Source organism: Amblyomma mixtum, unplaced genomic scaffold (assembly GCF_055824585.1).
Source record: "Amblyomma mixtum isolate Tamu unplaced genomic scaffold, ASM5582458v1 scaffold_12, whole genome shotgun sequence".
In the NCBI taxonomy this organism is placed as follows: Eukaryota; Metazoa; Arthropoda; class Arachnida; order Ixodida; family Ixodidae; genus Amblyomma; species Amblyomma mixtum.
Window position 1 is genome coordinate 8,304,833 of NW_028317651.1, and position 71,676 is coordinate 8,376,508.

Here is a 71,676-nt window from a genome sequence, read left to right on the forward strand (position 1 = left end):
GATCGTATAGTGATGCTCCAAGTAAGTGGGACTGAGCTTAGTTAATTGCTTAATTACCCAATTAGCCTAATTAGCTTTACTAGTCAGGCCATATAAATAAATAAAACCGATTAAGAAATTGGTCGAGCTCAGGAATCGAACCCCGGTCTTCGGCGTGAGAGACGAGCATGCTATCCACTCCGCCATGCCAGCTTTTTTTTTTTGTCTTTATTGCCTGTTTTGACATCCGCCATGCCAGCTCGATGGTTTGGAATGAACAAAGGCGCGTCTAGTGAATACGGTGTCCTCACTCACTCTCATCCTCCTCCATTCCCTTCCGGCGAGGTTTAGGTGTACACCGACAAATGAGAGACAGATACATTTCTTTTCCTCAAAAACCAATTTACCGACGAGCGAGGCGTAGAACCGAATGGGCGATGGCGTTCTATGGACTCCTTGGCAGCGTTGCAAGACGCTGTCGCGTTCCACTCTTAGGGGCGAAGCTTAACATCTTAACCACACATCAGTGACCACACTTTAGGTCAAAATGTGCCCCCCTGAATTTTGTGACACAGTTACTGCGTGATTTCCTTCCCTCAAATACAATTTTCATTTTCTTCATTACGGCTCCTCTTTATCTATCTTCTTTCACTCCCACTTCCTCCCTTCCTCTACGGTGCGGTTCAGGTGTCCACCGAGATGACAGAGAATTACTGCGCCATTTCCTTTCCTCAAAAAGCTTGCGTTCAAAGGGCAAGGCATCGCGCCGAACGGGTGGTGGCGTTCCGTGGTCTCCCTGGCAGCGCTACAACGCGCTGTCGCGTTCCACTCCTAAAGGCGAAGCTTAAGCGTCATTAATTAGCAGTTAATTAGTATTCAGGCATTAATCAGTAATTAACCATTAATTAGTGATTTGTCATCACTTAGTAATTAGTACTCAATTACATGTGACGCCACCGGTGCCACAGAAACAGCGAACGTGGTGCGGAAAACGCTTCCGCCTCTACCCACTTTAGACAGTCAAAGTGCCCCCTGATTTTCTCCTCAGTAGCCCGCGGGTCGGCGCGGGCACTCAGACGCAGCACGTCTTCGACGAAGCTTCTGACGCTTTCGGTAGGTGCCTGGATGCGAGCGTGGAGCAGATCTTCAGCTTGCTGTCGCCGGTGTTGACTCGCGAACATGCGTACCAGTTCGCTCTTGCAGGTCTCCCATGATGTTAACGAAGCCTCATGGTTCTCGAACCAATACTTCGCTGTGGCTTCCAGGGAGAAGCAGAGGTTCTGCAGGCATTGGTCGGGAGTCCACCCGTTATGTCGCGCTACTCTTTCATAGTGTTGGACCCAGTCTTCAACATCGTCAAGGCCATCGCCACGGAACGGCACGACAGATCTTGGAGTGACAGGCACGTAGACAATCCTCGATGCAATCGCGGGGTCGGTTTGTTGTGACTGGGACGCCATGATGACGTTGGCTGTCCTAGATGTCCGCGATCCCTCGGGCAAGAGTCCGAATTCCGGCGCTTGGCCTTGCTGACGTCGGCTAGCGCGAGTCTCAGTTTCCGCCGAAGGCTCCTCCAAGAAAACTCGACGGCCAGGACTTAGTACGGGGCTCGAACTACGAGGCGGGGTGCGCTTCATGAGATGCGTTACCCAGCACCTGCACCAAATGTCACGGCTTGACGTACAGGCCGGCGGCGAGAACACTTGAAGACAGGGAGCACAGAAAAACAGGGAGGTCCACCAGCAGCACCGTCGTCGTCGGCGCGCGGTAAACACTCCTCGTCTTTTTCTTCCACTCGCGACAATATGGCGGATGAAAGGCATGAAAATTACGACATCATCATCATCATCAGCCTGACTACACCCACTGCAGGGCAAAGGCCTCTCCCATGTCTCTCCAATTAACCCTGTCCTTTGTCAGTTGCCGCCACTGTATCCCTGCAAACTTCTTAATCTCATCCGCCCACCTAACTTTCTGCCGTCCCCTGCTACGTTTGCTTTCTCTTGGAATCCACTCCGTTACCCTTAAGGACCAGCGGTTATCTTGCCTTCGCATTACATGCCCTGCCCAAGCCCATTTCTTCCTCTTGATTTCAACTAAGATGTCATTAACCCGCGTTTGTTCCCTCACCCACTCCGCCCTCTTCCGATCTCTTAACGTTACACCTATCATTTTCCTTTCCATAGCTCGCTGCGTTGTTCTTAAGTTAAGCTGAACCCTCTTTGTTAGCCTCCACGTTTCTGCCCCATAGGTGAGTACCGGTAGGATACAGCTGTTGTATACTTTTCTCTTCAGGGATATTGGTAAGCTACCATTCATGATCTGAGAGAACCTACCATATGCGCTCCACCCCATTCGTATTCTTCTAGTTATTTCCCTCTCATGATCCGGATCTGCGGTCACTACCTGCCCTAAGTAGACATATTCTCTTACTACTTCCAGCACCTCGCTACCAATTGCGAACTGCTGTTCCCTTGCTAGGCTGTTGAACATTACTTTGGTTTTCTGCATGTTAATTCTTAGCCCCACCGTTCTGCTCTGCCTGTCTAACTGATTGATCATGCTTTGCAGTTCTTGTCCTGAGTGGCTTAGCAAGGCAATGTCATCAGCGAATCGCAAATTACTCAGGTATTCTCCATTAACTCTTATCCCCAACTGTTCCCATTCCAGTCCCAGAATACCTCCTGTAAGCAGGCAGTGAAGAGCATTGGCGAGATCGTGTCTCCCTGCCTGACCCCTTTCCGTATTGGAATTTTATTGCTGACTTTATGGAGAACTATAGTAGCTGTGCAGTCGTTATAAATATCTTCCAATATTTTCACATAACACTCTTCTACACCCTGATTCCGCAATGCCTGCATGACAGCTGAGGTTTCCACCGAGTCAAATGCTTTCTCGTAATCAATGAAGGCTATATATAAGGGTTGGTTATATTCTGCGCATTTCTCTATCACCTGATTGATAGTGTGAATGTGGTCTATTGTCGAGTATCCTTTACGAAAGCCTGCCTGATCATTTGGTTGACTAAAGTCCAAGGTTGTCCTGACTCTATTAGCGATTACCTTAGTAAATACCTTGTAGGCAACGGACAATAAGCTGATTGGTCTGTAATTCTTCAAGTCCTTCACATCTCCTTTCTTATGAATTAAGATAATGTTAGCGTTCTTCCAAGCTTCTGGTACTCTCGAGGTCACAAGGCATTGCGTATAGAGGGTGGCTAGTTTTTGTAGCACAATCTCTCCTCCGTCCTTCAACAAATCTGCTGTTACCTGATCCTCACCAGCTGCTTTCCCTCTTTGCATTGCTCCTAAGGCTTTCTTTACTTCCTCCTTCGTTACTGGCAGGATGTCCCATTGCTGTGCTTGACTGCCTCCCTCAGTAACTTGATGATTACATTCGCTACTGTATAGATTTGTGTAGAACTTTCGGCTAATTCAACTATCTTAACCATATTGCTGATGACATTGCCCTGTTTGTCTTTTAGCGCATACATCTGGTTTTTACCTATGCCCAGTTTTCTCCTCACTGATTTTAGGCTACCGCCGTTCCTTAGAGCATGCTCAATTTTCTCCATGTTAAACTTTCTTATGTCGGCTACCTTGCGCTTATTTATTAACTTCGATAGCTCTGCTAGTTCTATCCTGTCTGTGGAGTTAGACGTCCTCATGCTTTGGCGTTTCTTAATCAGATCTTTGGTCTCCTGAGATAGCTTGCTGGTATCCTGTCGAACCATCCTACCACCTACTTCTGCGGCGCACTCTGTAACGATAGCTGTAAGATTATCATTCATTGTTTCAACACTGCGGTCGTCTTCATCAGTTAAAGCGGAAAATCTGTTTTGCAGCAACATTCTGAATTCCTCTACCTTCCCTCTTAATGCTAACTCGTTAATAGCCTTTCGCTTCACCAGTTTCCTCCGTTCCCTCTTCAAATCTAAGCTAACACGAGACCTTACCATTCTGTGGTCGCTACAACGGACCTTACCGAGGACCTCCACATCCTCTATGATGCCAGGGTGTGCGCACAATATGAAATCTATTTCATTTTTAGTCTCACCATTGGGGCTCTTCCAAGTCCACTTCCTGTTTGCTCGTTTGCGGAAGAAGGTATTCATAATCCGTAAATTATTTCTATCTGCGAACTCTACTAATAACTCTCCCCTACTGTTCCTAGAACCTATGCCATAGTCACCTACCGCCTTGTCTCCAGCCTGCTTTTTACCTATTTTTGCATTAAAGTAGCCCATCAGTAGAGTGTACTGTGATTTTACTTTGGTCATTGCCGATTCCACATCCTCATAGAAGCTTTCAACTATCTGGTCATCATGGCTTGATGTAGGCGCGTAGGCCTGCACCACCTTCAGCTTGTACCTCTTATTAAGCCTAATTACGATAGCTGCCACTCTCTCGTTAATACTGTAAAACTCCTCGATGTTGCCAGCTATATCCTGATTAATAAGGAATCCCACACCTAGTTCTCGCCTATCTGCTAATCCACGATAGCACAGTACATGCCCGCCCTTTAGTACTGTATACGCCTCATCTGTCCTCCTAACCTCACTAAGCCTTATGACATCCCATTTAATACCGGCTAATTCCTCCAATAGCACTGCTAAGCTAGCCTCACTTGATAAGGTTCCTGCGTTAAACGTTGCCAGGTTCAGTTTCCAATGGCGGCCTGTCCTGGCCTGTCCGGAGCCAGAGATTCTTAGCACCCTCCGCTGCGTCACAGATCTGACCGCCGCCTTGGTCAGTTGCTCCGCAGCCGCTGGGGACTGAGGGCCGAGGGTTAATTGGTTTGTTCATAGAAGGTTGTGGCCAAGTACTGCACCAGGGTGGCCAAATCCTGTTCTGGTGAGGAAGTGCGTTGTCGGTTCTGGTCACCGAAATCAGGCCGCACTCCAAGCCTGGTTATGCAATTCCATCGACACGCGGAGTTTCTTTTTTTTTTTTTTAATCCGGTGGAGAATTGCGTGGCACCGGGATTCAAACCCCGGTCCTCTTGCACGCGAGGCGGATGCTCTACCTCTACGCCATCGCCGCATCTTACTGCCGTTTCTTTTTCTTACTGCCGTTTCTTTTTCTTAATCCTGCATACGCTCTATGCACGAATAAGCATATATTTGAGTAAACTGTCCTCTGCCGTGGTGACTTTAGTAAAATGAAGTGCGATAGAGGACAGCTCACCCCTTTTTTACTCTTCTCTGTTTATGTTGTACGTAAACATCGTGAATATCAGCGCAAAGTTCCTTAGGGCGTAAATAATCACTCAAAATTGCATTTTTGAAGACATGGTCGTGCCTTCGAAAACCGTCGACCAGGGCACATTCGGCAGTAAATGACGCCACAAGCAGGTCAGAAACCGTATTAGACAGTCAAAATACTTCCCGCATGAAGTGCAATTTGCGAATATGCGACTGTCTTGATTCAATGCGCCACGAAAAGAAGGCTCAGTTAGGTGTCTTCGCTTGTTAACACCGCATAGTCATCACTAGAGGCGCCGCCATCGGCCTTAGATGTCGCACTTGACAGCTGCTCTGCATCAAGGACCCAGTTGCTGACGCTGAAAATGGCGGGCTGTTGGCGCTCATTTTTGCCGAAGCAGGGAAGTGCGGAAAAGCTATCTTCTTTGGAGAGTGAAGGGAAACAAAAATGCGCCGTAATAAAGGCAGCCCACAAAGAAGGGTCACGTGACACAGCCACCTAGAAATCACTTCAGGGGATAGGAAGGAAGTACGTTGCGGTGAACGTTACCGCCCAAGAGAGCAGGACACGCTGAATCCATTGCTTTGCTGACAAGTCTTCTAGCCATTTTACCTGTTTGTTTTTGTTGAAGCTGATTCTTGCGATAGTCTGGACGGGATACATCAAGCGTGGGCTGAACGTTAACGAAATCTCTTTTTCCTTTATCACGTTCGGGACATCCATTGCCGGCATTCAGGCGCGCCGAAAAGGGAGTCATTCGGACAGTCCCCGCTTCAACAGAAACAGGATGCATTATTTGTGGCCAGTTGCCCATGATGAGCAGACCATTGAAACCTTCTATGAAGACGTGGAATCGGCGATGGCCAAACAAAAATCACAGTACACTGTACTGATGGGCGACTTCAATGCGAAGGTACGCAAGACGCAAGCTCGAGAACAGGCGGTAGGTGACTATGGCATGGGTTCTAGGAATAGCAGGGGAGAGTTATTAGTAGAGTTCGCAGATAGAAATAATTTGCGGATCATGAATACCTTCTTCAGCAAACGAGCCAACAGGAAGTGGACGTGGAAGAGCCCCAATGGTGAGACTAAAAATGAAATAGACTTCATACTTTGCACTCAGCCTGGCAGAGGATGTCAGGTCCTCGCAAAGGTCCGTTGTAGCGACCGCAGAATAGTAAGGTCTCGCATTAGCTTAGATTTGAAAAGAGAACGCAGGAAATTAGTGAAGCGGAAGTCTATTAACGAGTTAGCATTAAGAGGGAACATAGAGGAATTCAAGATTTTGCTCAGAACAGATTTTCCGCTTTAACTGAAGATGACGACCGTAATGTTGCAACAATGAACAATCGCCTCATAGATATCATAACGGAGTGTGCCGTAGAAGTAGGCGGTAGGATGGTTCGAAAGGATACCAGGAAGCTATCTCAGAAGACTCAAGATCTGATTAAGAAACGGCAATGCATGTAGGTAGAATAGGTAGAATAAAACTAGTAGAGCTGTCGAAGTTAATAAATAAGCGCAAGGTAAACGACATCAGGAAGTTTAACATGAAGAAAATCGAGCATGCTCTAAAGAGCGGAGGTAGCCTAAAAGCAGTGAAGAGAAAACTAGGCATAGGCATAGAGACAGAGGGCAATGTCATTAGCAATGTGGATAAGATAGTTACAGTAGCTGAAGAGTTTTACACAAATCTGTACCGGAGCGATTGCAATCAGAATGTTACTGAGAGAGGCAGTAGAACACAGCAATGGGACATCCCGCCAGTAACGAATGAGGAAGTAAAGAAAGCCTTAGGGACAATGCAGGAGGGGAAAGCAGCTGGTGAGGATCAGATAAGAGCAGATTTGTTGAAGGATGGAGGAGAGATTGACCTCGAAAAACTAGCCACCCTGTATACACAATGCCTTGTGACCACGAGCGTACCTAGGGCTTGGAAAAACGCTAACATTATCTTAATTCATAAGAAAGGAGACGTCAGGGACTTGAAGAATTGCAGACCGATCAGCTTACTGTCCGTTGCCTACAAGATATTTACTAAAGTAATCGCAATAAGTAAGGACAACCTTGGACTTTAGTCAACCAAATTATCAGGCAGGCTTTCGCAAAGGATACTCGACAATAGATCATATTCACATTATCAATCAGGTGATAGAGAAATTCGCAGAATATAACCAACCCCTATATATAGCCTTCATTGATTACGAGAAAGCATACGCGACGCGCCGAGCTGGGCTCCAGTAGTGTTACTTTCGTAACAAAAATTGATCGCGAAAACCAGATCAAAGGATGTCGAAATGGAAGTAAAGTAACAACTAAACAGTCCTGCCCAAACCAATACAAATACTATGTACCGAATCCTAAAAGAATGAAAACTGGAAACATAAAAAAGCAACTCTCCTGGTCAAAGAGTACGATGTCAAGGAACAAGTCCTTGTGGGAAAGGTCACCCACTTTTGCTTCTAAACTGGTTTTGTATGAGTCGACCATTTTCACGCCGCCCTTCTCCCGGGGTTTGAAGAGGGTATGAGTAGCACCTGCTGCCCATCCTGGTCAGAACCCACATGATTTGCCCGCCACACCAGAGACACGTGCGCCGATGATGTATGTCAGGAGAGGTCTATTGAAAGTGGGAGTTTTCTTTTTCGTGTCTACCTCAGCAGTTATGGTTAGGCGCAGCATATAGAGACGGCTGGGGATGCATGTCAGAAAGGTAGGAACGAGTGTCGGGCATTGTAGGGCACAATAGCTATATGGCAACGCCATGTGTTCTTGTGAGTCATACCATGCATGTCGATCGATGTTCTCTAATTTGTTTCTGTAAGTTGCTCTGTGGAGCATGAGGCAGCTCTCGGAATTCTGTCCTGTCAAGTCAGGCCCTAAGTGGCATCTCGCCCAGTGCCTGAGCCTGGTCATCTTTGTTATACGAGTGATGGCTATTGTATAACGACGCGAGGAATAAGGTATGACCCCCAAATCTGTTTTCGTTCATCATGAAAGTCCTCTTGCCCTTCTCGGAAGGAGAGAGTCGCATTGATGAGGATGACATCACTCCCGCGCAGTTTCCACACGCGCCTTCGTCATCCAGAGGACTGGCGGCAGTGATGGAAAGCCGGGAAGGTGGTTCCATTATTCAAATCAGGAAATTGAACCTCCGCTACAAATTATCGCCCCCATCTCGCTCACTAGTGCTTGTTGCAAACTATCACAACACGTCATCTGTAATTCCTTTTTTACATCCGCACAGCACGACTTTCAGAAGTCATTTTCTTGCGAAACCCAACTGTGACGGACACATTGAAGAGACTCTCCAGGCTGCGATCAACACAGTTGAAGTCTACTTATCGGACAAAGGACTTAAGTGCTCAGCAGCAAAATCTGAGCTCTTCTTTGTGCGTTATCCCGGCACCCGGAAACCCCCCACATCTCCAAATATCCGCCTCACTGTTAACAACCTTCCCGTGCCTACGGTCGACACCATCCGAATTCTTGGCCTCCACCTCCAAGCCAACGGAGCCAACACCAACACAATACAACGCTTGCATCGATACACACAGCAGACAGCCCGTCTCATACGGCGCGTTTCCAACAAGCGGGCAGGCATGAAGGAGGCGAATCTCCTTCACCTCTTTCAAGCATTTGTAGTAAGTCGTATTGCTTACTCTGCTCCATATTTACGTCTCACGCTCACGGAGAAGCACCGCCTGGATTGCCTTTTCCGCAGCGGCGTCAAAACAGCCCTTGGTCTTCCTCTCTTTACTCCCAACGACAAGCTCCTCGCCCTTGGTGTCTCCAATACGGTTGACGAGCTCACTGAGGCGGCCCTCCTGGCCTAGCGCCAACGCCTCTCCCTAACTTCCGTAGGCCGCTCTATCCTCGAACGACTTCGCATCGCTCCCTTCCGTCCGCCATCCTCGGTGGTCAATCTCCCACCTGCCATCAGGGCCAACATCAAGACTCTCCCTCTCCCCCGCAACATGCATCCAACTCATCATCAAGATCGCAGAGAAGCTCGGGCCGCGTCACTCCAGCAGCGATATGCTGGCCGACTTGACGTGCTTTACACAGACGTGGCAGACCGTCCTACTCGGACTGCTGCAACAGCGGTTGCAACAGATGAGAACATGACTCTTCATGCCTCCTGCTCCGTACGCACTTCACATATCACTACAGCGGAGGAAGTAGCTATTGCTCTCGCGCTCTCCACTTCTAAAGCTAGAGTAGTCATAAGTGACTCACAGCGTGCCATTCTTAATTTTACTCATGGCCGTATTTCAGTCCAAGCGTTTCGCGTACTCGTATCAAATCCTCCTAAACACCTGACCCTACTGATATGGGCTCCAGCCCACATGGGTCTGAAGGGTAATGAGGGGGCACATGAGCTAGCTCGAGGGCTCACTTTCCGAGCAGCTTATCACCCCGCCCCCAACATGCCCGCCTTGGTCAGGAAGGACACCATAATCACTTCACGCGATCTGCTCCAGCACTATCGTCTTTCTTGCCAACTCTATCCAGGTCTGCACCAAGAACTTACAAAGGCAGAGGCCATCACATGGTGCCAACTCCAGACGGACACTTTCCCCAATCCCAAAAGATTCCATAATATATTTCCTGAACGGTATATGCCGATGTGTAAACACTGCAATATCCCAGCAGACCTCCTTCATATGGTCTGGACTTGTCCACGACAACACATGCCAACACCAACACAACATACCTGGGAGGCTCGTCTACGCAGCTCTACCCTAGACGACCAACGGACACTTATCGGTCTTGCTCTAGAGGCTGCCAGATTCCAAGGAGTCTTGGCCGACCCCTAGATCTGGGTCTTCGGCCCCTTGACTGTTTTAATAAATGTTTACCACCCAACCAAATCCCGGCTTTCCATTGTGTTGGCAGAATGGAATTATTGAGTCTGCTGAAAAATCGTTAGTATCAAGCTGGAGGCAACTGCATTTTTATAAAATACACTTGACGGGCATGTTGGGCCATGTTGGGAATGCCGGGCTTGCTGGAAATGCCGGGCTTGCTGGAAATGGCGGGCATGGTGGAAATAACGGGCATGGTGGAAATGACGGGCATGGTGGAAATGACGGGCATGGTGGAAATGACGGGCATGGTGGACATGATGGGCATGGTGGACATGACGGGCATCTCCACCAGTGGCATCTCGCCCAGTGCCTGAGCCTGGTCGACAGGACACAGTGGAGCAACACGCAGACACAGCAGTCTGCTGTGTTTCTCGACTGCTGTGTTTCTCGAGCACTGTGTCTGCTGTGTTTCTCGACTGTGTCCTGTCCCTGCGCACTGTTTGAAGTAGAAAAATGAACCAACTGGATCCACTACTTCCCATGATGGCTATTGTATAACGACGAGAGGAATAAGGTGGGGCCCCCAAATCTGTTTTTCGTTCATCATGAAAGTTCTCTTGTCCTTCTCGGAAGGAGAGTGGGCTGGAAATGCTAGCCATGGTGGAAATGACGGGCATGGTGGAAATATTGGGCATGTTGGAAAGGCTGGGCATAGGGGAAATGCTGAGCATGATGGATATGTTGGGCATGATGGAAATGTTAGTTAGTTATATTGATTTTTATGGCGCAAAAGCAACTGAGGCTATGATGCGCCAAACACAAGGTTAGAGTTTTTGTTAAAGGTGAAGCTTTTTAAAATACTTAGAGTTTGTTTAAAACGTTGGCTTCCTTGAGAAACCTAAAAATACATGAAATGTCAACCAGTGCTCGATCACCTAAGAGTAGCATGGGGTGTAATGGGATGCTTTCCCTGTAAAATGTTGTGAAATATTTCTTAATTCTTCTAGTTTTATACATGAAATTAAAATGTGGTTCACTGTGAGTTCAGCACCACACATTTCACAGAGAGGTTTGTTTTGTTTGGTTAGCAGAAAGCTGGGCGTGAGGTGAGTGTTTCCAATGCGGAGCCGACATAAAATAACTTCGGTAAAACGTTCTTGATGCCTACATGATTGCCATTCCCCTAAAATTGGTTTCACAGAATGTAATTTGTTGTTTACGTGATCTTGCCATGCAGCCTGCCACTTATTTCTGAGTTTACTGTTGATAAACTTTAAACAATCTCTGTACGGTATGTTCACTTGCTTTATTTGGCCATTCCGGGCTTGTGCAGCGCATACATCTGCTTTCTCATTACCTACGATTCCAACATGGCTAGGAACCCAGCAGAATATAATGTTATGCTTTTGTTTTGTGATTTTAACAATGTTATGTATGATGTTACCTATTATGGGTTCAGCAGCATTTCTGGAGTGCAGTGCTTTGAGCATACTGAGGGAATCGGTGTAAATGATGCTATTTTTGATGTTCTCACTATTTTTTCTACAGCTACAAAGATGGCATAACACTCAGCAGTAAAAACCGATGCGCATTCTGGAAGTCGCATTATCTGTTTAGTATTTTCTTGGATTACTGCACTTCCGACGTGGCTTTGTTTTTGAGCCATCAGTATAAAATTCAATGTATGTGTCATACTTTTCTTGCAGTGCCAAGAATTCCTGTAACACGTAATCGTTTGGCGTTTGCTTTTTATCTAAATGTGTCATTGTGAAGTCACATGCTGGAGGCAGGCTGTACCATGGTGGAAAATATTCATTCCTTTGTGCAATATTCGGTAGGGCATCTAGTACTGTTAGCTCTTCACATTTATCTTCAAAGCGCAGTAGTAATGGCCTGATAGAATGTGGTTTGTTGATGAATAATCTTTTAGATGGGCACTTGGTGACAATTGGATGGCAGAGATGTTTCGGAAGAGAACGGATTTTTAAGACATATGAGCATGTAAGGGCGATTCTTCGATCCTCAAGAGCGGCTTCATTAGTTTCAACGTAAAGGCTAACTACTGGTGATGTTCTGTATGCTCCAGATGATAGGCGCAGACCAAGATTATGAATGGGGTCTAATCTTTTTAAGTACGATGCTCTTGCCGAACCATATACTATGCACCCGTAGTCCAGCTTGGAGCGCACCAGAGAGCGATATATTTGTAAAAGACTTGCTCTATCGGAGCCCCACCGCTTCCGTGAGAGAACTTTTAAGATATTGAGGGCTTAGAAGCTTTCTTTTTAAGGTTGTTAATGTGTGGTAGAAATGTGAGTTTCTTGTCGAAAGTTAGGCCTAAAAATTTGTGTTCTTGTTTAATTGGTAGCGCAGTGTGATTCAGGTATAGATTGGGATCGACCTGTAGGCCTCGTCGCAATGAAAAAAGAACAGCTACTGTTTTTTGAGGAGAAAATTTAAACCCATTTCTGTCTGCCCAAGCACCTAGTTTATTTAATGTGATTTGTATTTGTCTCTCACAGGTTGATATGCTAGAGGACGTGCATGCTATTTGTAGGTCATCTACATAAACTGAATACATTATGGATTTGGGTATTACTTTAGCTAAGGAATTCATTTTTACTATGAAGAGTCGTGCTTAGAATGCACCCCTGGGGTACGCCGTTCTCTTGGGTGAAAGTCATGGAGAGAGTTGCTCCTAGGCGGACTCGGAATGTGCGGTTAGCCAGGAAGTCGTTCAAGCAGTTCAACATTCTGCCGCGGATACCTAGCTCTGCTAGGTCACGGAGGATGCCGAACTTCCACGTAGTATCGTAGGCCTTCTCCAAGTCGAAGACCCCAATACAGTGCTGCTTGTGGATGAACGCCTCCCGGATGGTGTTTTCTAGGCGGACAAGGTGATCTGTGGTCGAGCATGCTTTTTTAAACCCACATTGGTGTGTATCTAATAGTTGCCGAGATTCAAGTATGAAGGTCAATCTAATGTTTATTACACTTTCGAAAGATTTAGCAATGCAGCTGGTGAGGGCTATTGGTCTGTCACTGCTAGGACTTGTTGGTGGTTTTCCGGGTTTAAGAAAAGGTATTATGACTGCTTTTTTCCACTCGTTAGGTATATTTCCAGTTATCCAGATTTTATTAAAGAATTTTAACAGTGCCTCTACAGCAGCCTCGGAGAGATGTGCAAGCATAGCGTAATGCACATTGTCTGGTCCTGGTGCTGTCTTTTTTCCAGAAGATAATACTTTATTTAATTCTTGTAGTGTGAGAGGCTGGTTACAATCCTCATGTACACCTGCTCCAGATGGAAATTTTTGTTTTTCAGCTATTGCTTTGTGTTTCTGAAATGTGTTTGTGTAGTTGGATGAGCTTGAGATCTCAGCAAAATGCTCGCCCAGTATGTTGGCCTGTTCTTCTAAAGATGTCCCGGGTGCTGTCAAGAGAGGAAGTGTGAAAGGGGTATGGTCACCAGTAAATTTACGAACTTTTTCCCACACTTTCTTTGATGTTATTGAACTATTTATTGAGGAGACATATTTCTGCCAGGAGGTTTTCTCTGCATTTCTTCGCACATAGCGCGCTCTGGCTTTTGCCTTCTTAAAGGTAAGTAAGTTCTCTGCAGTGGGATATCGACGCAGAGCGCTCCAGGCTTTGTTTTGTTGTTTTTTTGCTAATGTGCATTCTTTTGTCCACTACGCTTTGTGTTTCTTTTGTGCAAGTCCTGTTGTTTGTGGTATAGCGAGTGTTGCAGCCGATATTATGCATTCAGTAAACTTCTCATTAATTTCATCTGTGCTAAGGTCGTCACAAAATTCCTTTTCCAGAGTGGCACTTTTTGTAAAAAGTGACCAGTCGGCGAGCTGAATTTTCCAGCGCCGTGGCCTTGTGGGGATGATTGGAGTGGACGATGAGAGCCTGATGACGGTAGGTAAGTGATCGCTGCCCATGGGGTCATTTAAAACATCCCATTTAAAATCGTTAAAAAGTAATGGTGATGCGAAAGCTAAATCGAGAGAGCTCATTTTTGCTGAGCTTGGGCAGCAATATGTGGCTTTTCCCGTATTTAAAAGACAGATTATTATTCGAAAATATAAAATCTTCGATTGCTTGGCCTCTAGAGTCACAGCGTTCGCTTCCCCAAAACGGAGAGTGAGCGTTAAAATCGCCAACTACCAGAAATGGCTCCGGCAGTTCATCGATCAGGCCTTCTAGATCTTGGCATGTTAATGCGATGTTTGGGGGAAGATATACAGAACATATTGTAATTGTTTTGTAGCTGATGACGCTAACCGCAACCGCCTCAAGTTTTGTTTTCAGTTTGATTTCTTGAGCCGGGACGCCGCTTTGGATGATGATTGCGACGCCTCCCGAGAGTCTATTTGCATGTTCGCGATCACGCCTAAAAGTTGTATAATGTTTTAAGATATTTGAATGTTGTGGACCAAGATTGGTCTCATGGAGACATAGGGCTAGAGGCATAACTGACCCTAGAATATGAGTTATATCACTGTAGTTCCTCAACATTCCTCTACAGTTCCATTGTATTATGAAAGCCAACTTAGTTTTGTGTTTGTACTGATTGAAAAAACTAGATCAAGTTGTTTATGGCCCCGTGACTCAGGGCCTGTCTCTTTTTGACCGATCCAGGGAGCTCCGCCGACCATCCGACGTGGACGGCGAGGGGCTGCCCGGGGTCGTGTCCATCGCCTCTGCGGAGGCACTAGACGACCGTGCAGGAGGCACATTGATTTTCGAATTTGACCTCGACCTGTGGGCAGAGGTCTTTGGGCCCGCCGACCCGGGGGTCTGCGGCCCCTCCTTTGGGGTAGGCGGAGTAGCGTGAGCTACTCCACCAGACGGCGCGGATGGCCCCGCCACAGGCTCACTACGTGTGGCCTGGACAGGTGCCGAAGCCTGGTGTGGTGCGCCGCGCCCACGCACCACATCGGCGAAGTTTGTTTTTGCAGTGAAGGAGAATTTGTTTGAGAGTATATTGCCTTCTTGCTTCTTTGAAAGAAATGTTTTGCGTAGACTTGAAAGTAATGATTTCTTTCTCTTTCTTCCAGGACGGACAAGCCCTGGAGTAGGCAGCATGGTCGCCTTCACAGTTTGCACACCGTGGGTTAGCAAGGCATTCTTCGGATTGGTGGTCCTTCGAAGAGCATTTTGCGCAAGTTTTGCGGCCGCGACAACTCTGTGAGCCGTGGCCAAATCTCTGGCAGTTGAAACATCTGCGTGGGTTGGGAATATACGGTCTTACATTTATTTTCAGGTAGCCTACTTCAATGGATTCCGGTAATGTGCTCATGTTGAATGTCAAGATCAGGTGTTTGGTGTCCACTTCTTTGCCATCCTTCCGGATCTTGATCCGGTGGACATCTATAACTTCTTGGTCAGTAAGTCCTTCGAGCATTTCCTTTTCAGAAAGGTGGACAAAATCTATTTCAGAGATGATGCCTCGTACAGTATTCAGAGACCGATGTGGGGTCACAGAGACAGGGATGTCCCCAATGGATACAATTGTTGCAACTTTTGAGTGTTGTATGCTGTCGCGCAGTTCAAGAAGTAAGTCGGCACTGGCCATTTTTGACACCTTGTAGCCAGGGCCTAAGGCATCTGTCAAGCGTTTTGAGACTTGGAATGGGGATATTATCCTTGCTTGCGTTTGTTCTGCTTTGCTATGGATAACGTGAAATTTTGGAAATGATACTTTTCTTTTTTGAAAAAAGTCATCTGCTTCGGTCCGCTCTCTCTTGAGAGAGCGATCAAGTTTTGAAAGGGGGGGAGCCATAAAAAATTGAGGTTTTTCGGTCATGGTGCCAGCCACCCACCATGGAGCCCAACCGGGGGACGCGACAGGAACTTGAAAGGAAGTCCTGCCCACGCCAGCTGTACACCTTAACTATAACCTAATATGACTCAAATCAGGGTAGTTGGTCACACACGGTTAACCCTCGCCGCCAGGAAAAAGAGGAAAAAAACGAAGAAGAGAGGAGGATACAGGAAAGTTGTAAGAAAGGAAATAGGAAAGTGAAAGATAGAGGGGAGGACAGGAAAAGGCGACTGCCGATTTCCCCGGTCGGGTCAGGCCGGAGGTGCCGTCTACAGGAAGCTGGGGCCAAAGTGGTGTGTTGCCTCCGCCGAGGGGCCTTAAGGGTCCAAACGCTCGGCATCGGCTCAACCACCAGGATCCCCTTTTCCCCGGACACGGCGATGCCACGCACGGCTAAGCGCGGATGCTCGGGTCCGTGGTGACGCATTGTTCACCATCATCCCCCTGTGGGGATGTCCCTGCGGATGCTCGGGTTAACCCCGTGGTGTCGCCACTCACCAACGTCTGCATGCTGCAGACGCCTCCCTGCGGGGGCATGATGGAAATGCTGGAGACTGGGTGTTGTGTTGGGTTTTATGGCACTAGGCAGGTTAGGCCATCTTGTGCCAAGCTCAAGGTTAGGATATGTTTACTGTAGAATTTTCAGAAATGATAAAAATCATCGCTGCTGTAGATGGCCTGTAGTAAGAAACTGGCAAAAGTTGGGAATGAAGAAAGTCAGGTCATCTCAGCACCAATCTTTGGCTGGGCAAGGATCCCGAGGCTCCCAAACAGGTAAATAAAAACCTCAGCCTTCTTATGAATGAGAAAGTAGCTGAGGTGTGTCATGCAATAAAGTGTACGAGCGGATCAAAATTTAGTTTTTCATGTATGCCTGCTTCTTTCAAAAAGCTAAACGAGAAGGTCTGTAGAAGAGAGACTGCAGACTGCAGAAAATAAAAGTATCCATGTGGCATGAAGCCTTTTCCGCACCGGCCATACACATGCTGAGTAGTCTGATATTCTCATAACTGATTAGCAGCGCTAATCACTGCTAATTTCTGCCTTCATGTTAAAAGTGTGTGCAAACTGTGAAGCAATAACGAAGAGTTCATAGAACGGCATGTTGTGAGCTATTCTGACAAATTTTGTCAGAAAACTGCAATGCAGAGGCAAATCCAATTTAAATTTTATGATTATAATTTCCATTTAACTGAGAAGTAAACGCCAGCTAAATAAGTTCTTGTAGAATAACACGATGTTTCAAAACTGGCCCTGTTTCTGCTTTAAGGCAGCAACTGGGCGCTCCAACCGGGCCACTTGCGCAATGCGCCGCTCACACTGTCCATTAGGGACAGGACGCGACATGCACGCGGCCTTGAATATGCAGTGCTTTATGCGTGTTGTAAATGTGTACAACAATGCTTAGGCACTAGCTTGCGAGCGGCGCGAGCTTGATACTTTTTTGTATTTTGTTAATATACCTCTCCCTGATGTAAACAGTGTGACATTAAAAAGGTGTGCCCCGATAGGCAAAATCGTCCACTTCGGTTATGAACCGGTTTTTCTGGTGCCGAGCGCTCCCCCACCTCCTTTGTTCCCCGATTCGAAACGCCTCGCAGCCTTTCTTTTCTCGGTGTGAGCCTTCTCGGTAGGGCGCATGTTTTGCCCATTGGACCAGAAACACGTGCGCTGGGAGAGGTCTATTGTGTGGCCGGGAGAAGTCTATTGTGTACAAAGCTTCCCCGTCTTTTCTGCCGGTCGCTGTCCTGTGTACTTTTCTTCCCTATGCTCTCCCTGTGACTTCCGCCCGCTGTGAATTCCGTGAATTCCGCCGTGAAGTGCCGTCAAAGTCACCTCTGTGGTGGCTTGGCTGGGAAGTACGACCACTGTGCTGCTGTTCATTTGCTTGGCATAAGCTTTGTGCTGCTTCACCCTTTCCGTCATATTGTTGGTGTCCCCAGCCTAAGCGTTGTTTACATGAACCGGACTGTGGTAGATTGAATCGGGGGGTCGAGTTGTGTAAGGTCAGCCCGACTCGACGATTGCGTGTTTGCATGAACTAGATTTTAGCGAGTCGAGACCGGTTCGAATGCAGCGACACCAAGCGTCGAGCAGCGTAGTGGTGAGGGCAGTGGCAGCCTCCAAGATTGCGGCATGTCACCGCTGTCTCGCAGGCGCGATGGCACAAGCGTAAAAACAGGATCGCAATTTATCCTCTCCCCTCCTGCTAACCCGACTCTTCATCTCGATCTGGTTTACGTGCTATCTTCCGTTGGGGTTGAGCGAGTCAGCCCACCCCCCTTTGGGAGCGGAGTCGACTCTACGCACTTCCTCGACTCCCGGACCCGACTGTGCGATGTTTACATGAAACCAGTAACCGGTTTTCAACCCAACTCCTCAACTCAATCCCGTCAAGTAAACGCCACTCTAGACGCCAAGCACTCGAGCAGGGTTTTTGTGTACCACGCCTTGCATCTTTTCTGTAGGACAATGAGTCTTTGGGACAGTGGAGGAGGCGCCTGATAATGGTGTCCGGCTGGTACCCAGTTTGCACTGCTTCCTTTCCGAGAATGCTGGCCAAGGTTTTGCTGACGCCTTTTACCTACGGATTGCAAACGCGTTTTTGCTCCTGGTGCATACTTAGCCTATGCGTAGAATTGTTTTCGTTTCGTGTCTTTCTATAAGGATGTTTTCTTTTGTCGACGAGTTCTAATGGTGCAAGGGCAGCCTTGCACCAAACAGCGCTATGGAACAGTGTTTTCTTCTACATAAGGTTAGGTGAAAGACTTTTTTTGAATCATTTCACCTAAGAGAAACCACGAGAAAATTTGTATGCATTGGAAACTGATAGCTACCCGGCGGCGGTCCCCGCGTCACCGCTTCGGAGTATGTCCCTTTCTGTTGGAAAGAGACGCGTCTTTTTGCCTCAGGGTAGGGCAGGTTTTCTGTGGTCTTCAAAGTTATGATTTGTTTTTCTGTTTTCCAGACTGGGCACGACTTGGAGTACGCGCCATGTGCGCCATTGCAGTTGATGCATTTTGGTGTACGTTCGCATCTTTCCTCTGTATGGGCGTCTTCTGCTCATGTGACACTAGTGGGGTTACCTCGGCAAGCGAACATGATGTGTCCAAAGCGCTGGCACTTGAAACATCGCCTCGGATTTGGTATGTATGGGCGGACTTTACAATGGAGGTATGCAGCGTGGATGGAATCAGGGAGAGTTGTGCTATTGAAAGTTAGGACATTGTGTTTTGTCTTGATTTCAGCATTATTTCTCCGGATCGTTATTCGTCGGGCTGCTATTACTCCTTGTTCAGCTAGTTCTTCCATTTCAGTATCGTTACTCTGCAGGAGTTCATGTTCGGATATGTCCCCCTTTGAGTGGTTGAGGGTGCGGTGCGGGGTTACCTGTACACTCATTTCTCCAAGATTCTGTAATGACATCAGTTTGGTGCTCTGTTCTTTTGTGTTTTTAATTCTACAAGGAGATCTCCGGTTCGCTGCTTTTTTGCTTTGTAGTTTCTGCCTACACAGTTCTTTAGAGTGTTGGCGATCACAAATGCAGACAAGTTTGCTACAGGTTCATCTGTATTTGAGTGAACCATGAAAAAGTTCGGAAATGTTCCTGGTTTCTTTGGCATCAATTTTTTCGCATCGGTGCGACCCCTTTTGGGGGGCCGATCAGATTTTTTGAAATTTTTCCATACGGCATGTACTGGCTAAGGGTTCCTAATACTCTGTCGCCTCTGATTCACCCTTATACACAGAGGATGATCCCGGGACTCCCCGCCTGGTAGAGAAACGACGAGCCCATCGGCCGAGGATTGACCACTTCCTCGACCGCCACCGTTCATGGTTTCTTCCCTCCACCTTTCAACCTATCGCCACGGTACGGAAGACAGCTTCAGTATGGGGGCTAAGGGTCCGTGGTGGCGCCAAGCACGAACACCTCGTTTCAAAAGGTGCCCCTGCGGGGTGACAATATTAGTCAAATAATCTAAACTGCCTTATGTATTTTTGCAGGCCCTATAGGAAAGAACTTGCTCTGCCCACGAAAAAAAAATACTCCCAGAAATCACTTGCATTTTCTGTGGTTTAGACCCGAAGTCTACAACTGATTACAATGGTGTAGTTCCCTGGCCCGCTGCTGACAGTATTAGGGGTAAAATACGCGTAGCATTAGGCGCTGTCAGGGCGTACATGTTGAAAAAGAAGCTATGCGACACACAAATCTGGCTATAGAAATGCTACAATCAGAAGCCATGCAGCACCAACATATCGAGCATGCATCCACAGAACGAAGAATTTCCTCGTGTTTATATGCTCCAGGCCCAAGCTTCCTTTTGAAGCGAGTGGCTTCCACTCGTCAAGCAATATTTCATTCAAATGTGAACCTGATTACACAAACAAGAAATGAAAATGAACGGACTACGTTGAAGATATCTTCTATCAGAAAAAAAAAACTGAAAGGTCCACTCTGCTATCTTTGTAGAGAACTATGCAAGCATAATGGGTCGTGATTGAAGCAGATGTCCTTGATATCAACCGAACGGGGTATCCACCGGTTATCATGCGGGCTTTAGTCAAGTCGCTTGTTGTCAAGCGGCTTTTATCCGCAGTCTCCCCCATCATTGATGGAAATAAACAAGCTAATATTATTATAACACGATGGGACATCTATAACAAGAACTTATTACGAACATCCCTCACAAGTATTAAAAAGTGTTTGGATATTTGGCTCCGATTCTGATATCCATGGGATGTGGTGTTTTCCCTAAGTTTAAAAGAGCCGTACCATCCTGCTTTGTTTGCTCCGGCTCTTTTGCCTCCGCAAGGCGCATGCAGCAGCGCGAGATGGAATGTTGCTGATAGTCGGAGACATTAACGCGCCCCATGCAGAATGGGGCTACCCAACTAGCAGTAGAAAGGTAACTGAAATCTGGGAGACTGCTCAGGCGCAAGGGCACACCTCACTTATCGACCGTGAAAAACCTACGCGGATTGGTAACAGTGCAACCCAAGGACACGTGCCCCGACCTTGCCTTTACAAAAAATATCCCCGATGGGACATGGGAGAATCTCATCATCACCACAGGAAGCGATCACTATGTGTGGTGTACCACTTTCCAAGCAACGCATTGCAGAATGCGTAACCGGGAAGTGAAGCACGAGAATTGGGACGCCTTAAGATATGTCCGCTCGCAAAGGCCGACGGAGGGGCTAGTAGATTTACGACAGTGGACGGAGCGTCTGCTTCAAGACGCCGCCAACACCTCGAAAACTGTGACGCAGAAGGAAAACGGTCCCCTTCCAGACGCTAAGCTAGCACACATGATGGAAGCACAACGCAGTATACACGCTCGATGGCGCAAAAATAAGCCTAACCGGCGCTTAAAAACTCGACTAACCCGACTTGAAAAGGATATCGAGGCATGCACGTGGGAGCTTAGCCGAGAGCAGTGGCATCAGACATGCGACCGCCTTAATGGGCAACTGGGCAATAAGAACGCATGGTTTCTGCTCAAGCATTTACTCTGATGCCACGAAAACTAAGACTGAATCTCAAAAGACCCCACAGAGGATCGCGCAAGCTTGCCAGGGCAGCCATGAAGAGCTCATGATCACATTAAAAAATCAGCAAGTAAACGCCTCCCAGGATATACCCACGTTAGATGGGTGTTCAGGGTCGGCTAATGCTCACATAGATCGGGTTTTTATCGTAGCGGAGGATACAGCTGCTCTGAATCATATTACGGAGTGTCTAGCGTTCCGTCCAGACGGAACATTTGCTGCTGGTGCAGTTCCGTCCAGACGCAATATTTACTGCAGCTAGAGTTCCGTCCAATCAATAGACAGTTTTAGTTTCGCGTACGTAGAAGTTTCACGTAAGTAGCGAGCTTACGGGTCACCAGTGCGCATGCGCAGAACGTGAAGTATCTGCGTAGGTTGCACGGACGTACGTGCATGAGATTCGGATCTTTGCGTTGCGGTCTTCACGTTGCTTGCGTACGTGGCGTTGGCAAGATGGCGGCGCCCTGCCCTCCCGCTTCACAACGATAACAGCTTCGTCGCTAACCCCTCGACGTGATATCGTGCTGTAAACTGCCGTATTTGCCTTCAGTTGGTCTATTCTTGCTATTGCATGAAGTTTTAGGTGAGAACTAGCTTTTGTTTTTCAGGTAGAAACTCGTTTTAGCTGCTCCTAAACCTGGCGGAGAAGCATTTGTGGTCGTCATAGCAACGAGTGTGCCGACGGTCTCGCAAGACCACGCGAAGCTTGAAGTCTCGCGGGATATCGCGATACCCTCGGCACAGTCAGCGGGAAAAGCAAAACGGTGCACGTTTTGGCTCCATACGCACACGACGTCAACATAAGTGGGACACCAGCGCGCCTTCGCTTCTCGAAAAGCGATGATTTAAATATGCTGCGGGACGTGAAGGAATGCAATCCCTTTGAAGATAACATGCAACATACAGTTGGGTGGAATGAAATCGCTCAAAGTTTGTCAGAAGAAAGGGGGAAAGTATTTAGCGCCCGCACTGTGGCTTGCCCTGGCTCCGCTCCAAGCAGCTCGACTAAACAAAATTAGTTTTCTTTACCTGTACTAGAAGGCGCGGCACAGCATGCTAGCGCATTTTTTAGGTTCTATGGCAGATCTACACAGTTTGCGTCCCGTACAGTACTTGTAGCTAATACTGTACGAAGCGACACGAGCGTACGCTACGTAAACTGCCCACGTGTACGTGCGTGAAGGTTCTACGTACGTAAAACTAAAACTGTCTGTTGTCCGTACTGTCCATACTATACAAAATGGGTGATTTCTACCCACATAAAGCATTTTTTTGCCTCTGGAATAACCAGTTTACAAAGCTGTATCCAGATGTTCTGTCTACGCATGTATACGGCACCAAAATATCTGTCCGTGCATGTACTGCGTTTAGTTATATCCTCGAAGGTATAATTTCCGTGCATGCATGCAGGATGTGGAAAATGACACTGTTAGAAGCAGAGCGCAGAAACTTTTCGCGAAGTGATGTGAAGGCCTGTCGCTATTTGTGCTGCAAAATGACGTAGCGCGAAAAAGACTAAGACGTACACAAACGGTCAACAAGCATTATGTAAGCGCACCAACAAACCCAAGCCAAAACCCGTTCTATTGCCATTTCTCACTGACTGCTTGGGAATTAAAATTAAGCAGCAGAATATCCTGTCACACATTAGGCGGAACCGGATTACCACTTTTTTAAATGGACATGCAAAAGTCTGCAAGCAAACTGGTTTCCCAATCCCTAACGCCAGCTTTAATTCCGTCTTGACATAACTCTTGTGGCAGATAATGCTCGACGGAACTGTGTGGTGTCAGATACAGTTCCGTCTGGACGGAACCCCATCGTTACATGCAGTTCCGTCTGGACGGAACCCCATCGTTACATGCAGTTCCGTCTGGACGGAACTTTAGAGCAAATTGTAGTTCCGTCCGGACGGAACTCTAGCGCAAATTGTAGTTCCGTCCGGACGGAACTCTAGCGCAAATTGTAGTTCCGTCCGGACGGAACTCTAGCGCAAATTGTAGTTCCGTCCGGACGGAACTCTAGCGCAAATTGTAGTTCCGTCCGGACGGAACTCTAGCGCAAATTGTAGTTCCGTCCGGACGGAACTCTAGCGCAAATTGTAGTTCCGTCCGGACGGAACTCTAGCGCAAATTGTAGTTCCGTCCGGACGGAACTCTAGCGCAAATTGTAGTTCCGTCCGGACGGAACTCTAGCGCAAATTGTAGTTCCGTCCGGACGGAACTCTAGCGCAAATTGTAGTTCCGTCCGGACGGAACTCTAGCGCAAATTGTAGTTCCGTCCGGACGGAACTCTAGCGCAAATTGTAGTTCCGTCCGGACGGAACTCTAGCGCAAATTGTAGTTCCGTCCGGACGGAACTCTAGCGCAAATTGTAGTTCCGTCCGGACGGAACTCTAGCGCAAATTGTAGTTCCGTCCTGACGGAACTCTAGCGCAAATTGTAGTTCCGTCCTGACGGAACTCTAGCGCAAATTGTAGTTCCGTCCGGACCGAACTCTAGCGCAAATTGTAGTTCCGTCCGGACGGAACTCTAGCGCAATTTGTAGTTCCGTCCGGACGGAACTCTAGCGCAAATTGTAGTTCCGTCCGGACGGAACTGTAGCCACAGCCATCATATTAACACCACCTCAGCAGCCGGGGACGATCGCATTACCAATAAGATGTTGCGCAACGTAGAGGACAAATCAGTAAAGGACCTTACGGACCTCTTCAACAGATATTGGACATTGAATAGGTTGGGGCAACCGAAAAGGAAATAAAAATAATAGGCCCCTGCCTGCACCGTTTACACACAACAGGCTTAACTCAATTGAAAAATAAAAGAGGAGGCCCGTAGGCAAGTTGTAATTTGACCACCCGTGGGTGGAAAAATAAAATAATAGGGAAAATGCTACATTAGCGACCCACAGCCGAGAGAGCGGGCCCGGGGAGGCTCCCCTGACCTCCCCTGGGAATTAGCGGAAAGGGAAATGGGACGTGGGAAGGGAATGGGGACAGCGAGTTTTTTGCTCTGATCCTTCAATTATCTCGACTCCATTACTGGCCCGCCTGGCCAGGACAGGGAGAGCATCGAGATTGCCCAATGGTGCGGCCACACTCACGGGATGCCCGACCACCCACCATACGCAACGGGCTCCGACCGTCGGAGACAGGAAAACCTAACACGGGGTCAGTAGCTACCTGGGGCTCCTCTCGCACACTAGAAGGCCTTTCCCACCTGCCGGCTACTAGCCGTCGAAGGTTTTTCGCGGTTTTTCGGACACCGGAAGTATGTGTGATAGTCCCGAGCCAGTGGAGGTCCAGAACGTCAACGGCCTCGCGGCCTCAGAACTGGTCGCTCCGGGGGGTCCATCTGTGCTTCCTCCAACCATCCATGCACTTATTTCCTCTCCTAGCTTACTCTTCTCCTACCGAGGAGAGAGTGTTCAAGGCTGGGTGACCGGGCCACTAACCAAGAACGTGGCTTAGGATGAGATGACCCGGGCCTACTCCACCGGTACTCCACACATCTTCGGTTTTCGCCAGACTCTTACGAGGCAGTACTAAGCCCTCATCCCCCGGCATCCCGCAGGCGGTTAAGCCTGCGGCCGGCCGTAAGGCCGCTTCCCCGAGGCGGCGGTCCTCAGAGCCTGGCCACTATGAACCCCCGCGCGGACCTGGTTTCTCCGTAACCAGTAACCGACGCGTCGGTAGCCAGACTTGCACGCCCCCGCGCGCAGAGGAAGGCAGGTAGCATGTATTTGAAAACCTTTTGGCGTTTTGACATGCCTTCCGGGCCGGATTTCGTGGGTCCAACCTGAGTATAAACCCAGACCTGCCTCCGCTCAGGCATCGGACCTCACGTGCACGACTGGCCCTCACAGTCGTCTGGGAGTCGCTGCCACTCCCATTGGGGGTTTGCATCCCCAGAGGATGGGTCCCGGCCATCCCATCCCCACTGCTGGCATTGCACCGAAACAAAGCCTAGTAGCCGAAACTACACCGGCCCGTATTCGGTGGCGGGGGGGGGGGGGGGCACGAGCAGGCTGCACAATTAGAATTCCCCCCCCACAGATATTGGACAGAAGGCAGCACCCCCAACGAGTGGAAGCACGCTAAAATCGTTTTAATTCCAAAACCGGGAAAAAGACTCGGGATTGGGAACCTCCGCCCAGTTTCGCTAACGTCATGTCTAGGAAAGGTAATGGAGCGTATTGTCTTAAACAGGCTCCAAATGCACGCCGACGCAGAAGACACGTTTCCCCCGTCCGTGATTGGGTTTCGAGCAGGCCTGCGGACTCAGGATATCATGTGGCAGCTACAACAAGACATTCCAGATCTAAATCGCATAAGAGCCACGCGTATCATCCTGGGACTCGATGTGAGTAAGGCCTTTGACAATGCCACACGCTTCCATCCTCTCACCTGTCGCTGATGAAGGTAGGCAAACGGACGTACTATTACATCGCCACCTTTCTTAACCAGCGCGCGGCTACGCTCCATTTCGGGAACAAAAAAAATGGCTGTGGCTTAGCTTGGTTAAGCCCGGTAATAGACCCTTTAGAAAATTCAGCGCCATCTGGTGTGTGGTGCGCAAACCGCGGTGCCTCCGCCATTATTTGGGCATACGCCTGCCGGTATGCGCTCGGGCCAGATTGAAAAGTACGGCGCCCGGTGAAGCCACAACAAGCGCAATTTTCTTGTTTCTGTGTCCTAGCCATGTTCTTTGACATTGGCTCTCTGCACCAAGCTATAGTCGCGATGCCGGCATGCTACTGTGTGCCTTTCTGCAGCCAGCGCGGCGAAAAGACGCGCACGGTAACAAGCTGTGTTTCCAGAGCACGGAGCGCACGGAGTAGCTGCATGCTTCTTTCTTCTCGTCCGTGACCTGTTCGTTTTCACATTAAAATAAATGATATAAGTATTGAAAGAGCAGCGAAAAGTTCCTTCTACCGTGTAGTCGCTCCGCTGTATAGTGAGCACAAAAATAAAGGTGCCACCTTCGGCGCACTCGAGGACATGCTTTCCGATGCTGGCGACTGTTTCGGAGCGTCACAAAATCAAAACGTAGCTCAAACCCGCTTGTTTTGGATTTTCAAGCATCCACGTCCATTCATAGAGAGCCGTGTGCGCGAAAAAGAGCACGACGATGCGGCGCGGCGAGGTGCACCGTCGTTCTCTCCGTTGCGAACATGCAGCAAACGACGGCGACATAGGCGGAGTGCAGCAGCAGCAGCTGTGTGTTTTCGTTCGGTCAGGGCCTGTGCACTCTGGCTAAGGCAGGAGACACATGTCCGGCAACACGTCCGGCGCGCCGCTCCGGTCGCCGCTTCCGAACTACCACACCACAGCAAGCAGGGACACACGCAGCGGCAAGCACTGCTGCGCCGCTCTACTCAAGCTCCGCCCACAACCGGCGTCGCACTTCGCCGCAGCGCGACGCACTTGGCTTGGCATCGCCTTGTTATCACAAAGACTGCCAGCTATACTCGAGCGGCGACAAAGCATGCCAGCTGATGTTGCGAGCTTTCGGCAACGGCACCGCTCGCGGGCGCTCCGGGCGAAGAGCTCTGCGGCTGCCTGTCTGCCGTGGTCGTCGCTAGGCCTATAGGTTGCTTCGCATCGAAGCGGCAGGGGCCGGCGCTTCGGAACTCGCCCGCGCTATAAGTGAAGGCCTATTCTTCACTCCGTTTTGCTGTCAACAGCATCATCTCACAATAAAATAATAGTATGGTCAATTTCTACGGCGCCTTCAGCAGCGGAGCTAGCGGGCGCCAGTCGAGCCGGACCCCAGCGTCGGGCTAGCGGCAGCTTCGAGGCGGTTCTCGCAACAAATTCGCTCGTAATACAGTTGCCACTTTTACCAGCAACTCGGTATTGACCAATGGCCCAGAAAAATGATATAATTTCTCATTTTCCTATCCCAGGGTTTATTATTTACGTCGAGAATACTCATTAGCTCGTTTTTATGACGCCGGCAGACGGGATCCAGGCTGGCCGGCCGGCAGGCTCGGCTCACTTCACGTTCGCACAAGAAAATACAAAGCAGCCATGCTACCAGAAAGGATGCTTGCTAGATTCTAGCAACGACAGCATGCCTGTGCTAGAGTGGAGCTTTCGGCAACGACACCGCCTGCGGCAACGCCGGGCGACGAACTTCGCGCTGGTCCCCGACTGCCCTAGTCGTCGCTAGGCCTAGATGGTGAACAACTACAACGCGACTGATTTCGCACCGGCACTGCTGATCGAGCGCCCGTATCCGGATCCACACGCATTTCGCCCTGCAGTGCGCCTGCTCGTAGTCGAGTCCGGTCCAAGTGTTGTTAGCCCTCCTTTATCGACAGTAGATTCGACCTGCAGGGGGACACGACAACGCGCACTGTCGACGGATCGCAGTGATACCGGCTTGTAGCTTCGCTGAGAGGTGCGGCCGGACGACAGGAGTCCAAAAGCCTTTCCGAAAATCCGCCCAGAATGACAGTCAGGTCCCTCGACCACTGCAAATTTTCCGCCATCGATTTCACAAACGCAACCAGACATGCCACAAGGTAGAAACTAGTGCAAAGGCTGTGCAGCTGCGCGTCTTCCAGCCAAAGGTGCCCAAAATATGGCACCCGGCGCCGACGAAAGTTGCTGATGATGATGCCTGCCGAGTTGCCAGTCTGAATTTTCTAAAGGGTCTATTCCGAAAGCAATATCCGTAGCTACGCCATGGTTCAGCTGGTAGTATAACTGGTGGTGGTGCTTGTGGTTAGACTTGTGGTGATGCATCGGTCATACAATCCAATCCAATCCAATATGATAATATGGTAGCTACCGGCCTCGCTACGCGACGGGCTGAAAGTGCAACTAGTATCCAAACCAATGCAATCCAATCCAATATGCTCATTTGGTAGCTACCGGCCTCGCTACGCGACGGGCTGAAAAAGCAAGTAGTATTGCTTTCGTAATAATAGTGGTAGCTACGCCATAAGTCCGCTGGTAGTGTAGCTGGTGGTGGTGCTTGTGGTTAGACTTGTGGTGATGCATCCGTTATACAACCCAATTCAATCAAATCCGATCCAATATGATAATATGGTAGCTATCGGCCTCGCTACGCGACGGGCTGAAAGTGGAACTAGTATCCAATCCAATGCAATCCAATCTAATCCAATATGCTAATTTGGTAGCTACCGGCCTCGCTACGCCACGGGCTGAAAGTGCAAGTAGTATTGCTTTCGCAATAAAAGTAACAACAAAATTACACTCGACACCAGAGGAACTCCGCAAAGCGCTGTACTTTCACCGTTTCTCTTCAACCTTACTATGAGTGGCATCCCACGTCTGTTAGATGCTGTCGCACATATACATCATTCTACACGCACCGACATCACCATATGGACCAACTCCAGATCCAATCGAGAGATTGCAGAGTCATTACAACGATCTATCGACACGGTACACTCTTTTGTGCAGGGCAACGACCTTGCGTGTTCACCGGCTAAATCCGAACTCTTCGTTATCAGGAACAAACTAGCCTCACAGGCAGCACCCGACGACCCTCGGGAACCCATCGAGTTGCACATTGACAACCATCCAATACCCCCGGTAGCCACGGTCAGGGTTCTTTCTATGTTTATTAAGAAGAATACTCTCAACATGTAAGCGATCCGCCATCTACGCGTTACGGTGCACCACATACGCGGGCTGGTGAGGCGCATTGCCATCCGTCGCAGGGGCATGAGAAAAGCCTACCTATGCAGGATCATGCTACCATTCATGATAAATCGAATCACGTACGCCTGTCCGTACTATCATCTGCATTGCAGGGACGAAGACGTACTTAATAGCATCATTATAACAGCGTACAAGGCGACCCTTGGCCTGCCGGCATACGCCATCTCAGATCAACTGCTGTAGTTGGTAATTTTTAACACGCTCGCTGAGCTAATAGAAGTCCATAAGACGGCACAAGTGACCCGAATGTCGCGCACGGCTGCAGAAGCGTAATTCTTGACACCTCCACATCTACCCTGCTAAGGAGGTGTGTGCAACATCACATTTATCAGCCGACATTACCAGTAGACTAGTTGTTAAACCAGTAGGGAAGAACATGCCGCCAGAAAAACACGGCGCCCGCAGGAAAGCAAGGGCACAGGATCTTGTGAAACAGTACGAGAAGGAACCACGAGCAGTGTCGTGGACGCAGCTCAACACATCAAAGGCGGAACATACGTGGCATGTATGGCCACTCCAACGTCAGCCCCCGTTATCGCCACAACCTTTCACGCTGGCTCTGTACGCGAGACAGAGGAAGTAGCTCTCGCACTGGCCATCGCGGATCCCCGCACCAAAACTATTCTAAGCGACTCTAAGGGCACCGTTCAAAAGTTCACCAAAAACTCCGTAGGCTCGCTCGCGATGCGAATTCTGCGCAACCGGGCTCTAAATCACAACATCAATCCCGTATGGGTTTCGGCTCACGCAGGTAACTCCGGAAACGAGGGGTCGACCGTCTAGCCCAAGGTTTAACCAACCGCCGAGGCGCCTCGCTCGTATGCGGAGGTTACAGACTCTTATCACGAGCAAAGATGCACGTATCACGCCCCTCACCTCCACCTGGACAGTGCGCAAGCCACGACATTCAGATGATGTCTACCGATGATGTCTAGTCACAAACGGTGAATACGACCCTGCATGCCCGCACTGCGGTGACGCGACGTACTCCACCCAAGAGATTTTATTGGAATGCGCTAGCAAACCCCCTCTGGCGACACTTCTGCCAGCTCCCTTAGCGGAGGAATGGGGCAGGTTCTCGGTCAGTTCAAGAAAAACAACCCCAGTAGCCCTCATCACGCGAGGTCAAGAGGTCGCCTCCGACTGGAGGCCACCCTGCACTCGCCCCAGCTCTAACTAATCCCTCCCCTTTTGTGGCAGTAAAGTTGTGACCCCCCCACCATGTCCTCACTCCATTTGTGCTGCGAATTTTTCTACACTAATTAAGGTGATAAAGGTGCACAAAATGTGAAATGGCCAAGCTTCCCTACTGAAAAAATGTATGAGAAATGAACGAGAATTCTAGGAGATGTATGTGTTATGAATGAGATATCTACGAGATGGGGCGATTTGTACAAGAATTCTATGATGTCTCGTAAAGCTTCTATGATGCCTCGTACAACTGTACAAGATCTCTACGTTGTCTCGTTCATATGCACCACGTCTCGTACATATGAACGAGACATCTTAGAGATCTCGTTCAATTATCGCGTAAAAACTCGTAGCCGTCATACACGGTCTCGTACAGCAGACTGAACCTTGTAGGGCTCGTACGCAGCGTCGTAAAGACGTCATACAGCTGGCGTAAAATCGCACTGGCGTCATACATTGCCTTTTATTGAAGGCTATCATATAGGCCTCATCCACAAAGACCGTAGAGGATCCCACTTGTCACTCGGAAGGCCTGGGTGTGCAGTTACAAAAACGTCTAATAATCGCACTGGGCATGAAAAAATAGAATGCATCGATCGATCACTTGTGCAGCTGATGTTAAGGTAACCAAACTGTGTGGCTATATGCAACACCACTAAATTCGTACCTATAGTTTGTTCGTCCTTAATCTGTTGAATGTATAATTTCACAGGCAAAATTTCACAACAATTTCATTCAAGTTTGCTAAAGACACTGAATAAATATATAAAGTTGAAAATTATAATCAGTTAATCAGTCAAATATGGCAAGTGATCATAAAGTATTGCATTGACTCGGTCTTATTAATCATGAAAAGATATGCGGAAAATGTGTGTTTATTACGTCTTAAAAAATCACATACATGGTAACAGTAGAAAATTTGTTTACTTACATATAAGAGAAACACATCAAATATTATTTACAGAAGACAATACATAAAATAACAATGATAACATCAAGAAGCAGATATACCCCACAGCACTGCAGAGGGACAAAAAAATTAAGGGTGCACTTTGTTGACCTACTAAAGTGCGGCGAGGCGAAACCCTTAAGCGCGGTGTTGCTACTTGTGTCACTGATGTGTGGTTAAGATGTAAGCTTCGCCTCCAATAGTGGAACACGTCAGCGTCTTGCAACGTTGCCAGGGAATCCACAGAATGCCATCGCCCATTCGGCTCTACCCCTTGCTTGTCGGTAAATTAGTTTTTGAAAAAAGGAAATGTATTTGTCTGGAATATCTCGGACACCTTAACCTAGCCTAAAGGAAGGCAGGAAGATGGGAGTGAACGAGGACACCTTATTCACTAGACGTGCCTTTGTTCATTCCAAACCATCGAACTGGCATGGCGGAGTGGTTAGCGTGCTCGTCTTGCGCTTCGGAGACTCTGGTTCGGTTCCCCAACTCGGTCAATTTCCTACTTGGTTTTATTTATCTTTCTGGCCTGACTATAGAAATGTTAATTAGGCTAATTGGTTAATTAACTGAACTCAGACCCTCTTACTTGGAGCATCACTATACCATCCCTTTAATTGGTTGCATGGTTACTAGCCAAAGTACAATTAGCCCGGTTTGAAATTCGCGCTCTGTGACGTCATGACCACTTCGACCAATTGAAAAGCGTGACATTTTTGTCAACAACTCCTCCTTACAACGATGAGGCATTAAAGGCTTCCGGCTTAAAAATCAACCTAGCTGTTATCAATGCTACAACAAAACAAACCAAAATAAGAAAACATTCATGATAGTGTTAGTGATGACCGAAAAAGGGAAGGGGGAGCGGGTAAGAATACCCACGCACACACAATTTTTGGGGAATAAAAACGGATAATATATTGTGGTTACAATTCAAGTTCGCGCACTTCAAAAGGGTTCGCACTGTCTTGCACGCACGTCCGCTCAGATCGCTCGCGCACCACACACTCTCGCTGCGCTTCTTGCCACCGACGCTGATGAGTCGACGCGCCGCACTCGCAAAAACACAAAGCATCACAAACACAAACGGCGTCCTGACGGCACCGGGATGAAATGGAAGAGGATAGGCAGGAGATGCGGTATGCACTCCGGACCGACCAACGCACCGAGCCACATTCACGTGAGCGCCACTCGAGGCAGGCGATGCGGTGTGCACTCTGGACCGACCGGCGCACTGAGCCAGATTCACGTGAGCCTCTTGAGTCGAGGGGACGACTGCCGCCGTCTCGACGGGAGTAGGCGCCGATGAGAAATTGCGTCGTATGATCGCTTACATTCGGGCATCCTGACAGAATTTAACGTCCTCGTTAAAACCAACGAATAAAAGCTTAGAACGAACAGAAACAGTACACACACGTAAAAAATATTTAACTGACGGGAACATCAGTCAGCAGAAGTTGCCTGCATGCTCAAACGATTCGTAAAATGCTGTTTATCTCTTCACCGCTCGCTTGCGTGTTGAACGCCTCGGAAGCGGTATACTGTCCGCCTCAGTCCCATTCTCTTCTTCCTCAGCTGACAACTCATCGTCTTCGAGACAATCTTGAGATGTTGTCGACGTCCAGCCTTTTAGCTGCGAAATGTGAGCTGTGGTCGCAAAACGGGTGCTCTTGCCCTGATCAAGCTCGGTCACCCTGTACGTGTCTGACGGTAAGACCTGAGTGACCAACAAAGGCCCTCTGTAGTTCGGCTGAGCCTTCGTCGGCTTCCCTGTCTGATTAGGCGCTCTGGTCATGAATACGATGTCGCCGGCACTGAAGAGACGCGCTGGGAAGTGTCTGCGGTCGTAGGCTGTCTTGCCCTTCTTCTGTTCGGCGAGAATGCGCTGCCGAGCACGAGTTCGCATTTCTTTGAGATTCCCGGACCGGGAGTCGTCGCTGCTCACAATTCTTTTCAGCGCGGCGCCGTAAAAGTTCGGCTGGTATCTGTACAGCATCTCGAACGGTGTTTTCCCAGATGTCTTGTTAACGGAATTATTGATGTCGCGCTCTGCCTTGCCAAGGTTTGCGTCCCAGTCGCGCTGGCTTGGGTCGTCCATTGAAGTCGTAAGGACCGGCAGAATGGTTCTATTCACTCTCTCCACGAGGCCGTTTGCCTGTGGGTGGCGTGTCGAGTTGAGCACATGGTGTATGGATCGCGCAGTGCAAAATTCTTCGAAGGCGCGCGATGTGAAACAACTGCCTCTATCGGTAATAATAGTTCATGGAAGGCCCCTTTCAAGGACGAACTCTTCCAGTGCACGGAGCACGTGCTTCGTTGAAGTGTCGCGTGTAGCGATGAGTCTCACGAATCTTGTGAGGTTGTCAATGAATACAAGTAGATACTGGTTGCGCTTCTTGCTTGGGACGAACGGCCCCATGTGATCCATGTGTATTGCCTCGAACGGTCGTTTACCTGGTGGGATCGGATGTAGAAGACCAGCTCATCTGCCGGCAGGCGCTTTGTTGTAAATACACTGGAAACATTGAGAAATATGCTTCCGGATGTAATTCCTCATTCACGGGAACCAAAAGTTCTCTTGAAGTTTGGAGACTGTCTTGTCGACTGCGAAATGTCCCATCAAACCATGAGACTGTACCAGAAATGCCTTTCTCGTGCACTTGGGTAGTACGAACTAGAACACTGTTCTTCCGTCTTGTTCGAGTTCTCTCACTAGCCTGCCTTCTCTAAGGCTGTAGTCTTTTACTTTCGCCTTCTCTTCTTTGGTACGTGCGCTCCCAGGCTACTCCAGAACGGTTATAAGTTCTCGCAGTTCTTCATCTCCTCTCTGAAGAACATTTACTTGATCGGCGAGGTCACATGTAATACACACTTCAAACCTGTCTTCAAGCAGGGAGTCCATTTTCAGGACGGCCGTGCATCCAAGCTCGCTCAAATTGTTGGCGAAACACTCCCGATACTCGTTTAGGAGGCAAAGAAGCTCACCCTTCTGCTCTGTGGTCACTGAGGGCCCCACCTCCACCTGTTGCTCCTCAATTGGTTGGCGATCTGCTCTCACACAGAGAATCTCTGGCTCGTCCACTCGGCATCAAGCTCTTCAGGTACACCAACAACATCCTCTGTTACGCGCCCGAATGGCTGTCCTTTTCTGATAACCACTTCATGGTCTCCGCTCGTAAAAACCGGCACGGTGATTTCCCCATCTTTCATTTCAAGAAGATTTTCGTTCCCAAAGGTACCATGCAAAACCGGCCCGGAAAGGTCAGATGCCATCGACAGTGAGATCCAGTTGATTGTGTTAGGGTGCAGGACACTCTTGTCAGTAGTCTGCACACGCAATTTCGACTTATTCACCGGCTCTAAATGGCAGAATGGGCATTCTTGCTGACGCCAAAAGCGGAGGCAACCACCAAGCCTTCCGTAAGCTATGTATGGCAGTTCTGCCCACGATTAAATCGAGTGACAAAGCATCGTCCGGGACAACAAAAATTGGAATGTTCTTGCCTGTGATGCCGTCGATTTGCAGGTCGGCGTAACACTTTCCAATCGCTCTTGCGGACGGGGTGCCTTGGCTGCCGAAACCGTAGAGCGCTGTGGAATCTTTTGTCAGCACTGCGCCGCAGCGTGCCACCGCCGACGCGCGCAAGAGGCACCCAGAGCTCCTGTTAGCAATCATGCCGACGAGTTCCGTGGTCCCATTCCATGTCACTTGCTTGAGTAAAGCTCCCGGAACGATTTTCTCCTCTTCGGAGTCAGTAACTGCATTGGTCTCGTTGCTTTTAGTTTTTTCAGAACAGTGACGCTGAGTGTGCCCGCTTTTTCCGCAACGTAAACATCGCATCTCACGCCTTTCGCCTGGACAGTCGCGGGAGATGTGCCCGAATAGGCCGCAGTTGTAGCACTTCATCTCGCCTTTATCGTTCATCAGGGGTGGTCTCCAGTCCTTGCTCGGCCACTGGTAGGTGCTCTTCCGTGCAGGAAGTCTTGTTGGGCTACTCGTGGTGGTCGCGCCGAAAGGCCTCTTCTTGTGCGTACTGCCGAATCTCTGCTCCCGCTCACGATCAATGCGCTCAAACTCCATGATGTCGTGGAGGAGATCGTCGTCGTCTTCGTGGGTGCGTCCTAGTAGCATCGTACAAAGTTGTCTTCAACGTAAGCCAGTCAACACTTGCTCACGGGTGTCGCAGAAGTCGAGATTTGCCTCCCGACAGAGGCGAACCTTCGAGTGGAAGTATGTCGTCGTGCTCTCGTTGCGCTGCTGCACGCGCTCCTGCATCTCTTTCTCCACCTTTCTGCCGCTCGGGTCTGTCCACAGAAGGTGCGGCGGAAGTGGTATGAGAAACTTTCCCAAGACGTGGACACCTCGACGCGTGAACGCAGCCAGTCCTTGGCAGGTCCAACGAGATGGCATTTGGCCGTTTCTAACCGAAACTCTTCTGGCCAGCGGTGCAAGGTCGCCGTCATTTGGATGTTTTTGAGCCACTCCTTAGCCGATGCTGCGTCTCCACCTCCCTCGAAGTCCGCGATGTTCTTACTCAGGTCATGCATCATATGATAGCTGGGTGTTGCCGTGCTTGGAGTTCCTGATGGAAGGTCGAGTCGCTCCAATAGGCTTGTCAGAAGCCGGTCCTTTTCACGCATTGCGCTCAGCAGCTCCGTCACAGTAACGCTCTCGCTCGCCCTAGCGCCATCCTGGGCGTCGCTGGTGTCCACTCCTTCTCCAGGTGTATCGCTCATGATTCGCTCTGTGCACACGCCCAAGTCACTGAATTCGCACTCTTCTCCGGTTCTTGTTGGCTTTGATCCCACTTCTGATATGTTAGTGATGACCAAAAAAGGGAAGGGGGAGCGGGTAAGAATACCCACGCACACGCAATTTTTGGGGAATAAAAACGGATATATTGTGGTTACAATTCAAGTTCGCGCACTTCAAAAGGGTTCGCACTGTCTTACACGCACGTCCGCTCAGATCGCTCGCGCACCACACACTCTCGCTGCGCTTCTTGCCGCCGACGCTGATGAGTCGACGCGCTGCACTCGCGAAAACACAAAGCATCACAAACACAAACGGCGTCCTGACGGCGCCGGGATGAAATGGAAGAGGATAGGCAGGAGGACCGACCAACGCACCGAGCCACATTCATGTGAGCGCCACTCGAGGCAGGCGATGCGGTGTGCACTCTGGACCGACCGGGGCACCGAGCCAGATTCACGTGAGCCTCTTGAGTCGAGGGGACGACTGCCGCCGTCTCGACGGGGGTAGGCGCCGATGAGAAATTGCGTCGTACGATGGCTTACAATAGTACATCTCTCACTGAGCAGCACTGTCCTCTAGAACCTTGACAGGTAGCTAGAGGAGCCCCATCAACACATCAAGCAAGACTCCATATATGCAGTTTGGGCTAATTACAATATACTGTTAATTAAAGCAGTGACAAGGATTTACTGCTGGATTCTCTGCAAAGCAAGTCAAACAGCGGATACAAGTAAACAACAAAATAAAACGAGGTTAATATGGATGAAATGACATCACATAAAACAAGGAACTTGCACATTCTTGCCCATTCTTACGTGCTTTGTACAGTTTCCGCTGTTTTCACGATTGTGACTCCTTAAAACCATATTCCTCGCTTAATCACGCTCAATAATGTTCGGCAGTGTACAAACATAACATCGTCCTTCAGTCTTCATATCAATGAACAAACACGGCGTTGCAATATCTGAGGGCCTGAGCACAGCACACGTTGTAACAGGTGAGCGGACGCACTCTCTAATGTGTGGAGGAAATTCTACACCGCTCTGCTCCACAACTAACTTCTGACAAATGAAAAGAACTGTCTCAGAAGGTTCAACATCTGGTTGAAGCACATGCAGGATGTGGCGAACAAGCAAAAAATCCCCATACGAAGCCAGTACAGCAGAGGAGTCGCTTTTTTTTGCCTTTCTGTACTGCTCACTGTTGATTATAGTGCCTTCGAAGCTGATTCTGTGATACTCATTTATGATGCTGATCGGCACACTCAATGTGTTGTACACCACATGTAGCTCCTGTGGTGTCAGAGATCCCTTTACTGGTGCACCAAAGAGACACACGTCACCAACCCGAAGAGCTTTCTTGGTAGTCCCATTGGCCACCAAGCTAGAGCAGAAAGACATAACCTTTTCTGGCATAGAAAGCATCTGGAGTGCTAGCTCTAATTCCTGCTCAATGATTACTCTCTCTATGATTTGAGATGGGCCCCCCTTTGCAGCATTAACCATTTTTGTCACTTTACCATTGCCACTTTCGAACGGAAAAGCTGAATGAGCCCATAGTGGTCCGAGATTTTTGACACTTGAAGTGAGGTGCAAAAGTTGATGAAGGTTGAATGTCATAAAGCGGGCCCCATACAGTTCTTCTGCTTTTGAGACATACGCTGTCAGCAGATTTTCTGAAAAAGAAAAGTCATGTAGCTATAGTAAATAAAATAATAAAAGTAAACAAATTCATGCTCATGTTTCTCTGTCACATATAAGGTGTTCAAAAGAAATATATAAAATAGCTGCTCAAATGAGTTACTTAAGCTCTTTATGTAATTATGAAAAAAGCTTTCAATTTTCTTGTTGTCTTAATGCACATGAAGGCCAATGTAATCGAACAATGAACATCCATAGACTCGTGCACAATCGGCGAAATTAATTTTCAGACTTTGAAGATCGCATCTGCGTACCTAAGAAACAGGTAAATTTAAGCACCTTGTTTCACTTTCACTGCACGCATTTTATGAAAATAAAAGCATGTAGTAATCATGCTTCCTTTGGAAAAGTGGGATGGGTCCAATTTACCTGCACGCTGAAGACGTGCTGTTGATATCTCCATCATCAGCAAAGAGTAGATTCCTTCCATCAACAGAGCTGCATGTTTCCAAAATCGTGGCTGCAAAACTCCAAGCGTTACTGGGAGGCAGTAGAACAGCAGCCAGTGTTTCCATTCACTGGCCTTCCAGAAACACCGGTTAACCAGGGATCTCGGAAGCCGTGTGAAGCTGTGAGGTGGCCGGATACTCAAAAGTCTCTTGTCCAAAGTGGCTACGGTTGATGGAGTGCCTGCAAAAAATAGCGAATAATATGCACCTACGAGCAAGCCATATAATTAAGCATGAACCATTGCATTAGGAAAAACTACATTACAGCGTGCTGTTACACAAAGTACGTGCTGCTGACAGTGTCATGCGCATGTGGCATTTTAAGGTCTAGGCTTCACATGATCTGTATGTTGCATATAACATTGCTTCTTTTCATCGAAACAAAGGTGCTAATGGGGAATGGCAACGGCAAGCCAGTCGCAGTACAGCTAGGTACCAGCCTGAGAGTCGCTCCCCCCGTAAAACTGTGTATACACTGCGATACCGTAGTATCATGAAAATAGCTTGAAAAGGAATAAAACAAATGATGCTGTGATACTGTCCAATCACGAATTGAGGTTGGTAAGTGGAATACTCACCGATGTAGAAAGGCTCATGAGAATTCGTCGAGTCCAGCCAATACTCTGTCATCTGCCTGGCAACGCCAAGCAAGACACAATGCATGTACTCCACTGCCAGGCCATTGACGACGTCAAAATTTTTCAAATTGATCAGAGGCGACGGCCCCTTCAGACCATTCACATGTACACCATATTCAAGGGCCCGGTCCATATCCTGAAGCACACCGGCTGCCGTCCTTGGGTTCTTTATGGTAACCTCACGGTAACACCGAGCACCTGAAATCATGCACTTGAAATTAGTTCTGGAACGAACTTTGATAAGAAAATTTGAAAGTAAAAACTGAAACAAAAAAAGGTGGCGATATGCATACCGTGACACAAAATCAAGCCATCATTGTAAACGGTTATGGCTAACAAGAGACATTAATCTATTGTTTAATTATATGGACTATTGATATGCTATATAATCAATAGCATAAGTAAAAATGTTGCTGTGTGAATATTTGCATGTATTTCTAACAGTCACCTTAATGATTTTAACAAAATCGATGCGAATTCTTGATGCGGCATATTATGGTTTTGCTGCCAAATACGCGTCTTTTTGTCCTTAAAGCATTTCATAAAAGCACTTGTGTACCACGATAAGTGGGGGCCTGCATGGTTGATGTTTAGACAGTGATGTATGATATCATGCAAGTAAGACCTCTCATTATAGTTAAACAATGAAAATCATACCTTGAACCATTTCTCCGCATGTTTCACACCATGGGCAACCAAACCTTCCGTTGAATTGGACGTAGTTGGCCACTGCAGCACGAGCAGGAGCATCCAGTGTGCAGCAAATCACGTGGACAGTTGACCTTATAGTTTCTTGGCCACATGTCCACAAAAGCGTCCCAACGGATGTAATAGCTTCGACAAATTTGTCAATGAAGACACCCATATTTGGATGCTTCGGGCCGAACCAAAGACCAGCCAGGACTGGAGTTTTTTGGCGAAGCTTTGGAGGAAGCTCATTGATTATCAGCTGTATCGGCCATACCGACGTCTTTGAGGACTTGTACACCGGGCTCCCATCAGTATTAATGGTAACAGTGAGGTCGCCAGAAGAGATGTGTCCTTGGCTCCGGAGGTTTTTGTAGAGATTTCCAGTTGTTATATCCCAGATTCCATCTTCTGTAAAATTTTGTTCTATCTTTCTCATTTGCTGTAGTATCAAATCCTTGCATGTTTCGATTTTTTGAAGAAGTTGCTTTTTCAAGTTAAGAATAGAAAAAAAACAACCTCGTTCTTTCAGCTGCGATTTTCTCAGCGCTCTTTTGCACGTGTCACACCGCATCTGATCTGGCACACTACAGTCGCTGCGCAAAAGGCTGCCGCAAACATCGCAATAGTAGTGGTGTTCTACACTGCCGCTCACTTGAGGCGCCCATAGCTTCCTAAGCAGGTATTTGCTCCGAGGCAGCACATCACGCTCAAGACCAAACAGTCCGTTGATGAGCCGAAGCAAGCCGTCAACGGCGTCCCATGGCAGCCCATGTGCAACCACGAAGGCTAAAATCATCACGATGGCGGCCGCTTTTGTTGTTGAGGAGCCGGGAAGAGTTTCGTCTCCGTATTCATCCAGAGTAGCACCAAGAGTTTCCTCATAGTGCATGGATTCCCCTACTCCGGCACTACACGCGCTTTCGTCGTCTTCGTGCGATGGTGGCACGTTGTTCTCAGTGCTGCTTGACGGACACGGCGAGCCACCGGTGACAGCGCCAGAGGCTACAGAAGCTTCGGCAGTATCGTCGTCCGTTGCGGCTGCTTCATTCACGACCTCTAGCCGCTGCCTGTAGCGACGCGTCGATGCAGGCACAGAAAATTCATGATCCTCGTGCAGGTATTCTTTGCGCCTCTTCCTCTCCGAGCGATCGCACATTGTGTAGAGTCAAAAAAAAAAGACACACGAAAAGTCAAAGCGCAACTTGTTCAAGTGCAGGTAAGACGAACCATCGATAACGGCAAATGCCTTCACCCTACAACAAAAGGTAAATACAAATTAGAAATCGACCAGAATCAACGACAGGATATTACAACGAAGCCAGCACTTCGACATTTGCTGGGCTAGCAAGACATAGAGACATAGTTGGTTATATTAACTCTATGCATAGAGCACACGTCAGATGTTATACAGCGCCACGCACGAGCGCAGGGTTTCAACTGAACATTAAAAGAGTGCAAAAAACTAAATTTTGGGTGCATGTTTTCTTGTTTGTATTCATGCGTAAGGCATTATTATACATGGGTTACCACCTGGTATTCTTCCTACTACCGCTACATAATTTATAATCGCATTTCTTTCTCGTGCTGTTTCGGTTTCGGTTCAACAGCCGACTCAGCACTACGACATCAACGTGTACTTACAGGTCAAGTGAGACATGAAAAACGTTCATATCATCGCTGCTTCCACATTTGTTGTCATTCCGGCTCTTGAAGAATGGCTTCAGCACTGCATTAAATTAAAACGATGAAGCAGCGATTATATGGATGGTCGTCACAGCCATCGTACGGGTGTGGAAACCGAAACCGAAACAGCACGACAGAAAAAAAAAATTGTTTATCAATTATTTGACAGTCGTAGGCGAATATCACACGGTGGTTCATTCATAGTGGTGTCTTCCGCATCATTGTAGAGAAGAAAGCATGCCACCAAAATTAGGTGTCTATACTTCTTTAATTCTTTACAGGGAGGAGAACAAAAAACAGAGGGAACGACAAGGGCGCAAGTGTACCACAGGATCCAAGAACCAAACAAAACCAACAAAACAAAAAGAAGGCAAAGCAAAAGCTAAGGGCGAAGCGCCACACGAAGTATACTCAAGGTGCATTATTTGGCATTGATGTAAGCGCGGCTTAGGGCAGCTTAGGGCACCATGGTCGCATCCCATTTCAGCTCCAGCCTCTAGTAAAGGCACAATACTTGCTCTCTATCCCTTTGTGTTCCCAGCAGGGGTACGAGCGCGAGAAGAAAGCAGCTAAGGCGAGCCACCTGCTCTGCAAGCAAATGCAGTATTAACCCTCTGAACAAGTGCCGTTTACAACCGGTCTCGAAATCTGGTAGCAGCGAGAGTACTGCGGGCTAATTGGTGTAACATGACAAAAGTAAGTAGTGAAAGAAACAGGACGTGGTAATAACTTCCGGGGATTCCGGTTCATACAGATTAAGGGGCAGCCCCACCCTTTCCGGACGAATTTCGACGAAGGCGAAATTCTAGAGGCCCGTGTGCTGTGCGATGTCAGTGCACGTTAAAGAACCCCAGGTGGTCGAAATTTCCGGAGCCCTTCACTACGACGTCCATTACAACCTGAGTCATTTCGTGACGTTAAACCCCAATAAACCAAACCAAACCACTTTTTTTAAAATAGATACAGTGAAAGGAGACTGACTCATACTTCATCGCACTTGTCTCGCTGACAAAATTCTTTTCGCCTTCTTAGTAAGGTAAACGTGGTTGCTACTGGAAATAGCCTCTCGCCATGCTTCCAGGCTAGTTCCGTCTTTGGGAACACTAAAGAGCTAGGCCTGCTTCATGTAGGTTGTGTAGCTCCCATTGCAGCCATGTAATTATAATTTTCTTGCAGTAGCCAAATACGCGAAATATTCACGACAATGGACCGAAGCATGTGCGTCTCTGCAGTCTCATTCGAAAGGAGCACAGTCGGGTCCTTCGCATTGTTTGCACACCTGTAAGCTCAGCTCGGTCCTGAATCAGGGATTGCTACTTGTGGCACGATTACATGACACGGCTCTTAAAACCTTTGTGTGCGCCTGCTCCGAGGCGCAGAGCAGGCGAGCGCCCAACGTCGTCTGCTCGAGCAGACGACGCCGCTCCTCTCTATGGTCGGAAATATAGGTGCTTGGACAGCGAGCTGGATAAAAGCTTGTACCGTCTCAGAATTAAGTTGTTGAACAAAGATAATAGGGATATATCAAGGTTGGCTAATTTGATGACGAATCTGGCAAACTTTCTGCTCGTGCGCCATGAATAGGGGAGGCATCTCTCCGTGCTGCCCCCAGCGGCGGGGCCGTTTTCCGGTCACATGATTTTTTTCTTTCCTCCATGTGGCCACATGTTTGCGTGCTCGTCTCATGCTCGTTCGTCGTCGTTGTTGTTTGTGTGCTAGTGTGCTCAGGCCTCGCCCGCGCTGTTTTTGCCGTTTAGCTGTGTTACCTTTCATCGCAGTAAGACCGCGGTCGAAGATGACAGCACCATCGTACGCTTACGTTGAATACAAGGACGGCGCAAAAGCCATTGTGCACATTTCAATGGTCAAGGACTTCGAACCAAAGGACGTGTGGCAAGTCACAAACAACAGGAAGATTTATTGGCGGCCGGGCGATGGCGGCCATGAAGGCGAAGAAGGATTCTACGACGGCGATGTTGTGATTCTAGGACGTAAGTACGCATTTCAGATGTCGATTTTCTTATACCGCTGTCTCAGTAGCTAATATCATTCAAATTGAATAGCGTTAGCATCAAATATCTTTAATGAGCTGGCGCATGGGACATTGAATGTCGTTGGGTTCGAATGATGTCCGAACTCGAGCCACTCGCATTCGATCTCGTACTTCGATGATGTCTCGAGACGTCATGTACGCAGCAGAAACAAGGAAAGAGAAAGATAATGTGCGCGCCGCCAAAGTTTAAATTTCTTTAATCCAGTTCTGCTAAAAAATTTGTTAATTTTGGCATGAAACTATTCGCAAAGTAGGTTGTCGGTCGTGGATAGCCATTCCTCTCGTATCCGGCAGCGGCCGAGGACAAGGCACGGCCCTGCCAGGGACCGTCAGTCATTTTGGGTTCTGTGCTTCTTGTTGGTTGGCGTTCCGCGTGCGTTTAGCTCTGGATTGCTTGAAGTTGTAACTTAGCTCCTCACGTTTACGATGTCATCTGCACGTTTCGCGTTTCTCCACTTTACACCATGTTAGTCATGTTGCATGTATATTATAGTGCCTAGAATATTAAGCACCATATCGTTTGTTTACGTTTATTGAATATTTCCTGTACATTGCTATTGCTTTTGATGTTCACAGTGCGGCAGCGTGATCGTGTAGCTGCTGGCTGCGCCCGCGTATATGAAGGGCACGAATTTAAAAATTCATTCTTTTTAACCAGCCATAGGTATTATGCAGAGCGGCGAAAGACGATGGTGTAGAGGGGGAGCTGAAAATCGAAAGGCTACACCTTATAGCTAACAGACCACAACTGAAGGTACCAATCAAGAACATACAACTGGAAGTATTCATGTGATTTCATGGATATTATTTGGTGTCCTACTCCCAGCTTCAGGGCGCAGGTTGGTGGAGGAAGGGCTAAGGCAATTACACACACACTGTAGCTTCTTGACATGCTTCATGGGCACCAAAGGTATTGTTCCTGGAAGGAGGGAGGGGGGTGCTTGTTGAGATGCCAGCTGTACAGTAGCACTGCAAAGCAAATTGAGCCCCTTCTTTACTCCTCCTTAGATACCTGCCTGCCGCGAATTATTTTCAACTACCCACTGACATTTCACGGCACACGGGCATTTTTGATTGTCATCACAAAAATACAGCTGCCACGGTTTGAATAAAAAATTAGTCTATAGTGGTTTGCATTGATCGAAGGGCACGCTGCTGTCTGAGCTAGGCTGGATAAAGATTAAAGAAAAGAAAATCCAATCATTCTTTTGAATTGGGATGAAGTGAACATTGTAAGGAGTAGTGTCAGTGTCATCTGTCAGTGTTTTCTTGTAATTCCTACTTTAATAATTAGTAGATCATAGGCCCAATCCCCGCTGCGGGAGCCGTGCGATTCAATGGGAGTGAAATGCACAAGGTCCCCCCATGTGCAGTGATGACAGAGCGTGTGACGTTGAAGAACCCCAAATTGTATAAATTATTCTGCCGTGGGATAAATTATTCAATAGCCCGCCACTATGGCGTTTTGAAGCCCATCTGCCGTTTGGGATGTTAAACCCCAAAATTCACTTTATAGTCGACATTAATAATTCACTCTTTTAATATGGGTTTGAAGAGTTAGACCAAAAATTTTTGCTTGCGTGTTCTGTTCTTTCAGATGATGTGCTAGACATTAGTATACATGAATTACATTGTGGTATTAGGCTACGACCACTAAATGATTTATAATTAGATTTCCTCTTTATGCTGGTTCGGTTTTGCTCTCATCAGCCATTTGATTGCTGTGACATGTGGTTCATGTTTCAGTCGTGTAGCATGAAAAAAAAAAAGCCAATATGACTGCTGATGCGTCGTACCGCCTGTTGCAGCAGGCTTGTTTGTGTTGCAGAAATTAAAACAAATTAACAACCTTAGTTTTTAGCAGCTGTCATGACCTGAACACACACTGTTACTTGTCATTGCTATCGCTTGGTTGATGAACCCAAACCCAGAAAAAGCTTCAAGAAGAAATTGAATTATAAATAATTTAGTCGTAGTGGTTGAATACCACATTGTGAACCATCTGTATTTTAAAAGCCAACACATCCTTTGCAAGAAGAAAACATGTGACTGAAATTTGTGTCTATGGTTCTTTAAATGCTCAATTAAGATTTGGAAAGTTGTTGAGTGCCATGAAAATGGTGTGGAATAGATGCTTCTGAAAAACTACCCTTTGCATGGCTCAAGCTTGTTTTTTTAGCACAAATAAAAGCCCGTGAAAATTTTTGAAGTATTATGGGGCAGCTTGCTCCATGTGCTCAAATTCGCTGCGACTGCAGCACTTCTATCTTCGACTTCATAAAGGGCCACTTGTGTATCCCTTCTGCACTACCCACGAGGCTTTACATTGCTGGTGGTTTCGAGCTATGTGCTTGCAGCCGTTGGTGGTAAGCGTATTTCACCAGAGGTCAGACTACTACAGAAGCAGATTGATCACTCACTGCTGCTGCTCTTGGCTGTTGTCAATGGCCAATATTGAGTAGAGTGCGAAGTTCTGCTAGCCAAAAGAGGTAATGAAAATTACATTGAGTGGCTTTCACTTCACGTTGTGTAGCTGCCAATAGCAGTGTTGTGTTCCTTTAGCGTAGCAATGGTTTTAATTCACACTGGTTACATTCTTACATCAATCATTGTCTGGCCACACACACCACAGCTCAGCAGCATCTCTGTCAGTTCACACAGACGCACACGTAACTGTTGCTACTGGGTCAGTTGCTGGGGCAGTGGCTCCATCTGCCGTAATGTGCACGACACACATGCATACACAGCAGGCAGAGTCGGGACGACAACAATTAGTGGCTCCTCTTTGATATAACAAATTAGTAGCTGCTGCTGCGCTGCTTTAAGGGTGTCTTGGACCGTGAGAAAAAGAACAGAGAACCGTGAGAAAAAGAACAGAGAAAATGCTTAAACTAAGCATAAAAAAAAACGATGAGTGCCAATATTTCAGCGGCGCATTTTGGCCGGCTGCCCGCAGAATAGATGTTGTTTTCTTTAAACACGGATGTAATAGCTGTGCTCGGTTTGTGGGAGAAAACCTCAGTAAGGTTTTTGTCACATGGTTTGTACTTGCACAGTCCTTCAAGGCTTGCAAATATTACTCAGTAAAATTAATTTCTTTTGCAGTTGACAAGGCAGACCTCATCAAAAGGATGATGAAGAAGCGGAAGAGTGTGCCACGCACAGTGATAGAAGAGGCAAGCCACCGGGTCATCAATCGACCATTAGAGGTAGCCTTACTGCTCATGTGAATTCTGTAGCCTTTGCATTTAATGCATTACTGTAATTTTGTTTTCGTATTTGTTTCAAGGCTCATCAGCTGAACCCCACAGCAAAAGAAATGAAAAAAAGTGCAGCTTCTGCAAAAAGAGCAACAATGAAGCATATCGCCAAAAAGCGGGCACAAGCCTGTCAGTCTGACACAGACAGCGACGATGACGTGGTGCCTGGCAAACTGTTGAGGAGAGCTGAAAAGCGGATCTTAACGCTTGAAGAGAAACTCAAGGTATCAGAGAGGGCCCGGCTGGATGAAGTGCAGCGAAATCATGAGCTCCAGGAGCTCATGGGCACGACCATAAGTAAGTGGCTAATTAATATTGCAGACATCTGATTGTCCCAGAAAGGAAAAAAAAATAAGTGGCTTTTGCACTGTTTGAAGCAGGCAGCATGAGAAAGATGTCGGCAATGCAGTAATTTTTATTTTTGGAAATAAAAAATATGTACTTTGCTTTCAGTAAAACCTGTGTCTAGTGTGCAGTTTGACTGAGCATTTAGTGTATGACTTTGCTCTGGAAGTGCACAAGCAGGATATTAAACCATTATCTTGCAGTGAAGTGAGTACTGACTATAAATCATTGCTGCAAGGGGTTCCTGGATTTGATTGGCAGGGAGTTAGGAACAATTTCTCATCTGTTGCATTTTGCAAGCCATGCTTGGGTATTTCTGAGGCGAAAATATCAGACATTTAAATCTCATGGCTGGCAACTGTGCTAAATATCGATTAATGCCCACTGAAAGCTCTTATTGTGGAATGTCCAATTGGTCATTGTGTTCATGGCTTCTGCAGGGCAACTGGAACACAACGTGATGGCTGCACTAGCATGCAAGAAAACGCAAGCAGCTTCGAGGCAGCCATCTGAGGTATGAATCACAGTACAATAACATTGCATTATCTCTCATCTACAGATATACATTCAGTGTAATGAACCTCATACTATATGTGCAGCATATTTGTGTCGCTTTTTATGTTTAGGTAAAACCCAGTTGCTCACTTGTGTCTCGATGTGCTCTAAGAATTAACTAGCTAACATAACGCATGGTTGGCAACATCTTTAAACTAATTTTTCATTTTTAATGCCTTCCTAGATCAGGGTCCCGAAGAGAAGACTGAAAGATTTAAAGCACACCGATAGGAAATCACAGTATGATTCTAGAGATTGTACAGCCAATGTAAGGTGGCTATTTCTACAAAATAATTGCCTGCCTATGGGTAGCACAACATGGCAATCCTGTAGCCATTCAACGCCATGCCGATTCGAGGCATTCACTGAAATATCTTTGCTCTTCGATGTGTTGAACGCTTTCTTGACACCACTTTTAGGAGACTGATTTTGACCCAACCAACCGAGGGTTGCAGAGTCCAAACTCAGCAGCCCGCTCCCAAGATTCAGTCATGGAGATGGTACTCCCCCAAGAGGCTTGTGAGAGCTACCAGCAGGAGGCCAGCCCTGTGTCTGAATATTTGGGGCCAGTAATTGCCCCTCCGAACACAAGCAGAACTTCAGGCACCCCTGAGAGGCAAGAGGTGCCACCAAACTTTCGGCTGTCATCCTTATGCAACAGGCAGGCCAACCCGCAAGAGCCAGAAGAGCACCAGCCTTCACCCAGGTCGCAGATTCAAGTAAGAGGCTCTGTGTCTCTTGAAAGCTTCACAAATGCGGGCATCTTTTTGTGTTACTGAAGTCATTAGCAAAATGTTCAGTTGGGCGAGTTGGTAGATATTCATGATTTGAAGAGCGCGAACTACAAGGGACAAGAAAAAAAGGGACACAGGACGAGCGCTGACTCGCAACTAAAAGGTTTATTCACTGAAACCTTCTTATATGCAGAAACAATCAACGGGAAAAAACAACATAAAAAAACTAAAAACCATGAAACGCAACATTCGTCAGGTGCTCCCGAGAAAATTCATCTCCCTATCGCAGAGGAAAACAGATGGTTTGCTGACGCAATTCAGTTGATCCCCTGCGATGTGAAAAGCCTCGACAACTTCTCGTGTCGTCAGATCACTGTGGGTGTATAGTACACGTGTTTGATTGAATATTGCAGTGCATTTTTTTCTTTTTCATGACTTTACATTCTAGACATTGTTTGACCAAATGTGAAAGGTCATCACCGTTGTTTAAGTTGTTCCTGTGCTCTTGCAGGCGCTTGTTAAGGAAACGCCCTGTCTGACCAATGTAACGCGATCCACAGGAAAGGGGCACACTGTATACAACACATGTTTTACAGGCCACAAACTTATCCCTGTGTGCAACGCCACATCCTTCTTTTTTCTTCTTGGCCTCTTTCTTTCAATGGCAGGGCATATCTGTTTGAGCTTGACGGGGGCTGAAAGGAACACGCCAACTTTGTACTTACTTGCTACGTTCTTTAGTCCGTGGGAGACGCGGTGAACATATGGCAAAACGGCAAATTTCTTTTCAGGCTGGACGTCTGTCGTAAGCGGAGTGGCCTGACGCTTTAATGACTGAATTAAACGAGAACACGCCCCTGCTATCATCTGGTCTTTATATCCAGCAAACTTAACCGTAGACAACTGGGTCTGGAAGCTATCTTGAATGGTGTGATGACAGGATTTGGTCCAAGCACTTCGCAAGCAAGAACTGATTATGCTATTTTTTACCAATTTGGAATGACCGGAGTGAGAATTAAGAAGTGTCTTTGACGACCTCGGGTTATACTTCCAGCAAACATGGTTCTGCTCGAAATGCAGCCGCAGGTCTAAAAACTGCAGTTCGTCGTTAACTGGTGCCTCAAAAGTGAACTGTAACCCCGACCCACACTCCCTGAACACTTTTAGAATGTCAACCATTCGAGCCGGAAAACGCCCACGTTCTACAAAAATAAGATAGTCATCGACATATCTGACGGTCTTGAGATGTAGGCCAGACAGGTTCTTTTCCAGATCCCTGTCAACGTACAACAGAAAAATGTCACTTAAGACAGGGGCGACGCTGGACCCGATGCACACTCCTGATTTCTGCGCAAATAGCTTGCCTTGCCACCCTATGAAAGTGGAATGCAAATAAAACCGTAGCAATTCTAGGAAGTTTTCCACAGAAATCCCGCATTGTGTTACGAACGCCACTTCGTCATTATCTTCTGTAATGTACCTTTTCACACGCTTTAACAGGCAGTCATGTGGAAGGCTATAATACAGGTCTGTGACATGGCCCCTGTCTTAAGTGACATTTTTCTGTTGTACGTTGACAGGGATCTGGAAAAGAACCTGTCTGGCCTACATCTCAAGACCGTCAGATATGTCGATGACTATCTTATTTTTGTAGAACGTGGGCGTTTTCCGGCTCGAATGGTTGACATTCTAAAAGTGTTCAGGGAGTGTGGGTCGGGGTTACAGTTCCCTTTTGAGGCACCAGTTAACGACGAACTGCAGTTTTTAGACCTGCGGCTGCATTTCGAGCAGAACCATGTTTGCTGGAAGTATAACCCGAGGTCGTCAAAGACACTTCTTAATTCTCTCTCCGGTCATTCCAAATTGGTAAAAAATAGCATAATCAGTTCCTGCTTGCGAAGTGCTTTGACCAAATCCTGTCATCACGCCATTCAAGATAGCTTCCAGACCCAGTTGTCTAGGGTTAAGTTTGCTGGATATCAAGACCAGATGATAGCAGGGGCGTGTTCTCGTTTAATTCAGTCATTAAAGCGTCAGGCCACTCCGCTTACGACAGACGTCCAGCCTGAAAAGAAGAAATTTGCCGTTTTGCCATATGTTCACCGCGTCTCCCACGGACTAAAGAACGTAGCAAGTAGGTACAAAGTTGGCGTGTTCCTTTCAGCCCCCGTCAAGCTCAAACAGATATGCCCTGCCATTGAAAGAAAGAGGCCAAGAAGAAAAAAGAAGGATGTGGCGTTGCGCACAGGGATAAGTTTGTGGCCTGTAAAACATGTGTTGTATACAGTGTGCCCCTTTCCTGTGGATCGCGTTACATTGGTCAGACAGGGCGTTGCCTTAACAAGCGCCTGCAAGAGCACAGGAACAACTTAAACAACGGTGATGACCTTTCACATTTGGTCAAACATTGTCTAGAATGTAAAGTCATGAAAAAGAAAAAATGCACTGCAATATTCAATCAAACACGTGTACTATACACCCACAGTGACCTGACGACACGAGAAGTTGTCGAGGCTTTTCACATCGCAGGGGATCAACTGAATTGCGTCAGCAAACCATCTGTTTTCCTCTGCGATAGGGAGATGAATTTTCTCGGGAGCACCTGACGAATGTTGCGTTTCATGGTTTTTAGTTTTTTATGTTGTTTTTTCCCGTTGATTGTTTCTTCATATAAGAAGGTTTCAGTGAATAAACCTTTTAGTTGCGAGTCAGCGCTCGTCCTGTGTCCCTTCTTTTCTTGTCCCTTGTAGTTCGTGCTGTTCAAATCATGAAGTCATTAGGTCTCCTGATAAACAACCAGTTCAATTCTTTTTTCGTGGCAACAAAGTTTTGAAACATAGGAGTCAGTGCCCGAGCATTGAAAATGGCTTGTAGATGAGAGGAATACCTTAGTTTCGAAGCACACGCAGGAGCTGCCTGCTAGTCCCTTTTTACACATGAATAGCTGCATGCAGCTTTGGTGCCGATGATGATTGCTGTTCTTTCAAAGCGATGGAGGAAGTAGCAGGAGAAACCGGACCACAGCAGGATGGAACCTGCCAGTCATGCTGTGCAAATGAAGCTTTTATTATACCACTTCGGCTGCTGAATTCTGGATTTTCTCTTTTTTTTTTAGCCTGTGTTCTGTAGTGCAGGTAGTCTTGGACCAAGAAGAGCCATCAAAACCTGAAGGCATTGAATATAGTTGCTGTCACTGTGTGTAGTGTATATGTAGATTTTACTATCAGAAATGCTTTCATGGCTCATGCACCCACGTGTAACGATAATGCAGTCGGTGCGCGTTCTTGTGTGTGACGCTGGTCATTGCTGCTTGCATGTTTTGTCATTTCCCCTCTCCCATAGTTACGTGTAGCCTTCTTGCTTGCTTAAATGAAGCTTTCACTGTTTCTTCTCTCCTCTGGCTTCATAAGAAGTAGGACTCTTGCCCTTATTTTGCTGCCTCTTATTTTAGTTTAACAGCAGCTGTGGAGGCTGACTGGCGATCATAATTAGTGCTGCTCCGAGTAGACATGAAGATGCCATATTGTGAACTTTATTTTGGTTAGAGGTCTCGAGCCCCAAGACCTCAACCCTTGGTAACTCCTCTGCTTATGTAACGCCCTCTTTGGCACACCCGTTTCTTTTGTCCGCAACTTGTTGCATGTACTCCCATCCATATGCTCAAATTGTCGCTGATGCGCTCACTGCATTCTTTTGACCTGAAGGCTAATGAGTAATTTCATGCTAATTGTGGTGCAAAGTTTACTTCAGTACGCCCATGCTAGACTCAAGAGTGAGCTACTGGTCATGTTGGCAAATTTTCTTCCTGTTTGTAAGCATTGAAAGAGGATATGCGGCTTTGATTTCTACTAAAATGTGTATAAATTGCAGACACTCCAGCCAGCAGCTGCTGGAGGCGACACCATTTCAAAGGCTCCACTCTTCGTGGCTGTGGATGGAAAGGCAAGCTCAATTTTACACTTTACAACAAACTGCTTTTCACTTATATTTGTGTGGGTGATGATAATAGACACCAAATTTTAGTTGCATATTTTCTCCTTTTTATTAATGTTTAAGACATCTCAATAGATGAAAAACAGCTGGTATTTCCCAACAACTAAATACTTTATAATTGACATTCTTTGAAAAGCCAAATGATGGCTATAATGTCAAATGTCAGTGTAGTTCACGAGGTATACAAGAAGCTTAAATTTAAAAATGTGCCTTAATTAAAAAAAGGGGGGGGACTGGTTTTAAAAGGCCGCTGCGATGTTTTCTTCGGTGCCTATTAATCACATTAAATTGAATCAGCATGCGTTCCAGAGAACAGTGTAAAAAGAATTATTCAAATCAAAGCATGCAAATGAGTTATTACTTTGAAAATTCAAAATAAAGAGATGAGATGAAAACTCATTTCGCTCGCCTGTTTCACCCACCCAGTACTGAGATAAGGCGCTACCAATTGGAACTGTGCCTAGTAGGCAGTGGAAGCTTGCATGCGATTTTTGCTATGCTGGTGCAGCCCACATCTGAGCATTTGGAGGGCAGGGCAGAGCCCAACAAAAGAAGCTCCTAGATGTTTCTTTGTTGGTAAGATTGAAGGTGTCCCCCTCCACCTATTATCCCCACCCTCGCCTCCCGTCCTGTCTGCCCTTTCTCCACATTTTTGGGAAAGGTGTGTGGACCGGCTTTTTTTTCCTGCCTTGGACTTACGCGAGTCGAAATATGACGAAAATGTTATTTTCGCAAATTTTTGGCTCTCGAAACCTATGTCCCCCCTCACATGCTCAGGTGGGAACTGAAATGTTTTTATAGCGTGTAAATGGCCGACATTGGTGCATTTGACAACAGCTTTAGCATTGCCCTTTTTTTCTTCAGCAAAATGGAAGGTCAAGAAAAAAAGTGTGATGTGTAGGCGAGCACTGTGCACCTAATGCAACGCTATTAAAGCATTCTCATTTGTGACTTGGTAAAGCGCCGCTAACTTTATGCTGCCTGCTCTGCCCATGACAGACTACAGTTGAATGGTGGTTCTGAGGTTAGTGGCAGTGGCTGCTTTTATCAGTCAGCAAAACGTAGCTGTCTTGGGCAGTAGTGTGAACAAGAAGCTTGGCAGATTTCTCGAATAAAGATAAGAAAATGATGCTCTCTCTAACCTCCTCTTTTCTCACAGCGCTCAGTTAGAACTCGGTACTTTCATTGAGTTGGAGTTTTCAATTGAGTTCACTAAAATGTTTTGCTTCTTTTGTTAGGTCCACATTGGCAATAACTTTTTCATAGACGCTGAGAGATGGAAGTGGATGTGCGCGGCAAGTACAGACTCGCAGTTTGCCCGAGAAATCATGCGCTACTTCTGGGATTCTGCGACGCTGAAAAACAGGAGCGTTACTGGAAGAGCTTGCCAATACAAGCTGAAAGACGGGGCCCAGGCAAAGCCAGCACTGACGCCCGAAAAGCTCAAAGCAGTGCGGAGTGAGTAGGCTTACATTGCTTAAATGAAATCTCAATGTGATTCAACGAATTGTAAAGGCTTGAATATGTCAAGCTTTCAGCTAAACCATGTCAGGTTCTTTTTTCCGTCACTGAAATCTTGAATGGTAACGTAATTGCCTTCCTGCTTTATTCTTTAAAACAGTGTTATCAGTCTCTTTTGCTATTTTTATTTTACTAGTAGCCTTTCAGCACTACATTATGGCACCCGCTGTGTATAAACAAAAAAAATGGGGACACAGGCAACTACTATGTGTGAACTTGGATGTTTTCGCCATGAGGACAGAATATGGCATATGTTCACATGCACAGTGATGTGATTGCTGCGCCAAACTGTGCCAAAAGGCATAGCCTGCTACATGCTGCTACATTATGCCAAATTACAAGAAGTCTGCGCCAGGCCTGCACCGGAACTCCGTATTTCCATGGGAACAAAATTCTCGGGAGCTGCGTTTTATCCCTCGTGAACATATGTATGCTGGCCTGGTGCCCGTTGCTTCCCAGAGTCATGAAAACAGGAGCGAAATAGGCCTGCAGCACGCAGGGATTTACTCTGGTCATCCTGCGGCGGGGAGGGTACGCTGGGTATGCGCATGGCACAAACATTCACAATTGGTGCCGGCCGTGAATTCCATGTCATTGCTCGGCATAGTCAACTGCACGCAACTTCAGTTTTGCATCGTCATGTTGAGTGAGAACAGTAAGAACAGTGCACGATGCGCGCAAAGTCATACAGGTGCCTCGCATGCGACGCTAAAATTGGAACTCTCGAGAAAGTGACTGTACTGGTGCAGCGGCGGCACTTCACGCCGCCGCTTTAGTATACTGCCGCATTCATCTGATTGATGCTAGATTACTTGTTCATAGCTGCAGGGTAACATTTTAAATAGTTTTAGCGTAGTGCGATTCGCATCATCATCAGCCTGACTACACCCACTGCAGGGCAAAGGCCTCTCCCATGTCTCTCTCCATTTAACCCTGTCCTTTGCTAGTAGCCGCCACTGTATCCCCGCAAACTTCTTAATCTCATCCGCCCACCTAACTTTCTGCCGTCCCCTGCTACGTTTGCTTTCTCTTGGAATCCACACCGTTACCCTTAAGGACCAGCGGTTATTTTGCCTTCGCATTACATGCCCTGCCCAAGCCCACTTCTTCCTCTTGATTTCAACAAGGATGTCATTAACCCGCATTTGTTCCCTCACCCACTCCGCCCTCTTCCGATCTCTTAAGGTTACACCTATCATTTTCCTTTCCATAGCTCGCTGCATTGTTCTTAACTTAAGCTGAACCCTCTTTGTTACGTGGAGGCGATTCGCATACTGCTACCGTAAACCGTGCCCGCGTTGAGCTATCTGCACGTGCTTTGATCGCCTTGAAGAGCGCACATCGGCCATTGCGCAGGCATAGTTTTGTCTGCGACTCATCTGCGAAAGCGGACCATGCTGTGGTAAAACTATCTGATAACTCGATTGTTTTCTTTTACACATTGTTTTTCTTTTCAAACATAGCTGCTAGGAACAGCAAAATATGGTGTGCGGTGACGCGTGACACTTTGTCCTATGTGAGTTGCACCGAGCTGCTCCGTAGTGGCTTCGGCCATCTTATCACTGCATGTATGTATAGGCGCACTAGGTTCATTCAAGAGGCAGAATAAAGGACGTCAGGACAGCATTGAGATGTCGTGCAGACTGGGTTATTTTTCGCTCCAAGGGAACAACATAAGTGGGAAGGAGGAAACAAGCGAGAGAGAGAGGCACGGTTCCCTTTCATCGCGTCCCCCACATATGAATCCAGTGATGGACCCGAAGTGTCTTTTTTAGAAGTGAATAATAAAAGTGTTGTACTTTCAAGGCAGGCGTTCTTGGCATTTTCAGTGATTGCATCAATTTAACTTCTTTCTGCATCCATCTGTAGGATGTCTAATTTCTGTGCAGCAGTCATTCCTAACAGAATTAATTGTTTTGAATAGCCAGTATATGTTAACTAGCAAGCCTGCTTGCTATTTAGAATTGGAACAAAACTTCATTTTGTCATGCTTACAAAGGGCACATTGTGCTGAAGACCACCGATTCAATGTGTGATTAACAGTGGCTTGTGTTTATCTGCTTTTTTGCGAAGGACAGAATTTTGCCAAGGACAGAATTTTGCCACTTTTCTTTTTCAGCTGCATTTCGAGATTTCTTGTCCTTCAATCACAGTGACTTGAATCGGTTTTCTGATTTGTATTTTTTTTTCTTTGTAGGGGCTTATGGTGCATATGTGCAGGGACACCCGAATGAAAAGCACAGTGAGGACGAGAGGATAAAGTTCCTGAACAAACATCTCGCCTCAATGCTGCGCGACATGCATTAATAAAGGATGTCCGCGAAAGCATTGCAGTCCTTCAAGCTGAGCTTTACAGCACCATCCTTTTTACGCATGCGTGGTGCAGCAACATTATGATGCATATTTTGAAGACATTTGTTTAATTTTTTTTATTATTATTTACAAAATACTGCGGACACTGAGTCCAAGCAGGGTGGGCGAACAAGTCAATCAAACAGCAAAAAACGCAACAGTTCAAAAAAAGAACAACACAATACAGCAATAATTGGTTACAACTCATGAGACAATGGTTTAACTAGCTGATTCCAATCTGTTATTGTGCGTGGAAAGAACGAAAACTTGTCTGTTCTAGCGAATATAGGGGTTAGAGAAGTGGAATGGTGTTGACGAGTTTGTCTGGTTGGTGCCGGCGTTAAGTATGATGAGGGATCCAAACCAAGTTTGTTATGTAATAAGAGAAATAAATTCTAACCTAAGCTTTCTTCTCTAATGTTCAAGTAGTTCAATTTTATGAATCTTGAATGCAAATACCAACAGGTTAATGTGGATTCACAAGGCCGACCATTGCCCGTGGTGCAGGCATTGTGACATTTCTCTTTTTCATGGGCTTCATGCATGGCCAACATTGCTGGTGAGCGTAGCAGGGTGAAAGATTGTCTATCTTTTGCCCTGCTATGCTCACCAATATCGTTCCCTACAGAACAATGTTTTCCTGTGCAGGAACAAATTATGTAGATAGGAGGCCTTGCGTCTTTTTTTAAAGGACATTCTGGACATGGACGGTAGTCCCCAGATGGTGACAGCACGAGTGACTATTTGTGTTGATAGGTTAGTGTCTGATTATATGATTTTGTTATTGTAAGTGTCGTTACGGTGGAGCAATTGCCAGCAGCAACCACAAGGCTAATCCCACCTGAAGCTTACATCTCAACTCATGTCCAGATTGTGATGCCTGGTCGATGGGTAATTAAATTGTGGTACCGTGATCCAAGCATTATGATTCTTGTAGTACATCATGAAAATAAGTCTGAAACTAATAACATATCTTTCTCATATTACCCTTTAGTTTTATGACTTGGAATTATGCCATCATGCCTCGAGTATGCATTGCACACCTTCTAGCTGTACGACCTCGTTGACTACACGACCTCTTACGGTGTACGACCTCTTACGGTGTACGACCTCTTAGGGTGTACGACCTCTTAGGGTGTACGACCTCTTAGGGTGTACGACCTCTTAAGGTGTACGACCTCGTAGAGTGTACGTCCTCATAGGGTGTACGTCCTCGTAGGGTGTACGTCCTCGTGGGGTGTACGTCCTCATAAGGTGTACGTCCTCATAGGGTGTACGCAGCAATAATTGCGTACAGAATTCTCATACATATCTTGTACATTTTTTTTCAATAGGGTTTCCCACAGAAAGATGGCCCCGGGGGTCGGCAAATAACCCGTCATTGCGTCCCTCCTACTTCAGCTTGCCATTCGCTCTAAGAAGTCATCTTTCACGCGCAGGGGCTCGCTGAGCCTCCGTGAAGGTGGCTTAAAGTCATCTCCACCGACAACTGAAAATTCAAGCTAGCTACGCAAACACGACAGTAACTTTGCGCAAGATTGACTGCCGCGGTCTGATAGGACGTCATCGTGAGTCCCAAAAGGAAAAGTTATACGTACAGTCACCCACAGACTGAACACTAATGAAGAAATGCGTGGCCCACTGCCGTCAGCGCCCCGAAGAGATAGTCATCGGTGCGGGATAATGCTCCCTGTATGTTTACGGTGGCTGACGTCAGCTGGTGCGCAGTTCGCTTTGACTGATTTTTCGATTCTGCCTGATCGCCGCTTAGACAGCGCGTTCGTCGCGGGGGCGTTTCTGCGGTTTTTGCTCGCCGACGCTGCCTCCACGCCCCGCAACGCTCTTTGCAGTTTTCTTTTCGCGGGTACCAAAAATGCGGGCGAAGCTGCCGCGGTTCGCCGTAAACATACCGTAAACCGCTACCGTAAACATACCGAGAGCATTATCTCGCACCCGATTACTATCACCTCGTGCCGCTGACATCAGACCAGGGCATGCGTTCCGTCACTCGCGTTAAGTCTGTGGGCCGCCGTACCACGCGACCAATGCGCCAGCGGCTTTTCGAATCTGAGCCGGAGCGCGAGATCCGTCTGCATGACGGCGAGCGCGCTCCCTCGAGCTGCTTACGACGGGAGTCGTAAACAGGATACGCAAGTCAACAATACCAAAAAGAAATCCGTGCTTCTTAGGGCGGCTTACACGCTGAAAAAATGCGGTATCTCTATGGACAAGGCTTTGAACCCCGAAAAATCAGAGAGCGGTTCAGGACACGAGCCATTACTTTCAGGCGTGAACCTCACTTGATTAGCCGCGTGCTTAGGAAATACAATGCAGCATATACCACTGGTAATGACATCACCAGGACAGCGCACGAACCGTAATTTTGTAGTGAAATCGCAGTTCCACGCGCGTTCAGTTGGTTGACAACAAGGTTGTGGGTGCAAACGTATTTTATCTCGAAGCGGCGGGAGAACAGCTGCTTTTATCTTTCGAACACTGCATAGGAATGAAATAGTCTATTGAAGCAGAAACATCGGCTTACCACATCTGGACTTGAGCTGAGCGTTCCCCTCGCGAAGCTCCTAAGCAGTCTTCGTGCCCGCGCTGCGCAAACTCCGACTTTGTACTGGCTTGACGAGTGGATGGCGACTGGAGCGGGATGCTGGGCGGACGATGTCTCATGGATGAGTAACGCGCGAAATGGTTGAGGGGCGTTTTTGAAGTGAACGCAAGTAATCACAGGAAAATGGTCTGCCAGCTACTTCGGGTTCCACTTTTCGCTCACTCACTACAGTCGCCACGCGTGGTGCCATCAATCATTCATTTATTTGTGCTGTGACATGGTTCATTGTACAGCATCGTAAGATCAGCACGTGCTGCGTATGTGCTTGCCCTGACCGCAGAAATCGACAATCCCGACAGATAAGCGTGTTCTGTCGTGGCTTTGCAACACACATTCGCTCCCTGTCAAAGCAGTAAAGTTGATCAGATTGCGTCTCCTCTGTGCAGCGTGCGATATCGACAATCATGTGGGAAGTGCTCGAAGGCTCACACTGACTCGCGCGAAATGGGGATGTCGCATCGGGAATGGTTTCAAACATCCGGACTCGGCAACTGTCAGTGTCATTGTGATGTGTCCGGGGAGCATGCCAGTGGAGCGGGTGGTCCGGGCGCACACGAAACGCCCGGCGGCCATTATGAGCGCACTCAGGGGACACTGAAACACTGACAACAAGCACTGCGGATGAATGTTACAAGAGAGACAGGCCCCCGTCTCTCTTGCCGTGTCTACGTCAGCCACCAGGGCACTAGAGGAGCCGGGAGGAGGGCGTGAGATAGGTGGGCGTTCAGGACACGCACATACGGAGCACGCGCTGATCTTACGATGCTGTACAATGAACCATGTCACAGCACAAAGAAATGAGTGAATAAACGATGCCACCACGCGTGGCGACTGTAGTGAGTGGGCGAAAGTTGGAACCGGAAGTAGCTGGCAGACTATTTTTCCGTGATTACTTGCGTTCAATTCAATAACGCCCCTCAACTATTTCGCGGGTTACTCAACCATGAGACATCGTCCGCCCAGCATGCCGCTCCAGTCGCAATCCGCTCGTCAAGCCAGTACAAAGTCGGTGTTTGCGCAGCGCGGGCATGAAGTCTGCTGAGGAGCTTCGCGAGGAGAACGCTCAGCTCAAGTCCAGATGTGGTAAGCCGACGTTTCTGTCCAACAGAATATTTCATTCTTCTGCAGTATTCGAAACATAAAAGCAGCTGTTCTCCCGCCGCTTCGAGATCAAGTACATTTGCACCCACAACTTTGTTTACGCCTACTTCGTTGTAAACCAACTGAACGCGCGTGGAACTGCGATTTCACTACAAAATTACGGTTCCTGCGCTTCATTCAACTTTCGGGCAGTTATTACCAGCGGTATATGCTGTATTTTATTTCATAAGCACGCCGCTAATCAAGTGAGGTTCACGCTTCACAGTAATGGCTCCTGTCCTGACCATTGCTAAACCGCTTTCTGATTTTTCTGGGTTCAAAGCCCTGTCCTTACAGGTACCGTATTTCTTCAGCGTGTAAGCAACCCTAAGAAGCACGGATTTCATTTTGTTGTTGTCGACTTCCGTGTGCTGTTTACGACTGCCGTTGTAAGCAGCTCGAGGGAGCGCGTGCGCCGTCGTGCAGACGGATCTCGCGCTCCGGTTCAGACTCGACAAGCCACTGGCGCATTGATCACGTTGTAGAGCCGGCCACAGACTTAACGAGAATGACGGAACGCATGACCCGGTCTGATGTCAGCGGCACGGTGTGATAGCAATCGGGTGCGAGATAATGCTCTCGGTATATTTACGGTGGCTGACGATAGCTGGTGCGAACCGCGGCAGCTTAGCGCGCAATTTTTGGTACTCGCGGAAGGAAAACTGCAAAGAGCGTTGTGGGGCCGTGGAGGCCACGTCGGCGATCAAAAACGGCAGAAACGCCCCCGTGACGAACGCGCTGTCCACGCAGCGATCGGACAGAATCGAAAAATCTGTCAAAGCGAGCTGCGCACCAGCTGACGTCAGCCACCGTAAACATACAGGGAGCATTATCCCGCACCGATGGCTATCGCTTCAGGGCGGTGACGGCAGTCCGGGCCACGCATTTCTTCATTAGTGTTCAGTCTGTGGGTGACTGTACGCATAACTTTTCCGGTTGGAACTCACGAAGCCGTCTTATCAGACCGCAGCAATCAGTGTTACGCAAAGTTACTGTCGTGTTTGTTGTAGCCATCTTGAATTTTCAGTTGTCGGTGGAGATGACTTTAAGCCACCTTCACGCAGGCTCAGTGAGCCCCTGCACGTGAAAGATGACTTCTTAGAGCGAGTGGCTAGCTGAAGTAGGAGGGACGCAATGACGAGTTATTTCCCGACCCCCGGGGCCTTCTTTCTGTGGGAAAACGTGACCCTTTCAGGTTTTCTGCACCTTTATTACCTAGAATTAGTGTAGAAAAATTCGCATCACAAACGAAGCGCAGACATAGTGGTAGTGGTTACAACTTTATTGCCACAAAAGGGAAGAGATTAGTTGGGGAAGGGGCGAGAACAGGGTGGCCTCCAATCGGGGGCGACCTATTGAGCTCGCGTGATGACGGCCAGTTGCCAGTTTTTCCTGAACTGGCCGATAGCCTGTCCCATTCCTCCGCTGAGGTAGCTGGCAATAGTGTCGTCGGAGCGGTTTTGCTAGCGCATTCCCGTAAAATATGATCATGGGTTTCTTGCGTTCCGTAACCGCAGTGCGGGCATGCGGGGTCATGTTCACAGTTTGTGATTAGATATTATCGGTAGGGGCTAAGAATTGGCTTCGTTTGCTGGCGTCTGAGTGTCGTGGCTTGCACCCTGTCCACGTTGAGATGAGGGGCGGGATAAGTGCATCTTTGCTCGCCATAAAAGTTTGTAACCTCCGCGTACGAGCGAGGCGCCTCGGCGGGGGCGTCAGTTCTCAAGTAGTATCCTGTCCCCCGGTTGGGTAAACCTTGGGCTAGCTGGTCGATACCCTCGTTTCCGGAGTTTCCCGCATGAGCTGGAACCCTTACGAGATTGATGTTGTGATTGAGAGTTCAGTTGCGCAGAACTCGCATTGCTAGTGCGCTTACCGAGTTTTTGGCGAAATTTTGAAAGGCGCTCTTAGAATAGCTTAGAATAGTTTTGGTGCGGGGATCCGGGATGGCAGTGCGACAGCTAATCCCTCTGCTTGGCGTTTAGAGCCACCGTGAAAGGTTGTGGCGATTACGAGGGCTGACTTGGGAATGTCCATACATGTTACGCCTTTGTCGTACTGTTTCACAAGATCCTGCGCACTTGCTTTACTGCGGGCGTCGTTTTTGTCTGGCAGCATGTTCTTCGCAACTGGTTTAGCAACTAGTCTACTGGTAGTGTCGGCTGATAAATGTGATGTTGAACATACCTCCTCAGCAGGGTAGATGTGGAGTCCCTCGAGAATTACGCGTCCTGCAGCAGTGCGCGACAAGCGGGTCACTGGTGCCGTCTTATGGGCCTCTAGTAGCTCAGCGAGCGTGTGAAAAAATTCCCAACTGCAGCAGTCGATCTTAGTTGGCGTATGCCGGCAGGCCAAAGGCAGCCTTGTATGCTCTTATAATAATGCTATTAAGTGCGTCTTCGTCCTTCCGACGCAGATGATAGTACGGGCAGGCGTACGTGATTCGACTTATCATGAATGATTGCATGATCCCACATAGGCAGGATTTTCTCATGCCCCTGCGACGGGTGGCAACGCGCCTCACCAGCCCGCGCGTAATTGTCTCCAAGTGACAGCTTCCTCTCTGCTGAGAGATTTGTGCGGTGGGGGATATCGCATTCTTCTTCCTCTATAGTTTTGTAGTATGGCCGAATATTCCCTGGGTGCTGGCGCGAGTTCGGCGGTCTCGTCGGATGCTCGGAAAGTAATGTATCCTCGAGCTATCCTGTCGGCCTCTTGGTTCCCTGCCACCCCCGCGTGCCCCGGTACCCACACAATTCAGTGTGGGATCTTGTCGTTTTGTTTTTCCTGGTTTTTAATTCTGTCGCTCGCTGCGAGGAGTATACGGAGCCCGTGACGACCTATCCTGCCATTCATGTAATTTCGGCAGGCTGTTTGAGAGTCCGTGAGTATTGTTAGTGACCGCCCTGTTCTATAGCCCTCCGCCACCGCTAGAGCAACGGCTACTTCCTCGGACTCTGCAGCTGTGCAGCCTCGGAGAGACGCGCTGGTCATTTCGCGTAAAGACGAATCGACCACCACCGCTACAGCGATTTTGGTATCTCCTCCTCTCCAAGACGCGTCTGTATACACGGTTGTGGCTTGAGGGGTGTATGTTTTCTCAATGAATTCGGCCCTCGCTTCTCTTCTTCCTCGATGGAGGTTGGGATCCATGTTTTTTGGTATTGGAGCTACCTTGAGGGTCTTGCGAAGCTCGTCGGGGATCGTTGCCGTCGTCGACATTTCTCGCATCTGCTCGCGGTATCCGAGCCTCTGCAGGAGCGCTCTTCCAGTCGTTGTTTACAACAGCCTGAGTTTTTGCGACTCAGGCTGCGCCTCTCGTAGCTCCTCAAAGGTGTTATGTAATCCCAGGGCCATGAGTTTTTCTGTAGACTTGTAGCGTGGTAGTCGGAGCGCTGTCTTATACGCTTTGCGTAGCAGGGCATCTGCTTGTTGTATTTCGTTTTTTTTTGAGGCGCTGGTAGGGTAGGCTGTACGTGATTCGACTAACTACTAGGCTTCTGACTAGTTTTAGTGTGTCCTCTTCACGCATGCCATGTCGCCTGTTGGTGATGCGGGTGATCATGCGTGCGACTTGTAGCGTTGTTGCTTTCAGTAGGGTAAAAGTGTGAGTACTGCGCTGGTTGGATTGAACCCACATGCCCAAAATTCTTATTGTTGTCTTTTCGGGTATGGGCGTCCCTTCTAGGTAGACGTTGAGTTTTAGGTCCTCGTTGGTTGGAACGGTCCGGTTTTGCTTGCCTCTTCAGACTCTCAGCAGTTCCGATTGCTCGGTCGAGCATGCGAGTCCTCTTTCTGCGAGATATTGCTCTACACAAGAGGCCGCTTGCTGTAGCCTTTCTTCCTTCTCTGCGAGACAACCCGTGTTTGTCCAGACTGTTATATCGTCAGCATAGATTGCATGCCTGATGCCTTTGATGTTCTCTAGTTTTCGAGCTAGGCCTTACATATCTATGTTGAAGAGTAGGGGTGAGATAACTGACCCTTGGGGTGTTCCCTTGTTTGGAGTGCGAATTTTGTCCGATCGAAGGACTCCTATGCCGATGGTGGCAGTTCTATCGGACAGGAAGGCTTTCACGAAGCCGTGGATTCTGCGTCCACAATCCAGGTTGTGTAAGCCCGTAAGGATCGCTTCGTGGCTGACGTTATCGAACGCCCCCTTGATGTCCAGGGCCATTATGACATTTTCTCGCGTCCGAGGTACGTTTCGGAGGACATCTTGTATCTGGAGGAGAACGTCCTGCGTCGAGAGCTTCGCTCTGAAGCCGAACATGGTATGTGGTACACAGTCGTTATCTTCCATGTAATTTTGCGGTCTTAAAGTTACAACCCGTTCGTAAAGCTTGCCAAGGCACGACGTGAGTGATATGGGCCTGAGGTTTTCAGTTTGTAGCTTTTACCAGGTTTAGGTATCATTATTACTTCGGCGTGTTTCTAATCTTCGGGAACCGTCTCCGCCTCCCAATGTTTGTTAAGAAAGGTGACGAGCTCTTGTATGAGGTCGTCGCTCAGGTTGCGGATTAGGGCGTTGTCGATTCTGTCCGCTCCGCCTGCCGTGTTTCTGGTGGTGTTTCTTATGGCCGCGTAAACTTCTTCCACAGTTATGGGGCGGTCGAATTTCTCGTTTTCGGCTCCTCGATACGTTCCTTGGTATCGCGGGGAATTGTGATCGCCGAAACATTTTTCTCGTGCCTTCTCCAGTAGGGCGATGTCTGATCCCTCGAAGGAGTGGATGAACCTGTGGATGGCTTTATTGTTTTCTGATTTTATTTTGGTCGGATCGATTAGTGCTCTTAACAGATTCCAGGTTCTGGCCGTGCCTAGAGTTCCCCTAAGCGAGTCGCTGAGTTGTTCCCAATTTTTTTTAGCGAGTTGCATCGCGTATTTTTCTGCCTGTGCCGTAATTTCTGCTATCTTTAGTTTTAGTTTCATGTTGTGTTTTTGCTTCCGCCATCTTTTGGTCAGACTGCGTCTCGCTTCCCATAGTCTGAGGAGGTGGGCGTCGACTTCGGGCGTTGCTGTCGTTCTCCTTATACTTTTTGTGCACCGTTGTCGCGTTTCTCTCAGCATGCCGCTCCATTTAATGAACATTTTTCGAGTATCACAAAAACCCTACTCTCTTCCACCGCACCGAATCCCGGTTACGCTTTGCAAACACCAATTGTTGCCGAGTCTATATTCCGTTTTCCCACAACTGAAGCTGAAGTCGTAACAGTTTTTAGCAACCTAAAATGTAGCAGTGCAGAGGAAAAAGATAAATTGCGCATTAAACCGTTTAAGTTTATTATTGACTTACTTGCTGCACCGTTAACTCACATTGCTCTCGCTACAGGGATCTTTCCGGCAGAAATGCAAGTCGCAAAAGTTATTGCCATTCATAAAGGAGGCGACACATTAGAATTATCAAATTACCGGCCGATCTCGATCCTGCCTGTGTTATCAAAGGGTTTAGAAAAAATGATGTGTTCCAGATTAACTAAATTTTTAGATAAGCATGGTGTCCTATCTGACCAACAGCTTGGCTATAGACCTGAAAAATCGACAGAGACAGCTTTGATTAAACAAAAAGAACTAATAGTTGAAGCCTTTGAGCAGAAATGCCTGATCTTTGGCATTTATGTAGATTTTTCAAAAGCATTCGACTTGCTCAACCATAATCTGCTGCTGCAAAAACTGGAACACTACGGAATTAGGGGAGTCACTTTGTCTCTGCTCAAATCATACTTAGCTCATCGCAGACAAATGGTTTCTCATAATAACAAGTTATCTAGCCTTGAGCCACTTCTCCCTGGTGTTCCCCAGGGCAGCATAATGGGGCCCTTACTATTTCTTGTTTACATTAATGGCATCTTTTCTACCCCTGCCGTTGACCTTGTGGGCTTTGCTGATGATATTACAGCACTGTTGTCGGGTAGCACAGAAGCCGAATTATTTTCGCGAGCAAATAAGTATATTTATTTATTCACAATACCTTACAGGGCCCAGAAGGGCATTGAGTAAGGGGGGCAAAGAGCGAGAAATGTACAAAAGAAACTAATTAATACAACATGAGATACAAGAGATTAAGTAAAAGAAACTAATGTACTTAAAGGCGAAATTATACATAGGATACAAGGTACTTATTAGTAGCATGAATGCCGGACATACGGCCAAAACAAAACGTAATGGCAACGAAGGAACGAAAGTCCACTGCGACAACAAAAAAAAATCAGATAGGAGGAAAAGCGATGTCATGTGAGATATCTACGTAGCTGATCCTGGAATGGTTGATGATTGACGATGGATGCGATATTGTCAGGAAGATCATTCCAAAGAGCGATGGCACGTGGAAGTGCAGATGAATTAAAAGCGAGGGTTCTACCGTGAATTCGTTTTATGCTCTTCTGGTTATGTAGGCGGCGTGAAATGCGTGTAGGCGTTTCAAGAGGTAATGGAGATGGCCTTGTGCTGAAAAGATATTTATGAAATAAGCACAAAAGAGCAATGGAACGGCGAATGTCTAAAGGCTCGAGACCGATATCAAATTTTATTGCTGTTATGCTGCAGTGAGGGCTGTATTTGCGTGTAATGAAGCGAGCGGCTCTGTTCTGGATGGATTCTAACATGCTGATTAAGTATTTTTGATATGGAGACCATGTAGGTGATGCAAATTCTAGTTGCGGCCGTACGATTGTGAGATATGCCAGTTTTCTTACGCAGTTAGGGGAGGTTAGCAAATTGCGACGCAGGTACCCTAGTGACCTGCTGGCTTTGGCACAGATGGCTTGAATGTGCGTGGCCCATGAAAGATTATGCGTCAGATGAATGCCTAAATACTTGTACGATAATGCCTGAGACACTGTAGTGCTATCTATGATGTACGAAAAGCTAGAGTTTGTATGCTAGCGGCTGAACGAGATAATTTTGCATTTTGTAGAGTTAAGCGACATTTGCCATTTAGTACACCAGTCCGAGATGAGGTTCAGGTCACATTGGAGAGTGAGGTGATCATTCATGGAATTGATAGGACGGTAAATGATGCAGTCATCCGCAAAAAGTCGCAGGGAAGAAGATATGCCAGCGGGTAGATCGTTAATGTATATTAGAAACAATAAAGGACCAAGAACACTGCCTTGAGGCACACCAGATGTTACGTCACAGAGTGAGGAGGAGAAATTGTTAACTGTTGTAAACTGGTGACGAAAAGAAAGAAAGTTGCGAAGCCATGTCAGTGTTAAAGAATCTAGGCAAAGAGCAGATAATTTCGAGAACAAGCGGGAATGTGCAACACGGTCAAAAGCTTTAGCAAAGTCCAGAAAGATGCAATCAGTTTGTAGGTTAGCGTCCATGTTGAAGTGCAGGTGAATCGTGGATTCTAGTAGTTGCGTATCACAAGAAAATCCTTTTCGGAAACGATGCTGTTTAGTGAAAAAGAAAGAATTAAGTTCCAGGTGGTCGTAAATGTGAGAGGCGATAATGTGCTCAAGTAACTTGCCGCATATGCATGTGAGCGAAATGGGGCGATAGTTTTCTGGCGAATTTCTATGTCCGTTCTTGAACACAGGGACGACGTTGGCAATTTTCCAGTCTGCGGGGAGCAAGCCAGATGATAATGACTGCTGAAAGATATGGCAAAGAATTTGACTAGAAGTCGATACAGTGTTCTTTAATATTTTAGAATTAATGTCAACACCAGCGCTAGTGGAGAGCTTGAGGTTTGTAATGAGATGGGATATACCTTCAGTGGTGATGTTAATAGGAACCATATATGGATAATCAAGGTCAGGAACACTGGGTACGTTGGAATGATCTTCCTGAGTAAATACAGACGCGAAACATCTGTTGAATTCATGCGGGCATTCACTGTCCGAAAATGGTGTGAGGTCGGCATTGCACAATGAAATGTGGTTACGAGTCCCGTCAGGAGATATCACACGCCAAAATTTTTTCGGATTAGATTTTAAGAGAGCAGGCAGGTCATGAGAAAAGTATTTGTTTTTAGAAGCGCGAATAGCAGTACAGTAAGATTTTAGGCATTGACGGTATTTTTGCCAAGCAAATGGCGTGGACACAAGTTTAGCCCTTCGGTACAAACGCTTTTTTTTGTTTCGGTGACGGCGCAGAGACCTATTGAACCAGGGGCTGGATTTGTCGTTTGAGATAGAAACCAACGGAACATATTTATAAACTAAATTTGTTATAGTGTTCTTAAAAAGCATCCAGTTTTGTTCAACAGACCTGTCCGAAAATGAAGGCAAGAAGGTTGTAGTGAAAAATTCGTTAAGTGCGATATTCATATCACTATAATTGGCTCTATTGTAATCCCGAATTTGCCTAGATGTAGTACCTTAAAATTTTAATGGGACCGTAAGCTGCAATTGGATAAGCTTATGATCGCTAAAACCATCTAGGAATAGCACTTCGCGGACCGTTTCAGGCGCGCTGCAGAAAACTAGGTCTAGGATATTGGAACCACGAGTTGGTTGATTGATAACTTGAAAAAAATTAAAATCTAACATGAGGTTGATAAGCTCAACTGAGATGTGGCATTCGCATGACAAACTTGACCAGTCTATCCGAGGGAAATTGAAGTCGCCAACCAGGTAAATGATTTCAGGTGGGCATTTTTGGATAGCGGACGTAACACTGATATGAAGCCGTGAAATGAAGGAATGATCAGAATCAGGTGGCCGGTAGCAGACATCAACCAAAACTTTCTTTGATGATGTTGTACATGCAGCCCACACTATTTCAAGGATGGAATCAGTGCTGACGAGAAATGAAGGCAATGCTTTCTTGATGGCGACAAGGACACCACCACCTCTTTTAGTGGAACGATCACGGCGATAAATATTGTATTTATCAAGACTGGGAAAAATTTCATCATCCGCTACATCTGGATGCAGCCAAGTTTCTGTGAGTGCCACGATATCGCTGTCAGCATCATCCAAGAAAGAACATAGTTCGTCACGCTTAGGGAGCAGGCTTCGGATGTTTCTTAAAGAAAGTGATAACTGTGGATCAGTGACAGATGACCTGGGCAATGGCGGAATGTTTGTGCTCCTGCCTAGCTATCTTGAGGACAATACAACTGAGTAAGTCGCGCTGTCGTACATGTATATGCTCTTGTCAATGCGCAGTTTATCAGCAACCAGCCTTCCCTTCTTACCCTGTTGTTTGGCAAACTCGAGCAGTTTTTTCCTTGCTATCCTGGTTGACCATGAAAAGTCCTCTTGGATAGAGTGACTCGTGCCTTTCAGCTTGTGCGCAGACGCAATAATTTGCTGCTTATCTTAAAAAAGTGAGAATTTTGCGATGATGGGCCTAATCTTCTCGACGTCGTACTTTCCCAGCCGATGGACACGTTCAAACTGGGCATTCGTAACCGTAATTCCCAGCTTTTCGGAGCAGAAGGTGATTATTTTTTGCTCGGAATCATCTCAGCTCTCATTCTCCTCGTCCTGAAGTCCGAAAAACAGCAAGTTCGAGCGCCGAAGCCTGTTCTCTGCATCATTGCATCTCGCGGTCCAGCTTTGCTGTGATTTCTTGCAAAACAGGGTCAGGAATGCTGGCATCGGTTTTGCTATACACTTCTGTTATGGCTTCAAGCGCTGTAACTCTGTCGGTGAGCTGTTTTATTGCAACATCTGCAGCATCCTGTTTTTCCCTGACACCCTTCAGTTCATTTAGTATCGTTGTTTGACCAGACTCAATCCTTTGCACTGTTTCCAACACAGAAGCAAGCAATACCTCTTGAGTTATTTGCTCAGGAGGAGGACCAGGGTTTGTCTCCACATCACCAGCAAGTAGGAGCAGCAAGGATCGGGCAAAGGAACAACATCGCGACACAGACAATATCAAGCGCTTCACCTTAACGCAGAACTGTTGGGCACGACACCGCAAGCATACAGTAATCAAAACTCATAGGACAAGTAGCACCTTCCATGTAACTAACCTGCGCAATCAGGACGGGTAAATGATGCATGCCTGACGCGGCGTTGTGCCCAAATCCACTGCTTGCTCCGTCGCTGTTATTCCCCGGCTGGCTGTGACGTGGATCGCTGTCGAAGACGTATGTTGCCTGATGAAACGGTCGGTGGCGTCCAAATTCAGTTGCAGCGGCGGTGAGCCAGGAGTAGGCGGTAGCGTCGCTTCATGACCAAGCTCACGGTAGGTTGCCGGCCAGCAAGCGATGCCACATAGGAAAGCACCCTGCGCAATCAGGACGGGTAAATGATGCATGCCTGACGCGGCGTTGTGCCCCTGGAATATCTTCACGAGTGGTCAAAAAATAATCATCTAAAAGTTAATTCTGCAAAAACGAAGGCCGTCTTATACCGAACAAGAAACAAAACTGTTCACACCAATTTCACCCTATCACTAGGAGGCAAAACAATTGCAATCGTGAAAAACATAAAATGCTTAGGGGTTATTTTCTCAGAGTGTCTCACCTGGGACGAACAGGTCAATCATGTTAGGAAAAAACTGAATCGCTTCAACGGTCTTATTTGCCAACATAGGGACACACTTCCGTCTCGAGTAAAGGTCCTCATTTATCAAGCATTCTTTCTCCCATCACCGACTTACTGTCTCACAGTTTGGGGAACGACGACCCAGCACAACATATCCAAACTAATAACAGTACAAAAGCGGGCAATTAGATTCATAGCAAAGGTATCGTGGCAGACCCACACACATCCATACTTCATTCAATTTGGCATTCTAAAGATCACTTCTTTGTTTCCTTTAAGATTCCTATCAATGTACGAAACTGCGGTTTTTACTAACAATGAAACCACTCTCTCGCTTCTAAAAATGCCTCGCTATTCAACCGTCCACGATACTCGCTCTCATTTTCATTGCTCACTGCCTCTTTGTCGGACCAAATACAGTATGCAATCTTTATCTTTTATTCTGCCAAAATACCTAAACATTTTAGAAAATAACAACATATCGCCAAAAGACACCACGGTAAAGAGCCTAGAAACCATTTTGTATCTTCTTGAGGGCGTTTAATTGCAACTTGTTCTGAACTGTGACTAAAGCTGTGTGAATTATGCTTACGTTGTACACCTGGATGATGTGATGCTTTTGGTTTTTGAGTATTTATGACGCTTTTTGTTGTGATTGTGATGCTAATGTTGAAGTGCCACTGTAAATATTCCATTCATGTTGATACTTTATTCATTGTTTTCGAGTGCCTCACCTGTAGCTGTCTTGTAAACTAACAACTGCGGCAATACGTTGCCTCAGCAGTGTGGGCGCAGGGTGCCTCTCAAGCTGCATTCAAGCAGCTTTTTTCCCTGCGTCCTCTCTCTCTGTGATACCTGTACCACTAAGAGCGACAAATAAACTTCAACTTCAACTTCATTCCTCTAGTGATTGGATACCGCCTTCAGATTTGTTGCAAGCCCCGCGAAACGCGTTCCAGTTAGTGATTTTCGCCTGTCCAATCTGGCGTCTTATGGTGTCGGATGCTATTCGTGTCCGGAGGATAAAGTGATCGCTGCCTAGATTTTCCATCATTTTTTCCCACTGTGACTCCCTGCTCTTCCTTACGAAGGTGAGGTCCGGGCATGTGTCCGTGCTCACGCTATTCCCGATTCTCGTGGGGGTCGCAGGATCTGTGATTAGACTGCAGCCAAAGTATTCCGGTACTTTCACTAATGTTCCTCCCTTGATGTCTTGTTTCTGGTATCCCCAACTCCTGTCCATGGCGTTGAAATCTCCTACGATGATGCGTGCATTTTCTTTGGCCAGCTTGTGCGCTCCATAAAACAGTTCAAAGAGTTTGGCATTTCTTTGTCTCGGCGGGCTGTACACGTTCAGTAAGAACGTGCTGCTTCCCCTTCGCTTTTTCGGAATGAGTTCAACAAGCGCGTGTTCAATGTCGGTGTCGGCGATGGTGACGAGCATGCTATCCACTCCGCCATGCCAGCTCGATGGTTTGGAATGAACATAGGTGCGTCTGAATACGGTGTCTTTG

General features: G+C 47.4%; 2 protein-coding genes and 1 pseudogene across 2 annotated transcripts; 1 reads left to right on the forward strand and 2 right to left on the reverse strand.

Annotated features, from left to right (window-relative positions):
• Positions 1–31,762: 31,762 nt before the first annotated feature.
• Positions 31,763–35,956, reverse strand: LOC149324908 (uncharacterized; annotated as a pseudogene).
• Positions 35,957–36,850: 894 nt separating this feature from the next.
• On the reverse strand, positions 36,851–44,451 carry LOC149324909 (uncharacterized). The gene is made up of 4 exons (XM_089565187.1): positions 39,420–44,451; positions 38,703–38,960; positions 38,045–38,305; positions 36,851–37,650 (listed from the first exon to the last, which is right to left on the reverse strand). Exons 1-4 carry the CDS (start codon positions 40,606–40,608, stop codon positions 36,851–36,853), a joined length of 2,508 nt encoding a protein of 835 aa, XP_089421313.1. The 5' UTR covers positions 40,609–44,451.
• LOC149324910 (uncharacterized) lies at positions 42,764–55,921 on the forward strand. Its single transcript, XM_089565188.1, has 8 exons — positions 42,764–43,126; positions 46,294–46,397; positions 46,478–46,745; positions 47,234–47,307; positions 47,768–48,067; positions 51,953–52,024; positions 53,314–53,533; positions 55,794–55,921. Exons 1-8 carry the CDS (start codon positions 42,820–42,822, stop codon positions 55,901–55,903), a joined length of 1,455 nt encoding a protein of 484 aa, XP_089421314.1. The 5' UTR covers positions 42,764–42,819; the 3' UTR covers positions 55,904–55,921.
• Positions 55,922–71,676: the final 15,755 nt, after the last annotated feature.

Coding starts and splice junctions, on each gene's coding strand:
- LOC149324909 (XM_089565187.1), bottom strand. CDS start 40,608: ATGTGCGATCGCTCGGAGAGGAAGAGGCGCAAAGAATACCTGCACGAG. Junction 38,961..39,419: donor ATGCGGAGAAATGGTTCAAG/GTATGATTTTCA, acceptor GCATGATTTCAG/GTGCTCGGTGTTACCGTGAG. Junction 38,306..38,702: donor TCATGAGCCTTTCTACATCG/GTGAGTATTCCA, acceptor TATTTTTTGCAG/GCACTCCATCAACCGTAGCC.
- LOC149324910 (XM_089565188.1), top strand. CDS start 42,820: ATGCTCGTTCGTCGTCGTTGTTGTTTGTGTGCTAGTGTGCTCAGGCCT. Junction 43,127..46,293: donor CGATGTTGTGATTCTAGGAC/GTAAGTACGCAT, acceptor TTTCTTTTGCAG/TTGACAAGGCAGACCTCATC. Junction 52,025..53,313: donor TCGTGGCTGTGGATGGAAAG/GCAAGCTCAATT, acceptor TTCTTTTGTTAG/GTCCACATTGGCAATAACTT.